Source organism: Lytechinus pictus, chromosome 7 (assembly GCF_037042905.1).
Source record: "Lytechinus pictus isolate F3 Inbred chromosome 7, Lp3.0, whole genome shotgun sequence".
Classification (NCBI taxonomy): Eukaryota; Metazoa; Echinodermata; class Echinoidea; order Temnopleuroida; family Toxopneustidae; genus Lytechinus; species Lytechinus pictus.
Window position 1 is genome coordinate 33,429,963 of NC_087251.1, and position 72,089 is coordinate 33,502,051.

Here is a 72,089-nt window from a genome sequence, read left to right on the forward strand (position 1 = left end):
CCTTCTTACCGTTTAAACTGATCCCCACTTCTTTATTGTTATGTGTCTCTATTTGTTGATCTTTATTGCCGTCTCTATATTTTCATTTGTACATCTAGCCATTTCCTTTCTTATTCCCCAATCCTCTTTCTTCCTCATTACTCCACCGTTCTCCCCTCATGTTTCATTTTCCCCTCTCCTTTCACCTCCACAAAACTTTCATTATCTGTTGATCCATTGATTGTCGTCTTCTATATATATATATATACCTCCCTGTACTATTTGCTCAAGCTGCTGCTCTAAAGTCATCTTTGTTTCACACCATTGCAACGTAAAATCTAACATGACTGATGTAATGTGTTAATAAGAAAAGAATTAATTTTAAAGGAAATTTATATATATTTATAGACTTTGATCTTTGATTGTATTTAATGAATTGCAAATCTATTCCCTTTTTCTGTACATATTTTTTGGTCAAACTAATTTTAGTTAATTTTTCAAACTTTTTGGCCCTATCCCCATTCACCATGAACCTAAATGTTTTTGAAAATGCCTAGTGTGTATCCATCATGTAAACACAGAATGAGAGAGATTTAGCCAGACCTGTGTTGGGTGATAATGATATTGTGATGAAGGTGGCTTCTCAATATCGGTTCGTCTGTCAAAATAAAACTTGAATAAAAAAAAAGATTAACACTCAACTTCGAATAACCCATTTTTATGAGGATTGTGTGCTTCAATGGGATTTTTCACAATGTGTAAGTAAAAACTGTTCCTTCAATCACTACAATACAAGTAAGTCTGGAATCTAGTTTTAGAAGTGCAATGTCAAATTTTGATTTCTGTCTTGCCAGCAAGTGCTGTTTACTTTTCAAGCCATTGTGCAAGAATCTTGCCCTCTGTAGTGTTTCTTGTTGGCCCTAATCCATATTTTGTATTGGGCCCTCTTGCATGGTTGTCACATTTATTTGATGGAGCTGGCAAGACGGCTTTGGGGCTGAGTGGCAAGGTTGATCAAAAACCTGTTTGCACTCCAAAGAAGAGAAGGGAGAAACTGTTGACCTATGTGTGAAGAGAGCGCTGCCGACGTCCGGAGTAATGTTTCAATTGCATGTGACATATTTGTATTTGGTGTTTGAAAATCTGGTAATGTTGTGATTATCCTCAAGTACTCTCTGGCCAAGAGGAATAGTGTTCTTTTCATCCTGTGTGTTGGTATCCAGTGCTCTTCAAAACATCATGCAAGTTGCGTATCATCTATTAGAAAATCAAATGGCGATATCTTATGAGGGATCTGTGCCTTTGCTTGTTTTACTTATCCATGGTGCCTTACAGGTTGTCTGAATGATAATAATCATTGTATCTTTTGGTATCTCTTGCTAATCTAAGTTCTGGAATTGATCCACATTTCAGTCTGTAGGTAGGGCGGTGATCCATCAGACTTTCCTCTGGGAAAATTGTCATCCTGCGTGAATGAGAATTGCATTTATTCACTAAGCTGAATTCAAGAAGGGTTGCTGTATTTGGGAAGGCATTTGATGGAACTTAGCCTATCTGACTGGGTTGACCAGGTCGTCTTTCATATATATACATTTTCACTGTGCTTTGAAAACTTAATTTGGTCCAAATCAGAGCTACTATTTGGACAAAAATTTGTTTAATTCAGGCATTATCTACTGTGGTCGTAAACGGTTGTGACATTGGCTACGGGAAGGAGCCAGGGTAGGATGACTCTTCGAGACCTGAGAGTTCCAACAATGATGATCAATGAAAGATACTTGAAATTCCTTGAAGAGCCTCATCAGCAATCCACACATGGTGCCATCACTGTCATGGGGACAGAGTGAATGATTCTTCAAGACTTGACCATGGTATGGTCTTTAATTAAAGAGGCATCCCCATTTTGAAAGTTTGTGTTTGAAGATAAGGAGTGTAATTAGATGAGTTCTAGCAGATTGTTATAACAGTTTCCGTCTGGAGTTTTGGAAATTCTACTTGGTGTCATCTGTGAAATTTGATCCTCCTTCATTATCTTTTGGCTGAAAAAAGCGTTTCCTACATCCATTCTGGAAGGATTTTTGAAATTTTATTGGGGGCCGTCTCAAAAATTTGACATTGCGCTTCACTACTAGGGAACATGCATTGTACTGTGATGATTGTAGGTGCATTGTGGGATATAAAGTGCACTTCCTCAGGACGGGCCTATCTTGAGGGTTCGACCTGTTAGATCTAGATTCACATATCTTATCATTCTGAATGCAATAGCTTTTTCTCTCAAAATTGTGTGGATTGAAGTGATGGATACATACGCAAACCAAATTATCTGGTTCCTTTATAATGGTGAATAAATAAAATTACCTTGAAAGGGAAACAAAAAAAGAAAGGAAAGAAAACAAACCATCAAATTAGTTCCCTGTTGGTTTATTTCTAAATATCAGCCAAAAAATGCACTGTTCAATGCAGTTCATAGAAACTCAATTGTATATGTACAGAAAAATGTTGAATTTATTTGCAAAATTGTTAGATTTCTCATCCGCTCAGGCTACTGCTCATTTAAAAAGAATAGCCCCCCCCCCAAAAAAAAAAAGAGGAATAATTAAATAACAAATAAAATCAATTGAAAGGAAAACAATAGATGCAAAAGACAATTACAAAATGATGGGGATTAAATAAAATTGAAAATATAAATTAAAAATATGACAATTATCAGTGATAATAATGTAAAATGAAATTATTTAGAACATTTTAAGATCAGTCATGTTTTTAAATGCTGAAATGATGTGAAATGAAGGAATATTTGCAGATATGGGGAGCATTACATGAGGAGATAGTACAGGGAGGTATGGATCAAGAGGGCAATTAATGGATTAACTGGATGATGAATAGAGACGACAATGGAGATTAACAGAGCGGATTCATAATGTAAAGAGGCATGGGCAACAGATCCATTGTTGCGTCTCCCCCCCCTCCCCAATACAAAAGATATTCCTCCGCACTGCCACCCATGAAGAGAGATGGGAGAAGGGGGGGGGGGTGGGGTAAATAGAAAAAAGCATTGTATTGTCTTGCATACTCATGATTTCACAAAATATTGAGATTGAAAATAAAGCACGTACATTATAAAAGATGCGGTATACTATGCATGGCACTGTCCGGTGCCCTGCTCTGTGTACTCAGAAATAGGACTCTTTGTTAGTTTGTCATGTATTGTGTGGTTCTGTCCTGAAGACCCCCAGCTCAGATAAGGCTGGTGGCCATTTTGTGAGTGTTAGGGTTTGCTCCATTGAATCAAGGTCAGTTGCTATGGTAACTTCCCAACTTGGGTGAGTCTTCTTGGCTGCTGGTCATTTTTTTTTTGTGTACAATTTTTCAAATAAATCTCTTGGAAAACAAATCTTGCTATTTTTACTTGTATTTTGTCCCTTTTGTCGTCTGCTGTGATCTCCCCCTCCCTTTCTAATATGCTCTCACCACCCCTTTTATCTATTATGACCACCCCCCCCCCCATTTCATCTGTAGTGATATCCCCTCCCCTTTCATCTACATTGATTGATCTCTCCCTCCCTTTTATCTAGTGTGATCTCCCCACCCCCTTTATCTACAATGACCCCCACCTAATCTATTGTCTTCTAATCCCACCCCTTTACTTACTGTAATCTCCCTGCCCCTTTTGCAAGCCAAAGCAGACAATGTTCCTGTAATCTGTAACTTTTAGGTTCATGGCACTTTACAACTTGTAGAAGGTAAACCAATTCTAGGAGGGTGGTGTTCATCACTAAACAATTTATGTTGCTTTCAAGTTAAGATATTGCCAAGATTATGCCTTTATAGTCAGGACTTCCATATAATTTTATTAGAAAGCCAAGAACTTTATTCTTTAATTTTGGTCATGTTTTCTGACATTTTGAAAATTTTTATCATCCACCCTCCTGATTTTTTTTCAAGGTAATGCCATACTTTTGCTTGCAGCAGGTCAGGTTTAATCCCCTTCCCCAATTGAGCATTGCACATTCATAAAAATGTCCCCCCCCCCTCCCTGCTTTGATTGAGCAGTAAATATTCATCACGAAAACCCCATAAAGATTTTTTTTTTTTAATGACATGTTGGCCATTCTTTCATCGAATTGGTGATTTTTACGTGGTTCTAAAGAATCATTTTCATTGTTTAATAATGTGCAAGTCTCAATTGGTCACCCTGCCACCACCCCACCCCCACCATTCAGAACTAGATAAAATGTTGCAAAATTGATCAAAATTGAGGGCCAAACTTTTTCTCCTTGCAAATATGGGTTTGTAATACCAACGCATCCATTGTTGTACTGTTATTTTGAGGTAATTTCAATATCCAACAAATGAGAGTAACTTCAGCCAGTCTCAAAATATTTTTTTTCCATTATCCAAATTAAAAATGAAAAGTAAAATGGTTATTCATCGTGGATAACTCGATACCCAATAACGACCCACTTTGCAACATTCCGAGTATAAATAAGATACGGATTTTTTTTTTTACAAGAGTGAACTTCACAAAATGCAAATAAGTTTGAAGAATTGCTTTAATTTTTTTACAGCATTTTAGATAAGAGAAATTTCTGACAATGTGCTGTATATTTTGTCACACGTTTAATTTGTATCCTTGAAATATGAATATCAATGAATTTGAAAGAGACGCAATACATGGGATTTAGAATTTTAGAATCCACAAAACAAGAATAAATTAGGCCCATTACTTCAAATTGGCAAGGCTAAAGGATACAGGGCCTACGACTAGGTTATGGACAAAGTTCTGTTTTCAAGTGTTTCTTACATCTATCATAAGAGGTTTCGAATCTGAAGATATCGGAAGTTTTTCTATTATCAATTCTTTTGGTGAAGTGCTCGGGTTTATTTGCATTTCATGGAGTTCACTCTTATCCACATCCAGTGGTAAGGAGGGAGAGAGACACAGGAAAGAGGCGGATAGGGGGGAGGAGGAACAGAAAGAATAGAGAGGGAATGAGTGAAGAAGATGTGGGAGAGGGATAAAATAATGAGAGGAAGGGGAAAGAGCAAGGGTTGTCAGAGAGAAGGTAAATGGTATGAGATGGTAGGAGCCGTAGATTAAGATTGATGTGACTGAGCTAGTTATAGGCCAACTTCAATCGGATGAGAATAGACAAAAGTAAATGAGGTGACGTGAAGGATTACTGAAGTTGAAATGTAAAATATGTAACGAAAGGAGATGAGTAATGCAAGAGAGCGTTCGGGATAACTTGAATGGCGTAAAGGGAAAAGGTGAAGTTTGAGTTCTTTGAAGGATAAAAGATTGTTTTAATTTGAAATTTATATCAAATTGGGGGGAATGAATTATTTAAGATGGTGTTGAGAGGATAGATCTTATGATAAAGATGAGAAAGATGGGGAGGTATACTGTGTCGAGAAAGAAAATTAGGAAGATTAACAACGAAGAAAGGTGTATGAATGCAACTTAACAGACAAGAAGAGAGAATGGAGTAGAGACACATAGGAAAGGAATACGATTCAAGAAAAATATTAAGTAATAAAAAAAAAGAAAAATGAGGAACGAAGTTAGTGATGGAAATGTTAAAAATTGAAGGGGAAGAGAAAGAGCTAGAGAGAGGGATGCGGGGGGTGAGAGAATGACTGTGTCGATAATAAATACAAGTAGCCAAAAGGAGGGTGTAACACAATCATTTAATTATCTTTATAAAATGGTGATATGGATCCTAATAAAATCACTGACTGAAATCTTGTCATGTGACCAGTCAGAAATAATTTCAGCATTTTAACATGAAAATTTGGTAATGACAGGTTTTCATGATCAGTTGTTTTAACCAGTCATGCTTTGGGATTAGAATGGTTTATCAAATAACAAGGATCCGCATCACTATTTTATAAAAATATATAATACACATCATTTTGCATGGATATTAGAACAACAACATTGAACATTTCACATGGAGCATTCAACAGAATTGTATCGTTCTTATAAAGAGTTACGATTGATCCGATCAGCCTCAACTATATGGAAATCCATTATTGGCATATTATTTTCTACATGAAATTTGCACGATATCCTCTGTAAACAAAGAGAAGCACGCTGAATTTTCAAGAAAGCTTATGAATGTATAAATAAATATATCTAGAAACATTTTGAACAAACATGCACTTTAGATGTTGACGTTGATGGCTTTCCATAGCTGTGGTTGATCGGATTAACTGCCACTCTTTGTTAGATGGGGCCCTGAAGGCTATAGGGGTTGTTTTACAATCAGGGTATACCAGCTGTCTCATTCGACAAAAAAAATCTTTGGTTTTCCTCATTTTTTGGCGTGTAAAAAGGGTGAAATAGTGTTAGTTACATTGTGAGGCATATATATTAAAGGCCAGTTTTATTTTTGTGGGGGTTCAATCTTTAAATTAGATGTTGTGTCAACTGTCAATTTTTTCGCAAAGGATGACTCTTTTGGACAGAAATTGATTTGACAACAGTGGAACACATATGACTGGAAAAATAAGCGGAAGTGGACAAATGGATTTGTTTGCATATAATTACACAAGTATTCTTAAAGTCAAAACATTATCTATCAGGTAATGTCTCATTATGAGTGAAAATATAGAGTTCGGAAGAAAATAACATTTATCGATAGAATTGGCACTCATTATTGGTTGTCATTAAAGAAATAAAATTGTCCGCAGCTTCTGAGAATTTGGGGTTTTTAAACAATTTCAATAATCAATTCTGATTGGAAAACAATGCATAATGATTGTAAATCATAGAGATGCGCGAGCTCGAAATTGGGAAAATGAGGACATAAGAAGGCGATTTTTGCCCTAAAATGCCGCATATGGTAAACTTTGAGAAGTAAAAGTATATTCAATAATTTCCCCTTCTTGCAATTTGCTCTAACAGTGCCCAATATCTTGCCACCATAGATTTAAGATTACAGTACACATATTTATTATGATGCACGGTAGGCCTCTTTGATGATATGCACTGATTGTAAAACAACCCACATAAACATACATGTAAGTCCGCATCCTGCATCATAGCCGATGGACGGAGGAAAGGGGCATTTTTGTCATTTTCATTGATTCAACTCCCAATCTGTAAAACAAAATAAGCAGCACAGAAAGTTTTCACCACCTTTACCAAATAATTTTGGTGTAATATTAGTTCTTTTCACGGATATAAGGCACAGGATATCGCGTTTTGGGATTAGGATTTCAATTAATGTCCACATTATTTTGGTGGAAGCTGCGCAATTTCAGTGAAAGCACCCCCCCCCCTCCACCCCCGGGAATTGACGGTCGAATACTGGAAGGGGTGCTATTTTTAACGCTTGTTCCGGCGGGGCGCCTGTACCAACACAGCAAAAACACACCGAAGAATTTCTTGAGGAGGATGTCGCAAAATTTTGGCTTGCCTAACACAAAATAGAGACACGCGTAATAGTTGTGTTTAATTCAGGTAAAGATTCAACAAAAAAGTGCAAGCTCCCACGTTCTTTTCAAGAGGGGGGGTTCTAAGACCATGGAAATGAGCCCACCTTTCCACAGTATATGGTCTTATCCCACATACTTTTATACGTATTGTAGAATTATCCTGCCCCTCCTACTTCAACCGGCTATGCTGCGAACTTATATTTCCTTTATGAAATGATAAATATTCAAAGCCTGTTGTTTCTAGAGCAACAGTAGAAATCTCATGAGATGCTGAAGGATATCTCATTGAAAAAAAATCGGCAAGTGAGCTGAAAGAAGAAAATGTGGAATTTTAACTCTCCCAAACTTCAGTTTTGGTGCATTTACCTTTTGTATGATAAAGATTATAATTTTTCTTCATCCCCATTTTTTCTGCTCTCCCTCAAAGTGTTGCCCTAGGGTAACATTAAAAAAAAACATTTAACCTGTAAGAATGCTGCAAACACTGAACATTTATTATGCTTAACAAGGGCGTGAAATTATTCGATTTGAGGGGATTCATGCGATGAAGCAAAGCGACCGAGCTTTTGAAGAAAAAAATATTGTCCTTTAACATCTAGATTTGATGCATTACCAATAATTAGGGCCTATTCCTTTGGGAATCACCATGAACCACACGTGTTTCTGCTGAAATCCAAATGAAGCCTTAAAAATTTTTTTTATGATATTTGAAATGGAACAAAGTGCCTGAATTACCACCCCTCTAGACAAGTTAGACTGTTAGAGACTTTGGCATACATCAAGGGAACGTCCCTGAGAACGCTTATTAGAATTCAGTCTCGAATCCACACTCAGGTAATGTATAAAATTCAAAGATTCCCGTCCACAAGGTAGACGAAAGTTTTGTTACCTTGTTCTTTACGCTTTTTCGTCCAAATAATGCAATAAAATTTCAAAACAGATAATGGAGAAGTAGAAGAGCAACGTTCTCGCATTCGTGAAAGGTGAACCAAATTGGTTGACTTTTTTTGTTCCATCGAATCCTACTGTTATATTTAATAGAAACATTCCCGTCATGTAACGCAAAGTCTCTTAAAGCCACCTTACGACTGGTCAACGATCCGATTCTGGAACAAATCGCATTTCGCTCGTTTTCTCAAAATGTGAAAAGAAAAATATATTTGTTTATTTCAGGTTCAAATTAACTGTAAGAATACTAATATAACAAATTAGGATGATTGCAAGCCTTCATTTTTTTTAGTTAAGGCCAAATTGGTTTCAAATCGTATGATAGCTATGACGTCATTACGACTAGCTATTGGATTAACTTTTATTCTAATAAGGATGACAGCATAGTCACAGATTTGAACATAGGTATTCGTACGAATTTGTAGAATATTGAGACAGACAGATATTCCATGTCTCAATATTAGAATCAAATTATATTACGTTTTATTCCAAAATCGGGTCGCAGAGCAATCGTAAGATGTGTGGTGGCCCTTAGGCTCTGGTCAGCGGAAGACATGCATAAGATCAACTGGATCTTTGCAATCACTCCTGACCAAAATGAGACTGCATCGGATGAACTTTCCAATCACTGCATCTGCATGGTATTATTCGTCGACCGAAGTCCATTTTCCACATCTCATCTTACTCCTCAAAGTATAAACTGGGTCCTCTCAAGTGGCAACTCGATGGGGATGGTCAGCAATGACATCAGATCTCATCTCACCGTAAGATAAGCACATGCGGATCAGTGGATGACTTCCAAGCAGCATTCTCCTATCCACAAATTCCTCCAGCATCTCCTGATGAAAACCCGTTCCATTCCTCGCTGACCAGGACACATGGATGGTGAAATGTACTCGAGGTAAGCCTCTTCCACTTGTGGCTCATTATGCATGAGGTGGTCATCAGTCGTCTTTCTTGGTGTTGAAGTCTTGGTTAATGTGGACAATTCTTGCGCTGTTGGGGGAAAATAAACAGTCTTGTATATCCATGTTCCGTTTCTCTTCTATGACATCCAGCTATGGGTATCAGTTGCCGATGAAAATCAAGGTTTCCATGGTAGCTACAACAATGGCAATTTTTTTTTGTCCAGGGGGGGGGGCGCGTCCCAGCCCCATCCCCCTGAATTTCAAATTTGGTACAGGAGCCGATGGGATCCTCTCCCATCGGCGCCTGTACCAAATTTGAAATTCAGGGGGATTGGGGTGGACTGCCCCCCCCCCCCTGCAATCGCCGGCAGTGCTTGCCACCCAGGTAAAATTGATATAAATTAATGCGCAGTACTGAATGAACTCATACCTGCATATTATTATTTTTATTGTATTTTTGAAAATATATCCAAATATGTTTCATAGATTTTTGAACTATTTTATCAACTTGGCAAACTCCATATCACTGTAAAACCAGGGCGTTGAAACAAATTGGTATTGGTATTGGTATCTTTTTTCCATATCACAATATAAAAAAAACAATACAATGTAAATTTATTACATAACAAAAATGAAAGGTATAGTGAAATGGCTGGATAAGACCACTCAGCTTTGTTAACGCTGTTCTTTCCTGGGGTACAGAGCATGCATAACAAAATATACTGTACATGACAAAAAGAAAAGCATGATTACAAATCCAAGCAAGATATTTGACATTAAAAAAATAATGAAAAAAATAATGGAAAAAGAAAACTTTGTAAGATACCCTCACCCCTCCCCGAAACCTGCCCTCCACCCAACCCTAACTCTGGATTAAATTTACTAAAATGCCAATTAGTGTCCCCAGAGGACCACGCCCTAAGGTGTAAAAAATACAACCGAGGGCTTGGAAACATAACACCAGAGTGTAAAAGTAGCAATCAAACGTGTTGAACAAACAACAAAACGTTAACTCTGGATTAAATTTACTCATTGTGGTCCTCTATCAATAATCAACACCATGGCTCAAACGGGAATTAATGGAATTGGCCCGTCAAAAAATGACGTGTTAGACTTCATCTCACCGTAAGATAACCACATGCGGAATTGCAGATGCCGTCCAAGCAACATTCACCTATCCACCTGCAAGGATGTTGATGTTAACTCGATCGTAGGCCTGTATTCCACTTCCAATTTTGGCTCAGGATGTGCATCGGATAAGTGGTAATCGGATGACTTGGTCGACATCAGGTTAATTATTGTGCTGTTGGAAGGAAAAATATAAAAAAGTATACACGTGAAGTATTAAGTTAACATAATTGTAACTATTTTACATTTCTTAATATTCCTTTATCTAGTGTGTCACGAATGAACAGAGGCATGGCTACGGGGAGGGGGTGGGGCATATGCTCCCCCGCAAATTTTGTGTGCACACTGTGTGCCCCCCCCCCCATCCCTCGCCCCCGGCCCCCAGTTCCCCCATGAAAAAAATGAAGGAAGCTCCACCAAAAAAAAAATCACAGACACCTATCACGAGGCAAAAAAAGGAAAGGTAAAAGCGTGATATACAATTTTTTTAAAATGTGCTACAAGAATGCGAAGTTTCATATGCGTAAATTTAATCCCCCGAACGAGTCCTAGATGATTTTTTTAGGAGCAGCCACCCCCAACTAGCCAACAAGGACCATGGTCGACGCATGTATCCGGCGAATAGTATAGATACATGTAGGAAGTGAAATTCTGTTCAGGCCAGGCTTTCATCAGCACTCTCATTTTAGAGCAGTTCATGACTTGAATGGAATTCTGTTTTATTCATGATTATATACTTTCTTTGTTTTCATCATTCTTGGGAGGGAGTGGGGCTTGAGCCCCACCCCACCCGTAGAACCACACCTTTTTGACAATAAGCTCTTCATTAAATTTATAAAAATGATAATAAGTTCCACCAATGACATCGTACATATGGTTATTAAAATCTATTTCGTTACGAGGAAAAAATAAATATTCCATATTTCATTTGATAAACTTTAAATCAATATAAAAAGGCCGGGTGACGTCACATGTTTTCTCATTAGACTTTTTTCAATCAATCTGGATCTTTTTCATAAAGACTCACAATTATTGTAACTTTTACATTATACTGAGGTAACAGAGATCAGGTCACCTTTCCTGTGTATTTACAATAATGACAAAGATACCATTACTGTAAACCTACATAATTACGATAGGAATTTTGATCAATGTTATTGTTGATAGTAATAGATTTTAATGTACAAAAAGAGACTAATTTTATTGCAGAAAACATCCTTTAAGCTATATACTTTGTCAGCTTTATACAGAAATATCTCCTTTCCCTTTGTCTCTTGACATCAGGGAGTTTTGGCCATCGCGACACAAAACGAATTTAAGAACACAGTAAATTATTTAAAATGCCCGTCAAATGACAATGAACAGCTTTCAGGTCTTTGTCGAAAGTTAGTGAACCGAAACCGCAGTTTCGTCCTAAGTTTTGAACCTGACGAAAAAATGCAAATATGTCGGTTGTCTAGAGTCCAAGATTAAACTGTTGTTTTGATTCATCAATTTTCGACAAATCTTCTTGGTTGCTTTTTGTCATGAAGGGCATTTGAAAATACATTCGCTATGTTCTTGAAAGCGTTCTGCGTTGCGATGCAAAAACTATCTCTCTCTCTCTCTCTCTCTCTCTCTGTCACAACCCAATTCAGGGTTATTTTACACTCAAGGTGTACCCATCTGGACTAAAAATAAATAATTGTTTTGTTTTTCTTCAATAATTTATGATTGTGTGTGCAAGACTGAGTTGTAAAGAAAAATAAGCAAAATAATCCATTTTGATTTTGAGGCACAAAGTCAGCCACTTACTTATTATGGGCATTCAATATTGGCCTACACGTTCTGTAAACTTTTCGGAGAGGAGTCGACCCTCTTAGCCCGCCTTTTGGACAGCAATCGATTTGACAACATAGGAACGAAATCTGTTAGGAATATCAGTGGATGTTGGCGAAGTGAACATCGCATAAACATATTCTTTTCAAGTAATTGACAGAATTGGCATTCAAATTTCGGGTAATTGTCACAAAACGAATATAGCTTTGGGTTTTTGTTTTTGTGTTTTTCAAACAAATTATTGCATTCGACAGTTTATTCTGATTGGTAATGCCAAATAATTGGCAATAAAGATGTACGGGCTCAAATGAAAGAAAGAGAACACGAAATGAGTAGTTTTTGACTAGTTTTTGACCTAAAAATGCCAGATGTGGTCAATCTGTATAAGATCTTTTAGGTTACTCTTACAGTTCTCAGTAGCTTGTCACTCATTCAATGTACAAGATTTTGATATTACCCTTTCCTCAGTAACCCCTGTGTGCTGAAATAAGGTTGGCAATGTTTGGCTTGTTTTCTCTTGATCAAGTGGATAAATGCTATTTTTGGGCACAATCAGATTTTACTTTGGTCCAAACTAAACTGAATCATTTCAGAGTTTGTGTGCCATATTTTTACTTTCGACCATTAGAGTCTCACAAAATATGCTCAAAATTACAGTTGTTGAAATATCTGGTGAATAAAAAAGAACTTTCACTAAGATTGTCAAATTCTGATTCATAGATAGCTTTCTTCAGTGTGTGTTGAATGCTGCACAAAACTCAACACAGACAGTCTGCATGGCTGCAGACTGCAAGCGGCAAACACCATAATACTTTGAGCCATTTAAAAGGTTCCAAACATTTAGATAATTATTTCACTTACCAAGTTATCATCAAATCACTTGTTGAATTCATTACCAAATCAATTGTTTCCATCATTTTCTCTCTCTTACGAAGTAATATCAGAAAAGAAATCTGTCGGAAGTCCGCTGTTTAAAAACTGTGGTCGTCGGTGGCACATCATTCCTTCTTTCAGCTTTCACGCCATGTATTGTTTGAGTTGCCGTATTCACGATTTGCACGCTCTGTTGGCAAAATACAATCACTCTCTCCTGCCTATCACACCAGCTATTCGAAATTCCCGCCATTGTGCGCTCGTTTATCTCCCCAGTAACTAGTCCGGGGGGGGGGGGGCACAAATTGTACCCTGTCGCCTTTCCAGCTAATTTAGAACAGGGACGTGTTCGGAAACCAATTTGACCTCCATTTTTCCATTTTGTAGTGACAAACTTTTGTGTTGGCTTTTCAAATTTACATCAGCACCCCCAGTAAAAAAAAAATCGTTTCCAGGTCCCTGTAAAATCTTAATTAATATAATTCCGTATCATTATCATCAGTTTGTTCATTGAATATTCATGAAGACCTGCATAGAACTGTTTCACCGAATTAATGCAAATCTTTAAAATGTCATAACTTCGTTACATTCCTTGAACTTCGTTATTCCTTGTCCGATTTTGATGATATTTTCAGTATTGTGTGTGTCTGATTTTCTTCATCTGTTCAAGTCAAATTAATTGTTGTATATCGATCCAACTTGATGCAGTCCATGGCCCATCACCAATCTATCTGCGGAACTCGATACAGGCATACCAACCCTCTCGTGTACTACGATCATCAGACTCTTCTCAACTTAAAGTTCCTATAGATGAAGCAGTCTTGGGGTGACCATAGCTTTTCCCATGCAGCCCCCTCTATGTTGAACAGTCTTCCTCTTCCTCTCCGACAGGCTTCCTTCGTCTCTTCTTTTAAACAATTACTTAAAACCAGGGGCGGATCCAGGATTTTCCAGGGGGGGGGGGCACAGTGCATTAAAACACATCTTTCCACCTTTTGATTTTATTCTTCACTTATATTAACTGTATTATCGTTATCAAATCTTGCAATTTATTCATTTAAATCAGTCAAATTAATAACATTGAATTGACCTTTATAGATCATAGATGTTTAAGCTATATTAATCAATCATTCTTATTTTTATTATTTGATTAAAGTAGGATTGTTCCTGTAAATCAAACTAAGTCATATCTGTCTAAAGTTTCCTCCAGTTTTTTTTTTAGCTCCGTATACCATTAAGTTTAAAAGTTTGTACTTTTAATACAAGTTCATGAGCGTCAAGCCTGACGGATGTATGCGCTTTAAAAGAATCCACCCTTATTATTATCATTATTATTATTATTCAAAACTCCTCAGAACCACGAGGAATGGTTTTGAAGATTTTTGTGCTTTTTTAGGGCAAAGTTGAAAACCACCATTTTGCTCAATTACTCACTCATCCATTCAGTTTTGTTGATTTCTTTTTTTTTTCATCTACTTTTCTCATCTTTGCCCATGTATATCTTCAGCTATAAAAGAAATCACGTTTATCCCTTCCGGGCTTCTGTTTTGCCTGGTGAGCAAAAGAAAGTTTCTGTCATTGATAGTTTTTTTTTTTTTTTCATCCTCAATTGAAATCATAATGTTTTCATGTTTGTGGGGCCCTCCAGGCCTACTGTCTGGGCCCCGGTACAGGATTAAGTTGCTGGCATTGGTATTTTTGTGAACCCCAGTTTACACTGTATTGCAAAAAGAATGATCCATGTATGTTTTCAGTGAAATAAATCAATTGTATGACATCTGGATCATTTGAGTCTGCTCTCTGGGACCCCGTAGATAATAAAATTGCAGGAATTGGTATTTTGTGAACCCTCAAGTATGCAGGTTCAATTTCAGGTTCCATATGACCCGGTAGCAACATGTTTCCTTGACCATTATCATAATGTGATCATAATAGGACCATCGAACATTTTGTATATCAAACTCTCAGCCAGCTCCGGAATAAAGAATCGATTTCATATTCATTGTTTATAATAATGATAATAATAATAATAATATATCATAATAGCATAAGCTGAATTCAGCAATATTTAATAAGAAATAATATTGAAATAGTTTTACACAAATACATTCAAAGCATGAACATATATAAATATCAATAATACTTTTTTTGGGTAATATGAATGCAAAATAACGACATTATCAAGAGAATATTTGAAAAATCTGTAATGATTATAGTTAATTGCAAACAATAATTATATATTTTCTTAATAGGCATTAAACGAGAATGCGGAAGGTAAGAAATTGTGATATGAATTTTGTGACCTGTCGACATACGGACCCTGCCGATTTTGACGCCACCAATTCCAAGAAGACAATGCAGCTGATGCTCACCGTGTGTGTGTGTCGAACGAATAAAGCTATACGCGTGTGTGTGTGTGTGTGCATGTGGCGTCGCTATGCTCTGTGCGAGGGAGACACACATAGACAGAAGCAGAGAACTGGGCATTGCTACTGGTATTTTATTCCACGGTAGGGAAAGCGTTGGAATGGCGGTTCATGTATCATCTGCATCATTCGGATAAAGGGTTGCATACATGACTGTCACTGTGTGGTAAGCTGCTACTACATTTGCTTTCTGCAAGGTAAGATTGCTTTTATTGCGACGAAATTTGTCCCAAATATTCCCCAGTGAAGAAGTGGTATTTTAACATCTTCCTTAGATAGCTGTAACTCAATGACAATGCTGTTCGGTTTTCAATGTGATCATCATCGTTGATTTTATTTTTTATAATCATGAAAAATGTGTCGTTATTCCAATTCTATGCTATTTTTAAATAGATATATTCTCTTTTGGAAATATTCTAGACCTAGACCCTTTCTATTCACAATTTTTTTTCTCACACCCAAAATTCGGATGCTATAAGGTGGAGGCCGTTAAGATATAAATACTGTGATATAGGTAATGTTATTATGCACAACAATAAATGTAGCTGTCTTATTCTAAGCTACATAGGAAAAACGTTACTATTTGCTTAAGCCAATGTGCCATTAATGACTAGCATAATGTTTCCACACTGTTAGATGATACAGTCAATGGTAAGGTTGTGTGACATTTCTTTTTTTAAATTTATACATTTAGAATACAGTGTGGCTAGACCGGTGAAGAATAAAACAACATTGTAGGTTCTCATTTCAAATATAATGTATTGTACACCGAATGGAAACATGCCATGGGCATAATATTTGGTCCAGTAATGTATGCAGGTCTCACCATTGAAGTTTTTATTTTACTGCTAAAATGCATCATTCAAATAGCTATCATACGCTGCCTTTCTGCAATCAATGAATATAATTATTCTAGCATTTTTTTTTTCAAAGGAAACTTGCGTGTTTATATGATTCGATATCATCACATTATATCAAACAGAAATCAATTTTTACAAAAGGCCTGTATTCGCCGCATACACACTAGCACAAATGCCTCCACATATACCCATGCACACCCACACTCGCAGACACACACACACACACATCTATACATAAACATTAACCTTTACGCCGGGGATTCCCCCAATGTTTATATTATAAATCTTGTACGATATAATGTACTTTGTTACATAGATTGCAATGTAAATAATTTCATGAACACACACACACTCAATAGGGCCTAATCTTTGAATTGTGTTGGCAACACAATAAATTACACAATTTAGGCTGACACAATCACACAAACACACAATATACCCAGTCATACCTCAACCTCACCCATATGCACACCCCCCCCCCCCTCTCTCACACACACACACTCCCTCGTAAAGGTATTTGTGACCGTAGCATTACGAATGAATGTGTGTTTGCATAAATAATAATTATGTTCACAATCTCTTCAATTCAACAAACGACCGAGCAGGAAAAATAAAACATGAGGGAATAATGCTATCTCCGTAAATATCTCCATAAACACAATGCTCTCTTATTCTCTGTACATATGTCATGCAACATACACTTTCAAAATAATGTAAATAACCTTTAGTTTTTCAGTTTTCAAGAAGTTTTCAGCCTAATATAAATCTTGTACGATATAATGTACTTTGTTCCATAGATTGCAAAGTAAATAATTTCATAAACACACACACACACATTAGGGCCTAATCTTTGATTTGTGTTGGCAACACAATAAATTACATAATTTAGGCCGACACAATCACACAGACACACAATATACCCAGTCATACCTCAACCTCACCCATATGCACACCCCCTCTCTCTCTCACACACACACCCCCTCACACACACACACACACCCTCCCTCGTAAAGGTATTTGTGACCGTAGCATTACGAATGAATGTGTGTTTGCATAAATAATATGTTCACAATCTTTTCTATTCAACAATTGACCGAGCAGGAAAAATAAAACAGAAGGAGGGAATAATGCTATCTCCCTGAATATCTCCATAAACAAATGCTCTCTTATTCTCTGTACATATGTCATGCAACATACACTTTCAAAATAATGTAAATAACCTTTAGTTTGTCAGTTTTCAAGAAGTTTCGAGCCTAATAAAATTTCATGTTTTTTTCTACATATTTCTTTATACATTTTCTAATGCTGTTTATGAAGGCTAAAATGGCTGCGAATTGTTCTTCCTTTGTGAATAAGGTAGTTAGTTAAGGATTCCTAACCTTCGATTTGCGATAATTTGTCTTGCATACAAAGGGCATGATATCATAAAATGTTTTACGGTTTCAAAAGTATGATGATTATTATAAAGATATGTGTCGTGTTTTAATCAAATAATTGTAATAATAAATAATAAATAATTTTAACCTATACATAATATTTACCATGACGAAATTGATGCAAAACTCTTTCATCTTTCCTGCAAAAACCTTTTATTATATATTTGTACTTCACCTCTCGATCCTTGTATGTTCAAAAGGCTCTTTGAAGTGAAAAAAAATCCATTCGAATATTTATAAAATGTTCTCTATAAACGTATGAACTGTAGGCCTACTCAATAAAATATGAATCATTCCAATAATTACATAAAATATTTGAAACTTACAAGAATATATTATCAAAACAGTTCAAATATGAGATTATGGTTTTTATTATTACTTATACTGCTTTTTCCTGAAATGTCAAATAACGCTTGAAATTAATTTAAATTGATTTTGCGCAATCAATCCATTATTTTGATTTATGTAAATAATCATGAGCCATTACGGTGAATGCTTTTCGTATACCACCCATCCGTTACAGTATCAATCCAAAAAAGGTGGTCTTATTTCATAGCTTTGCTTTCTATCCCATACTTAATGGTTACATACTCCATTTTGATTCGTGACAATGTCATGGATTAATGATGAAAACTATATCTCCCATTAGGTTTACTGACAAGCTGTAGTAACACTTATCTAATTTGGTGATCCCCTGGAATTTGTTCTTACTGCCCATTGAGTATGAGGCATGCATATATATTAAATAGTACTGATAAAAATGACACGTTTGTGATTATTATTGAATTTAAGAGAGATGTAAATATGCATGCTGTCCTGGTTATTTTTTTTCTACTTTCTCTTTTTTTTTTTTTGGGGGGGGGTAAATATATTACAGGCAGATTTTAGTTATTAAGTTATCTCATATTAACCCCAAAACAATTGGTATGACATTTAAACAAAAATGATCGGTAATACTTGTAACTTTGTAATTTGTAAATAGGCCTAATAGTAATAATAAAATGATGATGATTAGTATTATTATTGGAAACAATATATGATCAAAATGTATTACAAATATGTAATTCTTATATCGTCTCCTATTATGACAAAATATCGGTAGCATTAAGAGGTGTCCTCAAATGATTTTTAATGCAGTTACTTTTCATAAATTACTTCTATAGATCATCCAGACGAGACAGAGAAGGAGGAGGTCCGATTAAGTCTTGCTCCGTAATTTCACTTTATTACTTTGCTGCAACATGGTTTCTGGGGTGGTAGACACGTCCGCTTCGAGCAATAACCCGGAAGCAGATGAGAAACGGAAGATCACATGCCTTCGATGCTGCTCGGTCACTGCACTTTTAGTCCTTCTTTCCGTCCCTCACATGATCCTGGGCCTCCCCAGTGTGGTAGTGGGAGTGATCCTCTACAGTGACGCGCACATCTGGCTCGCGCACACGGTATCACCGATATGGAGTGGTGTTTGTGTAAGTTCAAAGGAAACTTATAACATTAATGGACTTGTTCATTTTAACGTTCGAGAATGCACTATTAAAACGAGCAACACAACTGAATGGATTTTTAAAGATAAATAAAAATTTAGACACTATTTCAAAGATTAAAATAGATAATCCAGATTATATTCATAATAGAAATCATTTGTTATTATATTGGGTTCGTGAATTTTCTTCTATCAAGTCACTGGTACTTATATCATGAACCAGTGTTCTGGTAAAGTACCTAATAGCTTAAAAATCGGAAAAATCATTCTAGTTAAAAAAAAAAACGTGATAAACATACATTTTCAAATTACCAGCCTATTAAATTGTTATCATGCTTTTCTAAAAATCCTGGAAAATTGTTTACAAAAGACTGAATTCCCACTTAGATAATAACAGAATATTAAAAAGCTGTCAGTATCGATTTATAGGGTAGGGCAATCATGGAGCATGCGTTAATTGACTTAAACAATGCTCCCCTAACTATGAATAATATTAACCACTCATTTGGAATATTCTTATACCTATCAAAAGCCTTGGACATTATAGACCAAAACTTACTCTATTATCTCATTACGGTATTAGGGGCGCAGTGTGGGATTGGTTTCAGAGCTACTTTCTTGATCAACAAAACTACACTTCGTTTAACAATTATGATTCTCAATATTCGATCGCCCAGTATAGAGTCCCCCATGGCTCCATACTGGGCCCGCTTCTTTTCCTTATTTTTTTAAATAAATAGTTTATGTTCAGCATCTTCATTCTTTAATTATGTTTGTTTTTCTTTTTTTGCTGATGACACGACTATCATTTCTACCCATAACAACTCTGTGTATTGAATTATGTAATATGTGATTGGTTTGATGCAATCAAACTCGTTGTTAATTATGACAAAACTTATTTTATTTCCGAAACCTCATTTATCCCAAAATGTAGCTTTTGACTTCAATATCAAAATTAGAAATGTAACTTTAAAATTGATAAATTCCGTAATTTTTTAAAGGATTTGTACTAGATGATAAATTGTCTTACAATTAACACCGATTTTTTTTTTAGTAATAGGATGTCAAGGAATATTTTGGCTAAATGTGTTAGCTAAAATGTATTTTAGCTAAATTACGTAGGTCCTATAATCTTTAAGAAAACAATTTGATTTTGCTTTGCGATTGTGTATTACTTCCTTATATATATTGTGGTAATATCACTTGGGCAAGTTGTGGCACTACAAAACTAAACCCCATACACTGTTCTAACTCCTCTTGTATATATAGCTGGCTCCGTCACGCCCATTATTTTACATTAAACACGTTGACAATTTTTTATATTCACAAAATTCAAATAGCAATTTTAATGTACTATGTTAATCACAACTTAGCACCCCTCAATATAATAAATCTATTTCAATATAATAAAGATTACCATCATTACAATACTCGTTCCCACTCTAAATTCAATTACCCAAAGGCCAATAGCAGTCAATCAGTCATATGCATTATTTTAAATCCACTGGTCCTCGTATATAGAATTCACTCTCTTCCAATGTTATTCATAGCACTAATGTTACAGCATTTAAAACCAAACTCAAAATTTAATTCATAACTATGTATGCCAAATAGTTACATTATTCTTTTTCATACCCTTTCCCTGACCCCCCCCCCCCCCATTCCCTGTAGGTTTACCGTCTTATTTATTCTGTATTGGTTGTATCTATTGTTGTTACTTTTTCACTTTTATGTACTTTTAACTTTATGTATATTATGTATTGGGTGTCCCATTCATCAAGCTTCTGCTTTTAGGGGCACCCTAATCATTTAAACAATATTTTCAATAATTGTGCATTCATGTGTAATTTGTATATTGATTTTGAAAATTCGGATTGAATACAATGAATTAAATTGAACTTAATCAGTGTAAATCACATTCAAAACTACCGTTTACATTTTGATAATTAAAAAAAAGAAATCATGAACATTTATTTAAAAATAATAATGAAGAGATGGTGGGGAAAAATGAGTTCATCGAGTCATTGATGAAATTAATTGAGTCTATTCTCACATTTTTTATTAGTTTATATAAAATGATGATTATAGAAGGTATTTTGTGTATAAACTGACTTCGCTTTAATGGTGATATGCTGCACATGATCTAAGAATAGACGTTTGACGATATGACAATTTTTTTTGTTTATATCATTGGATAATCCTATTTTTATCATTCATCAAAGCAATATGGCTATCGATCATTTGTTTTCCATTCAACAGTTTTTCTTTTGCGGTGTCTTTGGAATAGTGTCTGCTAAGAGAAGTACTCCATATACAGTAAGTAAAATTAAAATTGTCATATTCCATTTTCATTACAAATTCAAATAAAAATCAATCATCATTAATTCTCAAGAAAAATATATGTTACGGTTCATTTAATAACATTGTGAAGTTAATGGGTTGACATTATGTATTTGATATTTATCTACGATTCCCCTTCTCCTTCAACTCCATATACTTATTTGTCTCCTTTATCTTTTCTTTATACCTTCATCCCTGTCTCTTTGACCTTCTCGTGCCTTTTCTCTTCTTCTTCTTCTTCTTCTCTTCTGATTACCAATATTTTCACCGAAGCAGTTCTAAAAATGCTGTCTTTATTCAGTTCACTTAATTTAACCCGATAAGCCAATTCGATATGTCGCCCTCTTTTGTCACCATAGGAAAAATTGGTACAGTTCTGGGGAGTGTTTCATGAAAGAACTTGTCAAACGTTTTTCATCTGACAATCCCCATTTTATCCGACAGTTACAATAGGAACCTTGCTTCTTATCCAATCAAAATCACGGAAAGTTGTCAGTTGGAAAATGTTGATGAAATGCCCCCTAGGTTCAAATCATGGTTTCAGAAAAAGTAGACCTCGACCTTTGGGCACACATAAATGCATTTACCAAGCCACGTGTTTATCTGATGAGTGTAATTGTTTTATTTTATTTTTTTTAATTATTTTTTGGGGGAGGGGGTGTATTAAAAGAATACTATCCTACATTCGAAGTGTGGATTTGCAACATACCTGTTTAGTGCCGTCCGAATCATAGTATGACCCCCCCCAAAAAAAAAAAAAAAAAAAAAAAAAAATCAAAATATTGTAATCCTCTAACACACTTGTCATTCTCATCACGTTCTTGGTCATGCAACCGTCAGCAAAATGTTAAAGTTCTTCTATTTAGTTTTCATAACCATCTCTGTCCCATTTTCCTAAATCAACGATGGACCATGAGATTAATGATCTGCGACTAAATACCATCTATTTGAGAACATCAACGCATAATCTTGGCCAGGAAATGTACTTTTTATGCCTCTGACCTCTAACATTGTCTCACAAAATGTAACATGAACAGTCAACAAGACTATTCTAATGGAAGTCATTAGTGCCATTCAATAGTCCATACTATGACATGATATGACATCATCCAGGGTGTTAGTAGAAATTGTACATGCCATCTGCATGGATCATGGATTTTGGCTACGGTGTATTTCACGCATTGTGCATACATAATGTGGCATGCAGTATGTACTTTTGTCGACGATTCGACTTATATCTTATCTATTTGGTGAGCTGTAGCAATGATGTTTGTGGAATTAAAGGCTATTGAAGATATCTCCCTCAAAGGTTCCTATTTGTCTGTAGTCAAAGCTGGAAAGCTGCTTCTAAACTGTTTTGTTTTATTTAATGAAATAGAAAAACTGAAAATAACGATAATCATAAACAAATATTTTATGCTTTTGATGGTTGTATATAATTATACTCGGAACTTTTGGTGAATTGCAAAAACAAACAAAAAATTCGCAGCCTCAAGGTTTAACCACTTTGAAGAAGTACCTGCAGAGGATAGTCTACTGATATGTATGAACGGTTTCTATTCTTCGTAAATTTTCCCCAATGTTTCGCAAAGCGCGAGGGAACTATCAATATTTTGGTAAATTAACTTTGTATTGAATTACTTGACTATGAAACTGAATTCTTTAATCATAGATGAAATAATTTTACCCCTCTCTACAGATATTTTGTTTTTCGTCGTTCTGCATAATCAGTCTCATGGTTGGTATCATCGATATGCAGCTCTTGAGACTTGGTCTAGTCAACCACACAACAGACGGACAGACATTCCTTAAGGTAAGTCGGCCCACTATAATATTGTAAGAAAAAATAATGGCTAGATGACAGGTTAACGAGATGCAACTGTCATTTTCAGTCCTATTTGTTTACAGGGGCGGATCCAGGATTTATCAAGTGGGGGCATTTTTGTCCAGGAAAAATGTAACAACCAACAAAAAAAGGGATCCCCACTTCCGTTTCAATGACATATTCTCCTAGAAATATGTTTTGTCACTCAAAAGGGGAGGGGTGGGGCACGGGCCGGATGTGCCCCTACCTAGATCTGCCACTGTTTGATTAATTATAATCAACCACACAACACAAAAACACAACCAGCTGACTACTTATTTTAGCTAATTCTTTTTTTTTAGTGCAGGATCTACGGTAGATGTTGACCTATTAATATAATAACTACAAAACACATGTTTATGGAATTTAGATTTTTTTTTAAAGGATACGTCATGCAACAAGGACGTTTATTGGGTTGAGAAGCATTGTTACTTCGGTTAATGTCAGATATATAATGGAATTTGTCCGATTAAACATACGACAAGTCCTTTCATGAAAAGTTCTCCTGGGGAGCCTTTCATCAATAATTTGTACGACAGGTTTTTAGATCTGACAGCTTTCCTTGATTTTGATTGGCCGAGAAGCACAGTCCAAATATTACTTCTACACTCTAAAAAAAGAAATGTTAACTAAACATTTGAAAGGTTGGAGGAGTGACAACATTTTCTAAATGTTGCATTTACCACTTTAAATGGTTCTACCCAACACTTAAAATGTTGGATTCAGCTTTATACAAGGTTGGATGTAACATTTGGAAAAGGTTGTCACTCCTCCAACCTTTCAAATGTTGATTTAACATTCAATTTCTTATAGTGTATCCTTCTTGTCTTTCAGTTATTTGAGTTCATCAACCATGCCCTGTCCTTTCTTGTCTCAAGATATTTTCACTATAATCAGTTATTTGAATTAAACAACCATGCTCTGTTCCTTTGCCTTGTCTCAGGACAATGTAGATCCTGTCATCAATATCGCATTGGGTATAGCAGGAGCGGAGAGTTTTATCTGTGCCCTGAGCGCCCTGTTTAGCTGCCTGGTAGGCCAGCATGTCCGCAAGGCACTTCGGGCCGGCGGGCAACGAGTGATCACAAGAGAACAGATTATCGCACAGCGACAAGAACAAATTAGACAGGTTAGTTTGAAGCTAGACAATTTTCTGGCAAATTGTTCAGTCCCTACAAGATATTTCTCCCAGAAACTGATATGTCGCCGCTCTCGACCCGGGTGAGGCGAATGGGTACCTGAAAGATTAACTTTCTTGAATGAAATCAGGTGCAGAATAAAGTGGCAGCCGGGGTAATAATAGGCCTAGTTGTTATCGTTTTGTTGGTATTTATTATCCCACATAAATTTTGTTTCTACTCAGCAGATATCAGTCTTCCCCTTTTTATATATCAAAGACAAATCATTACGAACAAACAGGCCAAAAAAACCCAAACAAGACAGGGGAAAACAGAGAAAAGACAGATGAATTAAACATTACCGCAGCAGTGTGAATACTTTTAAAGATGAAATAATTGACAGGTGTGTGTTTGCGTACGTGATTATGGGAAAATAATAATTATTACAGAATGCTTGAAATTAATGCGACTTTTCAATTCAAGAAAGTTAGGTCTAGTTGGGACAAAGAACAACTGTAAATTGCATCACTTTGTTCATTTCAAATAAATAAATAAATAATCTTCAGAATAGCACTAACTTCATATTGGTTATTGTAGAGATATGATTTTTGTAAGTTTCAATCGACCAAAAATTTGTGTATACTGTATAGGCCTATCGAGGATTTTTATTTTTGTAGAGGTTATTAGAATCATATTTTGTACCGATTTTCAAGTCCATTTATTTTAATTGTCTAGGGAAGTTATTAGGAAGAATGCTTAGTTTTAAAACATCACAAACGAGGTGTAAAGACAGTCTTGCAACTCAGTTTCTGTCTGATATTATATTCATATATTGGTAAATACAACAGAATGCACATCCGCATTGAATATCTGGAGGATATAAAGAGACAGTATAAGATGAATCAACATAATTGCACACTTTTATTTCCAAATTATCCTTTTCTATGTTAATATATGTGAATAAATTCTTAAATGACTCAGAAAACTAATTACTTCATGATTTTCTTTTCAATGAATCACGTTTTTACACATTTCGCATGCATTTACCTATTTATGTTAGAAAAACCTAGTTCAGAAAATATTTCGAACATTATCAATACCCGTATAACAGCTTGGAGTGGATTTTTACATTATGCAGTTATGCAGTTGGATATATATACATATTATTTATCATGGACAATATATTCCTATTACTTTCATGGTTCTTGACACACCGTTTCATCAGCATTTTTTTCACAGTGCACTTAATAGAATATGTAGCCATGTAATCATTTTCATATTATTGTTCGTTTAACATTAATTAATATGATTATACTCACATATCACATAACCTATATTTATACCATCAGATATACATCGTATATTTTTGAAGCAATATATATAATGTTGCTTAATGAGATATACATAATTGTGTGACATTTATGTTTCATATTTCATCGTAGAAGTGGCTTTTTTAGACTGGTATTTGAATTTTTCCGAATTTCTATCCCTATGTTATCATCCAGCGTAACTCCTTGATAATACATTTCCGTTTTGTGAAAGTAAATCAGCTTCTCATAAATCCATGTAAATATTAAACTGTAGTTTATATCTTCGGTCTTATTTTCGCATGATTTCTGTCATTTTCGTATAGTAATTATCTTATCATCATTCTTTATTTTTTCCCCATCCGTTTCCTGAGTAACGGTGTTGATAACAACATCATTATTGGATCATTGTTTAAATATAACTTATCAGACATGAATTAGCACTTTTCTTTTCATGTCGTTTATTATTCCATACTTACATTTTATATTTTTTTCTCTTTAACATTTTAAAACTATAGTGAATTGATTGTTGTTGTAAATTTGATGCCAAAGAAGTTGCGGTCGGATAAAGTACAAATTGCAAGCAATCATAATATAATACAACCGACATAATTATAAGGAGGAAATGTTGACGAGAAATACAATAGGTTCGAGCATCCTCCAAAACCCCTTTATTTCTGGAATTTCCACTTGAATATGTTCCTATGCTAATCGTGTTTCTATCAAATTTTATTTTTTATTTCCATGCGTGTTGAATGTGTTTCTTTTCATGTGAAGTGTGCTTTTTGGCATGTTTGTTTTCTTTATAACATTACGCCTACTTTATTTCTTCTAGACATAGCAGCATAACGATAACGCATTCCTTTTCTGTCACTTTGCCGAATGCATAGGACCCGAAATTTTGCGGTATTAGATAAAAAGAATACTGTGGGGGGTGCATGGCCTATTCGATGGTATAGAAAAATATTGACTACTTCATTTTCTTCGTTATAAAGTTGAAATTGGCATTGACGTGTAACTTTCCGAAATATTCTGAAATTTACACGAGCAGCGCCGAAGCTGCGTATGTCGCTTATCTCGGCGTCCTTTCGGCACCCGACTTTGCAAAGTGATAACCCCTTTCCTCTGATCTATAACTCACATTAGATTTTCTATAACGAGCATGGTGTGAATAAAATAGCGTGTGGAAGTTTGATTAGACATCACTCTCTCTGATATACTGACTACCTCTTCTATAACGACTACCTGTCTCTAACGGCCACTATATCTGTGTGAAACGGCCTTGTACATTCGTCTTGCGTTCTAACAAAAAAACACTCTGCATTGTGCTTCAAATTAGCCCCTGATTATATGATATATTTCGGGGCGGAATACACCCTCACCTTCCACAGGCAAAAGAAGCCCCCAATAGATCGGGCTGGTTGACTATTAAGACGACATTGCCTTTGCTCAGCTCAAAATCAAGAGATCAAGGATTAGACACGGATTAACTAATCCCAACCAAGGTGAGAACATAGACAACGAGAGTGTCAAATGAAGGTATCTTCCAAAAGTTTCCACTTCTTCTATAACGCTTCCCTGGGGCAACCATGTATAGTACTACATTTTGAAGCATTTAAGTTTGGTTAAAATCCTGAAATACCATCATTATCATAATTCAAAATGTGTTGACTAGAGGCAAATAAAATTATTTCTTATTTATATAAGGTGACAACTAGATTTATGATTGACTTACCTGGGTTTGTTTTTTTTTAAAGAAATTTCGAGAAAAACTATTTTCACCAATTTGAATTTCCAAACTTCTTGACTAACGTTTCGACTGACACCGAAAATACTTACAAGAACACAACTACTCATAATACCCAGAATGCTCTGATCCAATCAAGAAACTCTTATGTTTAGCTTTTCAGTTCAAACTAATTGGCAAAGCTTAGAAATTACCAAGCTCAAGGTCACTGTTTTTTGTTTAAAATATGTTTCGATATTTGTTGCTGAATAGCAAGATTCTGTGATACTCTGTCCTACAGTCGCAATTTACCGCTCAAATGTATTAATATTAGATACAAATGCTTTATGTGGAGCACTATTGTTATAAATTCCCTTTTTTGTGGTTGTTTTCCCGTGCCCTTAGTCATTTCGTTGCAAAGGTAAACGTGTTGATTGAATTTCCTAGACTTGTTGTGGCCCAGCTTACAGCAGCAGTGAGATTTAATTCGCAAGCTATTACTTTTATAATAATTTATTTCAATTTTCTTTACGAATTGGTTAATAGAGGTATAAAAAAAAAGCATGTCCACCCCTCACCCACCGCCTAGATAAAATATATAGTTATTTTGTCTTTATTCACTGCTTTTACGACACATTTTATTATTATTTCAATTCCTTGGAAAATTTAGGATACAGAATAATTTTATTGCAATAATGCGCCTCTAAATTATGTTCGAAATGTAAATAATGTTGAACAATAATGGTTGAATCTAATGATCATTATTATTCATTGTTACAAATATTTGCATTATTACGATCTGGTTTCAACTGACGAAAGTCACCATTCATCATTCTTTTTAATGTTGCTCGATTAAAAAAAAAAAAAAAAAAAAAACACGAAAACTAAGTAAAACACCTCACGCCCTGTTCAATGATAATATAAACAACATTTTCTAGGCTTTCCGAAATCGGAATTATGATTTTCCATTGCATACTGTGTCTCATTATTTTGTTGTTATCACAAAAAGAATCTTCGAATGAGATGGAGACAACGCGTGAACATGTGAACAATGTATTGAGTATAGTTTACATTAACTGATTTTCTTCAAATTCTGATTTATATGTAATCATTTTGACAGAGGAGAGATGTTATCAGCACCAAAGGAGTGTCATCCGACAGAAGGCTATGGAAATAACTCACTTCTGTTTATACATTTTTCCCCGTAATTTTTCTTTGTTTTGTTTTGTCCTCATCTTTATTAAGATTTATTGATATAACATTGATAACTATGTGGATTTTGAATTGTATCTATGTCTGAATCTATGATGTCTTTTTCTGAACTTTAAAATATAATTCTTAGAGTGGACATCCCTCCCCTTTCCCACTTCCTCTCTCTCCCTCACTTTTCCCCATCCATTTCCCTGTCTTTCTTTGCCCCCCCCCCCTATAGTCTTATTATCACTCCCAGCCCCCCTCTTTCCCCTTTCTTTCATCCAGTTCTCTCTTTCTATCTATGTCTCTCTCCCCCCTCTCCCCTCTACCCCCTCCCCCTCTCTCTCTCCCCCTCCTTCTTCCTCTCCATCTTCTCTGATCTCTTTTTATCCCGTTAATATGGCACACGGTGTCACTGCCCTATCCTTCCCCAATACTTCACCTCCTCCTTTCTGACGTAAACATGTTCCTTTCGTTCGTGCACGCCATTCATTTCTCTTGCTCAATTTGTTTGTTGCCCATAGCAACGGGAGCACGAGAGGAAAGTGTTGGAGAAGATGGAGAAAGAACGCGCCAAATCAATCCGCTATCATCGAGTTTGAAGAGCGCCATCTCAGGCGAGGACTGTATCATGCAAGCACAACGCCAGTCAAAATATATACCCTGATACACAAAATAACACTTTTTACGAAAGTTTGTATGTAAAAGTGCAGAAATGTAGGATTTGTATTCTATTTACATTTATAAGATAATAAGGCTGACCAAATCTTTGCCAACTTGTAGTAAGATTTTTGTATATGTGACTGGCTATTTGAAATAAATCAAATCTGTCACGAATATTTAGGTGGTGCCAAAGTGAAATATTTCAATTAGTATAAAAGGTCATGACATTTTACCTGATAAAATTTCATTGCTATTCAACAGATTAATACACACGATGTTTAATAGCAAAAGAGCAAAATATACTTGAATGTAATTATAGTTTTTACTTTCTGAATGTTTGTTTGTTTTTGCAGCTTTGAATTTTTACAGTTTTCTCTTTTTTAAGTTTGGCTATAACTAACCTAAACACTAATCAAAATCTCAAGATTTGTAGAGACGAAAGACCGAATTCTTGCTTCATCGGGCTTGATCATAATTATCATTGATTAAGTGACTTTCATTGTTTTCTTTGACGGATATTTAAGATCAAATTAATTTTGTCCACTTTAATGGTCAAAGTCTTGTTCATTACTTTTTTTGTAATGCATCACAGGTTAAACCATTTTGTTATGTTGAAAAAGATTTAGAGTCTAAAATATTTAATGCAGCTCTTCATTTTGTACACTGTTGATAAATAGTTCGAAAAAATAAAGATTTCTGTCGAAATATTTGCGATTTAATAATTGTTAGGATCGATACATGCATCTACATATTCACTACCATGCCAGAGTATGGTATTGATGATAGACCTACAGTTTTTTTTAATAACTTGGCGATAATCTATTTAAGAAAAGACAGTATTCATCTTGATATCTTAAGACCAAATAAGTTACAGTATTTTCCCCTTAATAATTTACAAAGGTTATGAGTAAGTTCAGTATCCCCTGTATCTCCTATGGACATGTTATTCCAAGATATATTCAACTGATGACTTTCTGTTTTTATTTCCCATGAAAATTGATTAAGCAGATTTGAAGATTTCAGGCAGGGACGGTTGCTCCTCGATGATATTCGATTCATGAAAAAAAAAATAACACCCAAGAGGGATTTGAAGATACTTGGGACAGGGGGATCGCCCCTATATGATTTTCAATTAATAAAATAAAAAGAACCAAAAAGGGAGGGGAAAAGAAAGAAAATCAGGGAGAAAAAGGACGAAAGTTGAAAAAAAGCATATTATGTAACTCCTTACTTCATTTCAGCGAAAAATCGTCTTGCCCCCCACCCTCAAAATACCCAGGTGCCGCCCCTGATATTTGATATGGAAATTCATTTAAATCAATCTTTTCTAGGGGGTGGACTTGACCTTTGAGTGCATCAATAATTTATAATAATTCTTAAAACGTCATGATTCATCAGATTATTTTGAATTGTGCTTATTGTAAACGTTTAATTAAAATGGAAATCGAAATGAAATTTACTTACTTGGATAAGTATTGCTTTACATCATGCAATATATCTTAAAATTTTAGAATATATTTTTTCCCTTCCCAGGTGGTGATTTAAAACGCCACTCGATCTGAAAAGGAATAACGTCCTGTGATATTTTGAAGTTATCATGATGTGTGCTTGGATGGTAGATCAGGGAAATGTTACCAAGATTCCCCTGGTCAGATAATCAATTTCTACACCTGTGCAGTGATAAACATAAAGGGAACATACTCGCATGCACAAAGGGCAATTAAAGAAGGTTAAGTTTCTCTTCATATCATTGATTTTAAAAGATACGTAAGAAAATGGATTGACAGAGGAGATGTTGCAAGAGATGTTACCGGAATTACCAATAACATTACATTATTAAGTACATAATCCAGTCTTTACTGTATTCATGAGATGGTTAATTGTTATTTGTATCAATAATTAAACATGACAGTTTCAAGTGCGAAATAACGATTAGATTATTTGAAAACATACACCACAATATTTCATCCACCACTGAAGTTTAATATAATATATGAGAAGATACATTTGTTATACAATGATAGAGACTGCAAAATATAAATGCCATTATACCTGATTGATAACCTGGTTATGTATGCGTATAATAGTTGGAAATTATTTTGGATAGGTCTATCACAGATATTAACTTTCTATTTATTGTATTAAATTTAACATTAATTTTGATTACATGTTTTTTTTTTCGAGATAGATATTCTCTGTACTTTTATAAGATATCCCATGTAGGATTTATGGAATTTAAACCGGGTCAGACGTGTAACTGAAAATATGATGACAAATTCGGTGTAGGATTTTGTACCCATAAAGCTTCCCCAATCTAATTGTGACTTTGCATAATTATTATGGATGAATTTATGTCATCGATTTAAGAGAAAGGATTATAATTATATTATCGCTTATGACTCACGCATGTGATTTCTTGTATTTGCAACCCGTGAGCACAAGAAGGTTTTGTAAATCTGAAAGGTGTTATTGAAGTCTACTTTGTGAAGTAACAAGCTTTCACCTTCACCTTCCATTATTAAAGGGATGGTACGGGCTGAAAATATTTATATCTCAATAAATAGAGTAAAATTCACAGAGCAAAATTCCAAAAATTTCATCGAAATTGGATAACAAATAACAAAGTTATTGATGAAATAAGTTTCAGCAATAAATATCTAATGCACTAAATCAGTTGTCAATCCATTATTTAGTTCTTGGAGGTAAAATTTTGAATAAATATAATTACATATAATAACATACAAAAGAACAGGTGGGGATATGGCATCATTAATTTGCTCATTGAATATTCATGAAGACATGCCAAGAACTGTTTCCCTGGAAAATGCAAAGATCTAAAATGTCATAACTTTGTTCTTCCTTGTCCGATTTTGATCAAATTTTCAGTCTTTTGTTAGTCTGATTTTTTTTTAATCTCTTCAAATCATGTACTTCAGCCTGGAGTATCTCTTTAATAAGCATAGGACTGAATGTAAAGAATTTCTAAAGATTAATAGGCCTGTCACAGATTTTCACATAGGTAGGGCCTCCAAAACAACATATAAATATACTGAATTTCAGAAATATTGATTAGAACAACTACGAATGATTTCCACTATTCTGATAAAGTCATTCCGAATGAGACAAATTTATAGAACCTCTGTACCATATCTAAAATAACCCTTCAATCTAAAATGTACACCAGACCTCTGTGTACAAATAATTCCACTTCAAGGAAATGTTGTTATAGTAAGATTCTTTAAGGCTTTTTTGTTACTTCTGACCTTGAGTTTGGTTATAGAAGATGTTTTGAAATATCGTGTTATTACATTACTGATTGTAATACCAATATGTGTTTTTTTATCGATCGAAATATTTTGTGAATCATTGAAGTGACTAATCAATGTGGCAATATCAAATTCAGATGCAAGATATTCATTTTTCGAACGGAAGGCAAGGAATAAAAATGTAAATAGAGAGTGTATCATGCACTAAAAATATGCAGTAACTGCATGGAACATCTCAGTGCAAATATGTATCATATAGTGACTAATGTAGATTTGTTGCCGTGTGCTGTATGTATATTTGCCGCTTGGAAAAATATAATGCAATAAAATGTCATAGCAAATAAGCCTGAAATATCGGAAGACGGGACTCCCTTTTTGTGGATCAATTTGACGTTGATTAGCGTAAGTGAAAGTCAGAAGACATGGTATTATTCTCCCCCAGACGCGGCGCGCTTTGATCTTTCGCCGCATTACATGTGGATCGGCATTGAAGGCGTAATGAAGAAATATGGATTCAATTGTCTCGCTCTCTTTTACATCGCTTTAACTGAATGATTTTTCTCAAGCACACTTATCTTCAAACCGGGCCCATCTCACCGTGTTCCATACCTTGGCTATCTCCTTCTTCATTAAGCACCTTACATCTTTCTACTCTCATCTCATATCTCTTTCTTCTAGCTTCGCTTTGCTGTTACACAGATGATAATCTATCTAAGGGGGCACATCCTCTGAAGTTTCAATCTCCTTGCTTCTTGCATAATGACACCCACATTTTTTTGTTGTTGACAGTTTCTGACTTTCTGCCCCTTTAAAGGTTCATTAAAAAATGCCGATTTTCCACAATCATTGCGCTCTCATCCTAGTCTGCTGGGCAAACCCTTCACTCGAGTTAAGGGTCTGAATGTGCAGCCTACTCATGCCTTGTGTACTGAAGGCTCTCTCGCTCAGGAACAGCAAGTTTTGTATGTGCTAGTCTTTGCGTGGAGGCACACTTATTGACCAAAGTTCCAATCAGGGTCTGTGCCTGCAGACTACTCTCATCCCTTGTATGCGCTTACCACTTTGCATAAACGAATAAAAAAGGCAATCCATTGAGATGGGCCAATCCTATCCCATTTTTTTCTTAATTTCAGTTTCATAGGGCAAAATTAGATGGCACCGTTGTTTTGAAGACTTATAAGTGTTTCATAAAAAGGAGATGATTATGGGCGGCATGCAAATAAGTATACATGTACATGAATCGATAATCATTTTTTCAATTATCTACAATTTTTAGGCATTCTATTTTGATTAAATGAATTATTATTTTTTCTTTCGAAATGATTAAATGAATAATTAATAGTCTATCATACAACTTTCCCAAATCCCAGTCAACAACCCCACCCCACGTCATTTTCAAATGAAAAAGGCCCCGGGTAAAAAGTATTGTCGCCCGAAAAGTGATAACAATTTTACCGAAATCTAAAATGATTTGACTCAATTGATGATTAAGAGCCAGATATATTCGTCGTTGCAACAGAATAATATCGATCTAATGAAATATACATGTGATATCACGGGGGGGGGGGGGGGGGGGTCCACTTGCCTTATCACAATACCAACATGCGCCGTTTCTGAAAACAATAAATGCTCTTAATTTTCTCATACTAATTCCGATCAAAGAGAGATTCTACTGATGCACTGCATGGTTATGTTTGTGCTCTATATATACGGTATTTGAAATTAAAATTAACTTGATACTATGGTGAACTCTAGTCTTCTCCAAGGCAAATTGCCAATTCGTCTACTGCACTCGTCCTTTCACCACATGGTCTACTTTCATTTAGTCTAATGCCATTCCGTCCATCAACATTTCGTCTAACAACCATTTGGTCCAATAACCATTTGGTCCAATCATCACCGTTTCGTCTCTGGCCATTTTGTCTCCTAAACCCGTTGGTCTAATATCCATTTCATTTTCATTCATTTTGCACAATAACACTTAGTACAATTAGACCAAATGGTAAATGGACTAAAATAATGGCTATTGGACCAACTGGTTATTAGAAGAAATGGTGAGTGGGCGAATTGGCAATTAGACCATGTGGATAGTGGACGAACTGATAGTAGACCAAATGATAGTTGACGAGTTGGTAATGGACGAATTGGCATTAGACCAATTGGAAATAAACGTTCTCTAATTAAGAGAGGAAGAATAGGGAAATGTTAAGATGTGGGGGTAGCAAGATCCAAGGTGAATATGAAAATCAACGGGGGGGGGGGGGTGGTGGAGATATAGAGATAGAAGATAGAGAGCGAGACGGGGTGACAGTCAGGCTGGCAGACAATTAACAGAGAGGGAAAGGGTGAGAGACGAGGAGAGGGGGTAAATAATGAGGAAGAGGGATCGTGTGTAGAAGAGCGAGGGGGGTGCTGAAGAAGAGAGGGGGAGGGAGGGGGGTGGGGGCGGTGCAGAGGAAGAGAGGGGGAGGGAGAGAGAGAAAGACATGCAGTCAAGCTGGCAGACAGAGAGGGAGAAGATGAGAGACGAGGAGAAGGGGTAAATAATGAGGAAGAGGTGACATTGTCTCAAGAGGAAGAGGTATCGTGTGTAGAAGAGCAGGGGGGGGGGGGGGGGGAGGGGTGCAGAGGAAGAGAGGGGGAGGGAGAGAGCGCGACTGGGGATTAATACTAATAGCGTGAGGTGACAGTGAGAGAGTGGATGGAAGGAGTGATGGGGAGAGATAGAGAAAGAGGGAAATAAGGGATTTAAGTATTTTTTTTTGCTCCATAAACAGCATTTTTTTGCAGCGCTTCGTAAACGAAAGGAAAAAGGCGCTATATGAAATGTCTATTGAATTGGAATGGATTCGGTAAATGTGTTTGTAAAATATTCAAGAACATGGCAGAGCGAAGAGACTGATATCAATTTAATTTTTAAGCCCCCCCCCCCCCTTGTACGCCAGAGTTCTTAGATCTGATGAGAAACATTGAAACATGTTTTGGAAGGCCATGCATAGATACTATGAATCGTGTATAATATATTTACCAAGTTAAAGGCCTATCTATACAGCTAACTTTTCCATTTTATCTGTCTGTTAATAACATGATTATAATTGATTATGAAGATTCACATCCCCGATTAGAAACATATGAAGTTAAGTCCCTTTAAAGGAATTACATTAAAACAAGGGACCCGTTTCTGTTTTTTTTTTACGAGTAGCCTTCCAAATCGTATCTATTACATTGACAAATCTAAAGCAACATGCTGACCGCTAACTATCCAATTTCAATGGGAGAGATTTACCGGACTTGAACGCCAGCTTTCGGTTCTTCACTCGAGGTCTGTTTTATTCCAAACAAATTTTCACGCTTCCCCTCCCGCAGCTGCAAGCTCTATAGCAGAAATAAAGGCTCATCCTTTTGTCCTTGTGTCAAAAATTAGGGGGAAATAGAACAGAAAGGGGGAAATAAAGCCCCCCACACGCGATCTTAACCCTATTGCGAAATAAACAGTCGTTTGCTCTACGGATCTACGTCAGCGATCGGCACACGACGATAAAAATGGTAATCAGTTCACTTTGTCTTCTAATGTAAACCGTAAATGAACGAGCTGAACAAAAGAATATATTTATTCAATCTCTGAATTTATTTCAAGCCATCGAGGGCGGGAATATCATTTGCAAAATGCGGTTTCTGGTGGTGGCTAGCGAATCGTGAAATTCTGTGGGATGTATTATGGTTACACTTGATGTAACTCCCGAGTTTGATAAATAAAATTGACACTTTGTGAGAGTAATTTATCATTCGACGAAAGAAAAAAAATTGGAAAAAGCTGCATTGTGTCATTTTGGTGTCTGTCAAATCTCATCAAATCAAGTCAGCTGTTAATGGATGTAGCAAAATCTATTGTTTCTTCCTTTGTTAATAATCGATTGATTTTTCATTTAGTTTTGTCTGCTATGTGCGTTTTCACCGACCCCCTCCTATGACACCTTGTAAAAACTACATTAAATCTTCTTTTCTCCCTCGATCTATTCTATTTTTTCAACATCTTTGCATATTTACATTTACTACATAATGTAAACCAATTTAATCAAGTCTTTTTCTTCAATCAACCAATGATACCATTTCAGTTATCACCATCATTATCATCGTCGTCACCACCACCACCACCACCATCACCACCATCATCCCCCTCCTCATCTCCATCACCATCGTCGTTTCAACAAATGCCACCATCTCACAAACCACCACCATAAACTTTGCGTTACTTTACAACAGCAACAGCAACTGCAACAGCTTGCCACTACCACTACCACCATACCTACATCCCCATTAACACCATACATATCAACATATCCATTAAAACGTCCAAATCAGTTGCATCTACACCCTCCTCTCATCTGTATAATAACCCCTTCAAAAACATAGGAGTTTTAACATGACAGTCCTCAACGGCGCAAACTTTTCCTACAACAAACCTTCTAGGCAAATAAAGAAAGTGTTAGTCTTGAATTTATCATACAATCAGAAATAGTGTGCTCTTTTATTATCAATATCGTACATGTATAATAATGATACGATGGATTTTCACACAGAAATCTAAAGACAAGCGGATCCTCTCTGTCGAAATCAGTCCAAAATGAGACTGAAATAAACACAATATGACCAACATAGGGGGTAAGAAAAAACCACAGAATAATAGGGTTTCTGTTAAGGGAACAAAGACGTTACATCATCACAAATGTGACAATATATTTATATATTACTTCTAATTTGAAATTAAGAAAAAAAGAGAGAAAAAAACCTACTATACACACATAGTATGCAGTAAAAACTATACACTAAAAACAGAGCTTCATAGCTTCATACCGCTAAGAATGAATTGTAATACAGCGCAGGCGATGATGACGATACTTTTGTTTAAAAAGTTTAACGTCACTTCTGTAAGTGAACCAAAACGCATAACACATCCACAAACTTAAAAAAAATCATTATCATGAAAAAGAAGTCATCTTTAACCTGTGCTAAGCTTCTTATATTTCATATTCAATTGGTATGCATAACCAGTATGCTTCAATTAAAGTAAAAACTTATGGTCAACCATCCTTACAAAAAAAAACTTTGATACGAAAGAGCAGCATAAACCTTCTATGATATAAAAAAAACCTATTTAAAAATTGAAAGAAAATAATTCTTAGGTAAAAGTTCATTATTTAAATTGGCTAAAAAATGAAAACCATTTGCTTGTTGAAAACTACTGAATAGCTCTTTCAAGAAGAATTTAAAAAGTTTTTGGTTATTTTTAAGAAATAAAAGTAAAATACAATGATTTTGATGTAAAATAATTAACAGGAACTGGTCTTAAAAAGTTTTAAAAGTTTTTGGTTATTTTTAAGAAATAAAAGTAAAAAAAAAAGATTTTGATGTAAAATAATAAACAGGAACTATCCGACCATTTGTTTCCTTATTTCGTCTCCATGGTTCCCTCTATCATTATAAAGCAAAGTATAAATGTATGATTATCTAAGTAATTATCTTGAATTTGATATTAATAAAATGCCCTGAAACAACAGACGATAGGAACAGATCAATAATAACTTTATCAATGATAGATTTGGCAATTCAAATATAACTGAAAGCAAATTATAGAGCTTTAAAATAAAATGTTTTCTGGCATTTATGGTGGATAAAAAAAAATACAGTCCTATTAATTTAGCAACTGTTCAGTGGCATCTAACATTGGCAGTTTATCTTTTGACATATCCTAAGAAAACAACGATTAGTTGAAAAAATACTTATGAGATGTTTAAGTTAATACAACCTGGATTGTTTGTACCTGATGAAACTAAATTGACAACTTTTCTGAGTGGATGGATTCGGTGGCATTCTACAAAAACACCACAAGTCATGATAGAAAAAAAAAAAGGATTGAAATTCTTTAAATATTAATCAGATGAAACCAAACAGTAATATCAGCTGCGGATTTTTAAATTACATGGAAATAAAGAAACCAGAGTCTTGAAAAACAACTACCACATCCTTCCATCACAAGTGTATGTTCATATGAGGGCTCTCTGTACTCCCAAACTAGAAACTGGGTGTGGAACAACCAAAAACAAATGAAGATAATTTTCACGACCGATTCTCCAGTCACAATCTTTATCCTGACCCTAAAACTTGGGAACTGTTTATACATGTACCTCCTTACCAGCAGGTAAGCCACAGTATTTCTTTTGATTCACTGTTCCACGCAAACACCCTAAAGTGGGGCTACACAAGGAAATTAGGAAAACTACTGCAAATATCTCCTTTAGAATAGAGACGGTATGTAAGAAGTCTTCTTAATAGACGGTATGATTCGATTAGTAGTTTTGGCTGTATTTAAGTGTTAAGTTGTATTTATTGTAACTATCCATGTTGCTATTAATTTAATGTCATTTGCTTGATCCTAAAACTTATGAAAACATAGAATTAATCTGGGGAAATACCTGCAAAGGAGAATAGAGAAAGAGATACCACACTCGATGAAAAACAGTCATGTACAAAGATGATTTGTTATCATCAGCATGTGTATCTTATTACAGTTGCATTGTTTACGAAGTCTCACTTCTGTTCCCCTTTCTTTTGAATCTTCAAAATCCTATTTACATCTTGACATAATATTTTTTTGGCACTTTCCTCACGTTGCTAATAAAAAATGAAATAAAACTAACATGACACCATTATTACACATATCGACTTGACACCAACAATACAAATTATTATAACTGGTAAAATCTTCATGTAAATAAACACATTCTGTTGAAATTAATACATAAACAGAGCTTATCATCTTTCTCAAAAAACGTTTTTTTTCTAGTGATTTACAGTCAATAACCAAGCCATTATTTACAATTATATCAGTGAACTATAGACAGATTAAATCATCATAATCTTCACCATTTCTTCAGTCTCAATATTTGATATTGAAATATATCCACACAACACATTGACAACAAATAAAGTGGGTTGATGAAAAAGGGCGTATAGGAATCAAGATGACATATGTTTTCTAAGAGCTTCTCATATGTGCACAACCCAACCCTAAGATCTACGCTTCCTTTGGCACTCATGAATAATCATAGATATTAACCCAAATCTTTCACAATCCCCCAAATCTTTCGCAATACTCAAAATCATTCCATCTATTAAAAGAGTGAGAAGTACAACATTCAGAGTACATCATTAAAAAATTAAATTAAAAAAATTCAAAATTATATCATTAGTATTGGCGATACCTAATTTGGGTTAAACATAATGCTTGTATGGGGGATGGTAGAAATTGCAAAAATTTAGTTGGTTTCATTTATATATTAATAACATGTTTTTTCTTAATATGCCCAAATTGGAGACACGATGTTAATTTCAGATGCCAGGGACAGATATTAATGTTTTAAGAGAGGCAACATGAAACATTAAATCAGGAAGAATATCTTTACATCTTATGCTCTCAAAATTCCTCTGACATACAGGGTGATCAAAATTGGCAAAGAATTTGACAAAAAAGAAAAATCTTTGCAGCAAAATATTCATGGTTATAAGAGAGTGAAAGACACTTTTTTTTTTTTTTACAAAAATGAATCATTAAAAACAAAAGAAATCAGTCAAATGTTCTGATGATCCACTCTGCTATACTGCATTGTCCAAACAACGGGAGGCTCATGACTTTCAAAAAACGAATTCATAATACAAATTCTTAATAATACAACAAATTCTATCAGTGAAGTTAGCTCAAATATCAAGATAATGGTTAATACTTTTTTTTTTAATTATTATTATTGTCATCAATGCAATAATGTTATTCAACAAAATTCAGCTTGATGCTGACCCAAAGCAATACTGACTTTATTTCACAATATATTTGAGAGCAAATCAAAATGTCATGTAGTACAAACTTTTTGTAGTTTTTCGGTGAATTAGAAATAAGATTAAACATCATTTATATTGAAAAGTATAAGAAAGAGAAATAAATATATAGTTAAAGAGTGAGAGTCATGTGTTTGTGTGAAAGAAAGAGAGAGAGGGGAAGAGGGAGGGGAAGGGGATAAGAAAACAAAGGCATAAAGGTAGACATAAGAGAGGCAGAAAGAAGAAAGGAAAACAAAAACATAATGAAGAAAGGAAATGACGGGATTTAGGATTTGGCAAATAAAGAACAAACTGAATTATTTTCTTTCTCCTACTTCTGAAATTGAAAGGGAGAGTTTGATAGAACCTGTTCAAGGCAAAAGCCTATAGTTCTAAATAATCAAACAAGCCCTTCCATAATACTGATCCAATCACAATAACACATTCATCTCTTCAAATAGAAATTTTGATTACGAAGTATGCCTTTCTTCTGAAAGATTAAAGGAATATCACATAAATTTTGAGATGGCAAAGGTAAATACTCTTAAATTATCTATCAAAATAGAAAATTGTAACAAGTGATGTTGGTGTTTTAAAACGACGTGAAAATTACAGTCGTAATTATAAGTAATTTTGCATTCTATTGAAAAATAATTTGAATTTCATATTACATTATCATTCTCACATAAATAAAAACTTGATAACATTGTATCACAATCTTAAGTCATTATCTTCATTGAATTAAATATAATTTCTTCAAATCATTATTAGCTAATATAAATATGAATAGCAAATTATTGAGACATTGATTTTTGTTGTTGCCTTTTTGGCTTAGATCATATAAAATTGAAATAAGAGATTTGAAAAAATCTTCCCAGGGATTATGTCATACGATCAACAACAGACGCTTCCCTTCACTTTTTCTCTAATAGCAAGATTAAAAATTAACTTCTCCCCGACCATTTACAATATTTGATTGTAACAAACAGGGTACTTTCTCACAAACAAGTCATGAAGGACAAGTGCTACAGAAGACCAATTGAGCCAATCAAATTGGAGGATTTCCGTACCTTACACTGAAAGCATTGGGTGAAACAGGGCCCATAACTGAACTGAAACAAAGAGACAAACATCACCACATCATCAAGGATACCATCTTTACATATCAATTCCCAAAACAACAAAATTTGGGGTGAAATGAAGGAAATCTCTGCATATTTCCTTCAAACTCTGTGGAATGACTACGAAATGAAAACAAATAATCCTTATGGACGCACCCATATTGGTTTTGAGTGCAAAGGGTGATTGTGTCTTTCCTCTGTCAGATGGTAGTAGTTGAGCCCTTGTCCACCTCCTTGGAGTCCAATGAATATCTCGCCTGTGCACTAGGTTACAGTCTTTGTACAATCTTCATGATATCCCTCATAAGATTACCCTCCAAATGCAAGTTGAAGCGTTTAGAAATGCGTTACTGCAGCTGTGTCCGAACTTGCCAATCCATGAAAGAGCAGGAAAATGTTTTTATCTTCTTTTAGTTTTAGGAATTGGTCTTTTAATACTTCAGTGTTTACAGATCATATTGAATCTCTCTTTGGCCGCTATTAAGAAACATGTCATTGACTTGGCATAGTTTTAGTACAATTATGATGATCCATCATGTAGGGCATATTGGTGCATCAGCAACAAGGGGGTCATCGTAATGTTCAACTTTCTTAATGTCATTTTGTAAACAAAATCAGCCTCTCGTCTTGTTTTGTTTGGCCTCTTCTTACCATAAGGATCACATCCCATCCTCTGGACAGTCTTTGCCATTAGAATGTCAAAATCATAACATCTTTTGAATGTTCACAGACAATTATTATTGGGATTGACCTTCAAATGGTTCAAGAATGACTAACTGAATGGCTTCCACAAAGAGGGGCCAAACTTGTTTTTATAGAGTCCATCTCCCTCAAGACGGGGCCAAACGTTAAACGTTGAAAATCTCTGAGATGAGGGGGAAGAGGCTCTCAAACTGGGAATCCGGAAGCTTCATGGACATGAGGTCATCAACGTGGTGCGTGACCAGGTCTCGCACATCGGTCAGCTTCATGATGAGCTTGGCAAAGAAGACCTTATCTTCGGGATGGTTGATTTTGGTCAGGGTCTGAAGAGTCTCCACCATCGGCCTCTGTATCTGCTCCACATCTTCTCGACTCACTATCTCTGGTCGATCTGGAGGAAAAGAATGAAAACATATTAATAAATATTACCTCACTCAGAGCATGGAACACAATGAATCATAGCAAATGTCAAATTTCAATAAACGAAATTTGAAAATGTATTGTGTAATATCTATAATATATATAATATATTGTTTCTGATTAATAAATAATCTAGGTTACTACAAGAGTGGAGCTTGTAGTTGCTTGGACCTGACTGATCATCAAATGTTGAATCTTCAATTAGTTCCCTGACTCACTAAAGCTAGGATTCTTACAAAGACAACAGTTTCTTACCTGGTGAGATGATGGTGATTGCTTGCAGTAATGCATACTCTTGTTTGGTCAGCATCATACCATTGACTGCTTGGATAAACTTGAGCGTTGGTTCTGTTGCCGTCAAGAACCCCGAATGCAACATTGATTCAAAGGACCATTCGCTGCCTGTGATGTCATCAATGATAACATTGCGCTCTGGAACATAGTTCTCAGCACACCTCAGCATGAGGACTTCAAGGATAGCGTTCTTGATGAGCACCGCCTGCTCATCGTAGGGCAGCCTTCGGAAGGCTGGAATGGCCTTGGTGAAGGCAACAGTTTGCCTGATGACGACACCCATTAACGTCATGTTGTAGATAATCATCTGCTGCATAGTGGGTTGGTCCGGGAGTTCTGCCATTTTTTCGTTCATACCCGGTTCCTTCTTGATCTTGTCCGATATCCTTTGATTGTCCACCTGACAAGATGTTGAGGTGAGGCTCGGCGAGTGGTCCAGCGGTTCTTCTTTCAAACAAATCTTTTGGGGCTTGTCCAGCGAATATCTTTGGTGGTGGTGGAGCTTTTCATTGTCTGCTTTGTCCAGTGCAGAGTCCATTTTGATCATGCAAGGGTCGCTGGGCATCATGCCAGGGTGAGGTGTCATCGTCATGCCTTTTGGCGCAAACAGGGAGCTGGGATCAAAACAGAAAGGATTGGCACCATTGCAGTTCATATTTGCAAACATTGCTTCAGTCTTGTCCTGGAATGCTTGCATCTTTCTCAATATTTCGTCTATTTTCCCATTTGGCTGTATGAAGACAAAACAGAAACGAGAAAGGGAGAGGGACATTAATAACAATTCAATCCAAGGTGTGATGTGTATTTGAACATAATGACTTGCACATAACATTCCAACCATTAAAGAAAGACATTTTACAAAGTGTTGCTTTCATAGTAAAGAAAAAAAAACTCCATGACATTATTTTAGTTACTACGGAATTTCACTGAATCCTTTCAAAGATTGTTTAAAGAACAGTATCAAGAAAAGTTCAGACCCTGTGGACATCATCTACATACATGTAACAGTCCTGATCATACTTGATTTTGAATGTTTAATATTGAGAGATGACATGCACACCAAAAAGTTCTCACACTTTCTTCCTTCCGGTTGAAGAAAAATTCAAGCCATGTGCAATGTTATTGGTCCCTGGTGACGATATCCCAGGAGCCCAATTATAATGTATGGAAGCCCCACTTGTTACACTCTGCTCTATTTAACAGGCAACATTTCTTCACTAATCGCTCAGGTTCTCATCAATCGCCGTCTGCAATTGAATATTCATTTCAGCACTTGACACTAATACGCCTTGCTCGCAGCAGGTCCTGCGATTTATGTCCTCATGTTTCATGTATATCTGCTGCAAAACGAGAAGCGTCTGCACGCCACGCAATCCGGGTGTAATCAATACGCCACTCCGCGAAACTGGGTTAAGTTGCCGACGATTCTTCTAGTCTGCTCTACTTCCGTAAATGTTAGTTTGAGGACGAGTCGGCTGAAAATTCGGGTAAGCAGATCACAGACGAAAGCTGAGAATTTGGAAAATGGAGCAACGGTGCAGGCACACATTACCCTTTAGCTAAGCTGTCTGAATACAGTGTCTAAAGTGTCGGGCCGCTATGTTCTTAAAAGATTTTAATTGATGCACAAACAGAGCTGCTGGCATCTGTTGCACGAATGTTCCCCATTACGTATTCTAGGCAGGAGAGGGCCATGTTATTCTAGAAGCGCCATGGGAGCATGAGGGTGCTGGGGCTTGTCCGATAGGTCCCTCAGAGATGTATCACGGAGGCCTGCCAGGCGTGATCACCATAACAGATTCCCTGCTGCATCACGTGCTATTTCCCATCGTTCCATCGTCAAAGGTGTGCTCCGTGGTGTCACCTGACCACCGAGCTGCATCATCCATGGATAACTTTCCTTTGAAAAATTACGCATCTCTTGATACCTCATGAATAATGCACGAGTCTTAGAGAGGGGGGTAGAAGGGAAGCACGTCTTGACAAAGCCCTCAAAGGTAGCGGCAAGCTTTGATTACATTTTTTTTTCGCTGTAACCTATTTCTCCAGCCTCTGGTTGGTTGCAGAATGAGGGGAGGAGGATTCCCTTGCACCGAAACACAGGGGACGACCAAAAGACAGGCAGTAATCAGTCCTATTTGGGGTATGGTTACTTGACTTCAGACACAATTTTGATGAAAACTAGGCCAACGCATCCATCATTTTCTCTCCTATCCAGGTTGTGTTGACAGTATGTTCCTATCACCTTGTACAACCCAATACAGCGCTTGGCCTAATTCTGCAGTGTACGGCATCACAACAACACTTTAACAAGAGTACTTTGCCTGTTTCTTCTATCCGATCCACAAGCACTTTGAAACATAGAGGCATCATACACCTTTTTCTCTCAACAACTTCATTTTTCTTTGTTTCCAAACAGAGAGACTCAAGCTTCAGGACACACCCAGGGGGAAGCAGATATACCAATCAATGCATGTTACTCCTATATGGTTTTAGTATTTCCTCCAAGGAGTATCAAGGAAGAACTTAATCCAATCTATGATAGAAGATGATTCCCATGGTATCCCTAGGCCATCCAGGATTAAAATAAAAACTATACCAGAGGAGAGGAAAGATTACAATTTACACACAATAACCAAAGGATACTTGCTCAAAATGATACCTATATTAATGAACATAAATATTTCCTACCTAATATGACTGTAAATGTCGCATTGACCTTGATGAAGTTACATGTACCTGCTAGAGGTGTATGGATTCTAGTCTTGTCCATCTCGTTGACCTTTTGAAATAGTTGTTGGTCCTTGCGGGCAGTTTGATTTACGGCCAAACAAACATGGACCGCATCATTACATGCATACGCAATCCCAACCGAAAGTAAAGCACATGGTGCAATCCGCAAAAACCTATAGCCTAAACTTAAAGTTGATCTCAAGCATACAAGATTGCAAGGGGATAGGTCTCCTTCACGTGGGGATTAAAAGGACACTATCTCATCCACTTTGACATAGTGTGAACGCCCTTCTAGCTTTCAAAAGACATCTCATCAGTATTTTCTGCTAGTTTGGGCTATCATCATCATCTTGACGGACAGATGAATGGTCAGACATAGTGACAGAAAGTGCAATGATCTTTGTTTACCAAGAGATTCATAAATATGCATGTTTAAGCATCCATACACACAAAAATCATGAAAACGGGAAAGAATAAGTAGAGGTTACGAGGGGTGGGAAGGAGGTATAGTAAAAGGAATATAGAATGAATCAAGCAGACAGAGAGACAGATAGGGGTGCCACAGGGATGTCATTTAGGGTCTGTTGAACAAAATAAAAAGCGGAGTGTCTTGAATTCACTATGATCTATATGATTATTATTCCCTTTATTTTTGAGAAAAGGGAAGCAGGGGGGGTCTTGTTTTGAATTCATAGAGGCCTTAATTATTATTTCTATTATTTCCCTGTACATATACAAAAGCTAACAATAGGTAATCAAATTTTAAACACACTTCACACATTTGAAGCAGAAATGATTGGGACCTAACTGATCATCCTAAATACCACATCACCTCAGTTTTAAGTATTTATGTTTTTTAGTTTGTTTGAAGAGAGTGGGAACATGAACACTTGCCAACCAGCGACACACCATGGGTCTTTGTAATGCCTCGTGCCCTCTGCCTGTGATGGCTAGGGGCATGATCAATAGTTTGTCAATTTGCCCTCAGTTCCTCCTGCGTTTGTTCTCTGAATAAATGATGAGGTAAATATTAACACTGCTGGGTGTTTGATGAGAATTCATTTCAAAAGAATGATTTTGCTCTAATAACCCAGAAACTTTAATGCTTGCTTTGCACTGAAAGCAGAGAGAGATAGGTAGAAAGAGTAACAGATGGAAAATACTGCAAGGTAATGAAAACCTAGGATACAAAACCTACAAGGGTTATGTTTTGACATCAATATATTTTGTTGCTCTCAATCACTAAATAATGCTTCAACTTGGCATTTTTTTTTTGCTTTGATACTCTTTGAGGTATTTCAAACAAACTTACCTTATTTAAAGAAATGTGGCTCTAAAATAGATGTTTTTGTGTATTTTCAATTTCTAATATATCTGTTTTTCAATTCTATTAGTTTCACTATTCTTTCATGAAAAAAAATAGGTAGGTATCATTATTAGGACCACAAACTGTCTAAAACAAATTGATTTTGATCTGAAATGGCAAAAATGATAAATCATTTTTAATTTCAGCTTGATAAAAATGTGTAAGTGAAACCATGTTCTTGAGTAATTTTGGTCTGCCATGCAGGTACAAGCCCATGCATAACTTTGCAACCACCTAAATGGATGTTGCAAATTTGGTCTCAAAAGGTGTGTAAGACTTTTCACAGTACAAATTTAGCACAAAAATGTCCAGGAGGGGAGGGGGCTGGATTAGCCTTCCTGTCTTTTAGCGGTTCAAAGGAAGATCAACCTGATTTTAAAACATCAAATTCAAATTTCATTTGCCTATCTGTGACACTGGTTCATGCAATGAAGGCGACTCCTGCCTTTTTTCCTCACAGAAAGAGAAAGAGGGAGGGAGGGGGGGGGGAAGAGGGTGAGAGGGGGCAAAGACAGAAGTGAAGCCATGGGATAAAAGTGCAAGACATCTGGAAGACCGGGTTTGAGTGAGAAGCTGTTCCTTGGTACAATCGTTGGGGTCAGACCAAACAAATATCCAAAACCAAATATTTCTGGATTGGGCCTATTAGAGAGAGGTGATGACAGCACAAACCAGTGAGTGTACAAACCGCACCCCTAACCAATCCTAAGTCAACCATATGCACAGAAAGAAAGAGAGAGAGAGATTGAGACACAAAATGAAATCTAGAAAACAGAGGCTACAAAGAGATGGATTATCATTATATAAGGTATAGAAGTTTTCAGTGAAAAGGACGAATGCACAAGATATAAGAACCAATGCATAAGTAGGCCTAATTAAATAAGCATTTAACTAGCTGATATGGGAGATATTTAATTGAGTTGTCTCTAATGCTATGCATGATAATAAAACATAGGTTAACATTACAAAGGACTTATTTTCTAAAAAAATCCAACACTTTGAAGTGTGTGGTATCTAATATTGTTCATCTGGAAAAAAAAAACACCATGGAAGATTTTTTTTTAATTATTTTTTTACAGTACATGGCCCCTATGATGAGTAGGACCCAGTTTTACAGAATACAAAGTGAATTTATTTTCGAATTATAATGGTCTGCTCATTATTAATGACAACATCAGCTTCATTGTTATACATCTGAAATGTTTCATAACAAAACACTTCCTTAACTCTACCAGGAAATGGAGTTCATGAATATAACACCTACATATCTACGTTTATTGATGTAGGCTATGACATACATGAGTGGGTCAGATTCCTCCCCTAAAACAATTTCATGACTGACTATATCATCACTAGTTCACACCTGAAACCACATCAGTGATTACAACATGAGCTCTGTTATCATCTAACATTCTACCTGGTGTAACGACCGACTATCAGACGTCAGAATCCACCCTCGCCTACAAACTCCCCGGAATGCTTGCTCATTATCACATTCCCGTTTTGATTCTCCGATTGTCACTTGCCATCAACAGCGGCAAACAATCCCAGCAGACAAGGCTATTATTCTGAGTGATTTTCTTTTCTTTTTTTTCTTCAGCCGGGGGATGCGGCAGCGTTTAATTTGCCATTAGAGGCAATCGCCCAGGCATGGTGTTGATCACACAGAGAAGGCCTTGACGGTTTTGTGTTATCATTGCGTATGGGCAGCTGAATGACTGCTCAGTGAGCTGGCGATACATGGGGGTAATTGTGCTTGAGTAATGCTGACCAGTCGATGGTGAAAGATATCATTAGTGTTGATCTAGATACGACCGTACTCCATCGGTGGCATACAAACAGGTTTGGGAGAGACCGAAGAAGAAGCCGAACAGAGATAGAGAGGGAAAGGGGGAGGGAGAGCATGTTCAGAATTCTGTGTTTACACACCTACTCCTAACCTTGTGCCATTTAGCATCAGACAATTAACCAAGATATCCCCTACCTATCTGCGATGGCATTCAAAGTCAAAATACCGGTGGTATGCAGCAAGGACTAACTAAAGCGGCGGCGGTGAAGAAATATTTTCTGACCCGGATGGTACATTAGACTTGATCCTCGCAGGCATCTTACTCCAATTTTGCCATATCCCATCTTTTCATATTGGGCCACACCTTGCAGCTCCACATCATTTATAGGTCAATTTAACAGCCCCATGGGTACAGAATCAACGCTTTCACTGAACGTGCCCTTCTGCTTCTACAGTTAACATGATTGGATAATTAGGTAATTATAATGTTGCACATCCATTAGGATGTCCTCTCTTAATCATTGAATTCTTTTGCTAAATGCAAGGAGGTTATATCAAAATTTTACCATTCTAATCCATGTGAAAATAATAGGAAGGTAGGATGTGGAATAACGACTAAGACTCATCAAACAATTTTAGTAATAAAAATGGTTTAACTGCATCAAGATGGGGAGGGTGTAAGATTGATGAAGAGTGTGAGAGAAAGGGGGAGAGAGGGAGCGACAGATTGAGGGGAAGCGGCGAAGGAAAAGAGAAAGGGAAGGGAAGAGGGGAAAACAGATAGAAAAGGTCAGAGGGTTTGGAAGGGGAAAGGGTGGAGAGGATAGCAGGAGATAAGAAAAGAGGAAAGGTAGAGAAGCGGGGGAGGGGGGAGAGATCAAAATACAAAAATACTGAGGAGAAATTGAGAAAAAGGGAGAAACGATGGAAAATGATAGAAAACAAAGAAGCAAGGAAAAAGAATTAAAATGATGAGATATAAAGAAAGACAACCAGATAAAAGACCATATGACCCTGGCTTTCATCCAGACATTCTACAATGTTGCAGCCAACACAGCTGGAGCTCCTGGTAATTGTATGTAACCTGTCATCTTCTATGCGTGTATCCATCCAAATCAAAAGAGCCAATCACCAGAAATATCTACAAAGATTCGAACATGCAAGGTTAGATCTACCAAGATCTTAACATCTAGATAATGGGAGCTGAGCAACTACCCCCACCTTGTTCCATTTCCCCCAAAAGCCACAGGAGATCAATCTTAAAGGATATCAACAACTGCTTTTGCAAGAAACGTGCTGCAAAAGGATCTGGTCTGCAGGAGAGATATAGCAGGTCCTGGACTTAGTACCTTGGCATACCTATCTATAGCCCACATATTCTTTGTTCATCTTTCTCTGCTTATTTCAGAACTACAAGCAGACCTAGGCAGTGCTCGAAACATTGATTTTAAAAGATCATGTTGTAGAGCATGAAGGACCTGGGCTGACATGTGTTGTACCATGAAGATCCAGGACTTCACACTGTGAAATTACTCTCTGTGGCTCCAATACCTTCCATCATTCGCTGCTGGGACAACATGCAGACTTTGAAAATGCGAGGGATCTGGTCTTGCAAGGAACACGCTGTAGGCCCCATGTTTTTTGAGGACATAAGATCCTAAACTAATTACCTTAGCATTGCTATTCGTAGCACCCGAATCTGACTTGGCCCTTTCTAGTGCTGTGATGAGCTCCTCCTGGTCCTTATTCAGCTTGGGGGAGTGACTCAAGGGCATGACAATGCTACAGGATGGTGACGATGACGTCGACGACGACGTGCTGACTGAGGATGCAGAGGGTTGGGGAGAAGTGTGCTGCTGGGTGACCAGGAGCTGTTCTTTCTGCTTCTTCTTGTTCTTGCGTTCTAACGGTTTTCTTGTCTCTAACCTCTTCTCGTCCCAAACACCTATAATGAATAAAACAAAGAAAGCAGAAAATATTGTTAGATCTCCATACTTGATGGCCACAATAATAACATGAAGAAATAACTCAACATATCATGTTACGTTTTACAAGAAGATGCTTCAACAACTCTTACTCTCTATAAAAAGAACATTATGATACAACATTCGTATTAGGTTTCTGCTTGATACACGCTACTCCACATGTGATAAAGAATAGCCTTCATTAAAAAAAACAGGGCAAGTGATGAATAGAAAAGAATATTAAGACTAATATACATTCATACAATTGGTGGTTCTGCATGAATATAAACAATACTCAATAAAAAAAAAAAATCCATTTTGCATCTAATTTGAAATACCATGAGAGTGACTCATGAAACGTCTTGTCTGTGATTTTCAGAGGAACATTTTCTTTCAGCCAATCAGATGCCATTATTTCAGTAGCTTTTAACAGATCTTAGTGAGATATCCCCTATAAATTGCTTTACAACAGGACCCCCAGGTTGTAACCCCCCCCCCATCGAACCCATAGCATAAGCCCTCACAAAAGCATCAACATTAAGCGAATAGAAATAAAAAAGAATACAATCTATACAATCAAAAGTTCATTTAAAGTTCAAGTTGCCCCGATGATACCCTCTCTCCTTGTGACTTGTCGCTTCCCAAACAGCTCAAAGACTCTAAGATCAACAGGAAAACTTGGAAGGAAGAGAGCCGTGAAGAAGGGAGAAAATCTGCTTTGATTCCTGATGAGATGATCACACAATACAAACTAGAGATGAGTCAATCTATGTTGTTTTACAGTGAAAATGTTTCATTTCACGCTTGCATGTGTTTGTGATTAATAGCTATGTAAATGGGGTTTCCCCCCTTGTCCTGAGGGGGTGGGGGAGGGGTGCTGATTATACATTCAGGATTTTTTTTGGAAACATGCTACTACAAATACATTGTGTGATTGTATGCCGAATGAATAGGGAGTAGGGCGTATTGATAATGCTGCTTACAAAATTTCCCCAAAATAATATTTCCACAACAATAAGACATATTAACAATTGATAACTTGATGATGGGAAAAATTCAAATATCTATTATTAATTGTTTAAATGTATCGGATTATTGTGTAAAAATATGTATTTCTAAAAGCATTGAAAACCTAGAATATTATAGTGGGCTGGATTAGTAAGATCTGGAAAGTTCAACAATCAATGATCAACTTAGATAGAGACAGAAAAACAGTTTGAAGAAAAAGAATCATTTGAAGAAAAAATTGTCAAGAAGCAGTTTTATCTAGAAAACTTTTAAACTTGAATGGTGTTATGTTTTCCATGGTGCGCATCCCGTATCCAATAGCGTCCATCACTACCGCAGCCTCTCAACCGATACTGACATACATCTCTCGGCTCTCCTTTCGCAGGCTGCCAAAGCCTTAGGTGTTACCGAGGATCTCATTTTGGGATCCATTATGTCAGCAGTTGGATTTGGCTCCCCAACTTGGAGGATTGAGCCCGGAATCCAACCAGGTTGGAACCATTTTCCGACCCACCCCACCCTCCTCCAGCTCATCTTTCTGTCTATCTCCATGACGAAGCAGCGGGGATAGAAGAATCCCGTTACCCAGTTGTTAGGGTGAGGATCAAATCAGTGCTGCTCTGCTGCATTAGCAAGGCTTTTACAGTCCCACATAAGACCTAAATAGGTAGCAGAGTGAAAAGCTATAAAGTCGGGTCAAAATGTGATCTGTTTTGATAGGAGTCACTTTGCCTGGATTTGCTTTTTTTTATGCCATCTCACAAAGGGTATCACTGCAAATTTAGCTACCTTTCTTGTCTAGATCTTCACCGAAGACCCATCTCCCATGCAGACCCTTTTTCTCAAAGAAATTAAGTGTCATCTTCTTATGCAATGTCTTATCTAAAACGGTGAATAAAGCTTTATTGGAGGAAAATCGCTCTGATTTTCCTGAAGTTCAACGCTGAGACTTTGCCTATTAGAGCACTTAAGGTGTTGATAAAGCCTGAATTTCATAATACAGCCATTCTTTTTACATTTGTTTTCCTTTCCTTTTCATCTTTAAAATACCTCAAAGAGGGCACATTCTTATTCTTGAAAACCAGACGTAGTATCCTTCTTGCTCTAAGTTGATTATTTTTTTTATATCTATTTCCTTGCAAATCACTTCTTTCTCCATCAACTTAATGTTCAAATGACTCTAAAATGCAACCCATATCTAAACATCTCTCAATTCCTCTTTACCTGCTTGCAATGTCATATCATTTTTCGTTCTTATTCATTTTCTATGGGGGGCGACCGACATGTCTATTTTCTTAGATTTTTCAACCTGGCCATTGTCATCTGAAATCCATACCTCCTAGATCGAGAAATCCATGTTACCATCTGGAAAAATCTACCCTTTTCAAAAATATACTTCTAAATCGGTGGACTGCCAGTGGAAAACGGGGATAAAATCTCCCCAAATCTGAGGGATCATTTCCCCTTTCCTTTCCCCTACGTCATGAGGCATGTGGACATACCAGCTGTATGCCACATTGATTTTTTTCCTCTCGTTACATTAAAAAGATGACAATGTCAGTCAGTTTCAGTTTATTTCATTATAGAGCAACATAGAAAACAGACAGAAGGACAAAGATAGAATGTCCATGTCAAAAGGAATTGGCCTGTATTCCGAATTAATTAACCTAAACCAGTTTCAGTCTGGGATAAAAATTATGGGACACTAAACGTGTCAAACATTAGTTTACACTGTAATGTTTTTTGTGTTTACGAGGATCCTTCCCATGTTTTAATAGTAAACAAAACTATTGTATTCATTATTTCAAGACAATTTCTCATGATTTAATGCAAGATGAGATTTTATGTTAAATCACCTAATTATGCAAATTGATGTCACCTTTGGCTAACTATATTAAAAACACAACTTTAGTCCATGGTTTAAGATTAACCGGAGTTTGCAATATGGGCCACTGTGACTAATTCAAGATTGTAACGAATAATAAACAGTCAGTCAAAAGACAGTTTCATTCTTAGATGCCTTTATGAGTCCCAATTTTGTTGTGCCTAGGAATAAAGCAAAGGGGGAAAAAAAATTCTCAAAAACTTTCATGTTCAAATGAATTGCATAATCATTAACGACGTTCATAAAGAATAAATACCTTCCAAACACCTCGCAAAAATAGCTACTCAATGCTTTTTTCTCATATACAATTTAAGATTTCTCATGATTTAGTCAAAGAAACCATATCAAGCCATATATCATATAATACATCACTTATTTTACATATACTCCAAGATTATGAAGGTATCGCAATTATGAAAGCATGGAGGTTATCAAAATAAGTTAATCTAAAAAGCTAAATTAGTCATAAGTACAAACATGAGTGGAATACTTGGTTCGGGCAATAGAGTAATCAAGTCAAGATGCTCATGAATGGGAGATCTACATAGTAGTATGATGTCGACGATGGTTAAAGGCGTTAAGAATACAATAAGCAATAGCCATGCCTGAGCTGCAATGACTGTTCTTTTTTCTCTCTCCTTCCATGCTCCTCCAATGCAAGTATGTCAAGTGAGTCACGCGAGACGAAATTGACGTCAGTGCAACGCCGGTCACGGAGGAACACCTAAAATTGGTCGAGACTAAGAGAAGAGGAGGAAAAATTGTGACTGAAATCCTGGCAATAAGTTGACATTTTAAAAATGTTTCGAAAAAATATTTAATATTTGGACTGGTACCTTACTGACTTCCGTGTTTTTACACTATAGCAGGGCCTATTCAGTCACCAGATGCTCACAAATAGGATATTTACCATATAAATCTGAGGCAAACTAAAATCATTGAAAGCTTGTCTATTGCAGAGGGTTGGGGAAAGGATATGTACATGGAACACTCCTGTATTCTTGTTTTAAGATGCTTTTTATTTAATATCTTCATAGCTAAAGGCAACAAGCACTATCACATTACTCGGTATACAGAGCAATGCCAAAATTTGAATACTTTCACTAAATATGTAGCATGGTCATTCAATGGCAGTTTCTCTTTGAAAAATGTTCAGGTTCTCATAAATTCAAATCTATCATCTATCATATCATCTATCATGATATTCATTCAACATAAATCCGGTAATTCAGTAACTTGATATTTACTTGTAGGTAATATGGCTTCTTATGTTTGGGTATTCAAATTATCTTGTCATTCGATCAAATATAAAATGCTCACAAGTTCTTGAATTGTGCTGTGTTGTCTTAAGGAATGAAAAATATAGGTCTTTCTGGGAAAATCATGAAATCATATGGCCTTGGTGATTTTTTTTAGTAATGGAATCCTTATTGGGGTCTGGAGGTTTCTGAAGGGTCAAATGAATCCATTCGCATTCTCCACCAAATACATAGGATATGAGTGTGCTCTTGGTCTTTGGTCTTTCATCAGGTAGACCAGCCAACCAGTCAGCATCATACCTTCAGGCCACGCCCTCCATGTTTGGGGAAAATATCACATCTTGGGGAAGAAAATAGGTTTCTTGCAGCCTGAAAGACAAACAACAACATGGAAGAGTGACCCTGCTGCCCCCTGTGGCTGACATCGGCACAGCTTCTTGAGCTGTTTATGAGGAACCGGTGGTGACAACAGAGCCACAGTCCCCAGGCTGCTTCACCTAGCCTAGGTCAGACCACCATTCCTTGGGCAGACAGACCTATGGGTATGGATGATGGGTGGTTTCATCAAGCCCCAAAGCTACCAAGGAACAGCAGCAGACTGGTAGGTGAGTCAGGGGAGAGTACTGATGGGATTCGCAGAGTGTTGCCACAGTTAGTATATTCAACTGAAGAAGTATTTCAAAAAACAACAACTCCATCCTATTAATATGTGATAACTAAACTAGAGAGATACAACATTTGTTTTAATTAAACATATCTCATGATTAATTCTCTGATTTCATCAACTACTTCAATTTCATAAAATCAAATTTTTTTACCACATTTTATAAAGGTGTGGGAGAAAATATAATAACTTTTTCTGGGCATATTTACATAAATATTTCAAAACCACCAAATAGTACAGAATAAGGAAACAGACTACTAGCCTATTTATTAAAATATTCTTCTGTCATTCATTATAATGATTATCAGATTATCAAGGCACTAGTAATTGGAAAATATATTGAAATACTTCTCTTGGCACAAAGAACAATAAACAAATTAACACTATATCTTAAAATTAAAATAATCTGTTGGACTATACTATCCTAAAATATATTTTAATCTCTTAAAAACACCATTAACAAGCAGTACAACATTTCCCAGTTGATCACTCTCTCCCCTTTTCCTCCAGTCCCAAACAAAGACATTTTTGTTGGGTTCTTGAGGTGTTGACACATCTCCCGAGACCTGTCGCCTTGAACTATGTATGGTGTGGCTCTACCAGAAACAAAACAAATGGGAAATAAGCATGAGGGGGCAAAAAAAACCCTGGTTGCTAGCAGAGTTATCAATCAAGCCTGGAGTCAGTCATGGTCATTTACTCTACCACTGTTTAATTGTCGTAAACATATTCTGGGGGTCGTTGCCCCCTTCGTTACCAAGGGAGGGTGCTTTATAACCGCACATGACTTTAACTCTAAGAACGCCAAACCAGCTACATATCTTGGGATAATATGTGTAAAAGAATATGCATGAGGAAATGTAGGCCTACATAAATGCCCCATTACAGATAAAACATAAAGGTCACATGATATATTAAACATGTATTCCGGATATACATTTTTTATGTTAGTATGTAGGGCTAGATCTGCAAAGAATCTGTTATGCCATGAATTCTAATGTCCAAGTATAGAACAAAGGTTGCAAAGATATGATATCTTATTATATCATATTAAATCTAGACAATTTGCCCTGATCACACTACATCTATTTTGTTATAAATTGGGTTTTAGTGTTCCACAAATAATTTTACTCGACAAATACTAAACATGTATTCCTGGTATATTTTGTCATTTTCTGGACAGCAATGCCTTTCATCGTGAAGCATATGGAATGCACGTGCTGAGATTGAATTGAGCTGCATACATTATATGGTGCTTCTACCACATGTGGGTTTTTTTTATATACCCTCCTTCACATGTAACGATCCCTATGGCAAACATAGTATTGATCTGTTTTTACCAAAATAGACATTCAAAAACTGACTAGTGTGCTGTGAGAGGGTACAGGGTAAAGGAAAGATGAAGCAGAAAGACAAAAGGGTAGCCAGGGATAAATTGAAAAGATGAGTGGTACAAAATGCATAGATGGGAAGCAGGGGGGGAGGCATAGCAGAAGCAAATGAGCGGTTTAGACATAATGGCCTGTATTCTGAACTCGGGTTTAAATTAAACCCTGGTTTAAAGTTGTGGTTTAACTATGGAGAGCCGATTGGAGCACAAATCTCTTACAGTACACATTCAATTTATTATTAGCTCCTGTGACACCCAAATTGTTCATAATTGTATGGGAATAATAACTGAAGCATTCTTCTTCATTATGATAGCAAAAGGAAACCAAATTAATATACAATATAAGCATGATTTTTTAATTTTTGGCTTCCTATAAATTTTGCACAGAGTTAGACCGTGGTCTAAGTTCAATCTGACTTCAGAACACGGGCCTATGGAAAGAGAGCTTAGAGGAGAGAGAGAGAGAGATCATGAGAAAAGGTACATCTGAGTAATTAAATGTAAGCCCCTATATAATGAAATGTCATTCAAATAATCTTATTTGAGCATATATAATGTATATATTTTATAAGATCTTAAAGTCACTTTATTTCTTGTCAATGGTGTACAAAAAAGGACTGGCCAACAGCCCCCCTCCCCCCTAGATGAAGTCCTTGATGTCCCACTGGCACAGAGCGATCAGTGCATTTACTTTGGCCTACCACAGCTTTGTTTTATAAAACAGCAAAGTATTAAAAAATGATATCTTACAATGCATAGTAAGTATTCTTCCACTATATACAGCAACAAGAGTGTCAAATACCTCCACATTGACAGATAGAAAAAACATTGGAAATGAATTCAGTCCAATGGGGGAAATTGGGAAAAATATAATGCCCAACACTGCACACATGAAATGGAATCTCATTTGAGCGGACAGGTTATTAATGAACAGATACTATTTGACATATACGTCTTGTTATATCTCGCCAAGCCCTAGCTCACACAAAGAGTACTATCAATTACTATTATAACCCCCGTCTTGACTGTAGCTGAGGTCTGTCACAGACCCTGCAAGAAATATATATGCCCTTCAACAGAATAGGAGAGAGACTTACAAAAAAGATAAACAATCTGGTCATGTCAACCAATAATATGACAATATAAATGAGAAAAATTCCTCATCCCCGAACCCTGCCAGGTTACAAGCACTTTTCCTCCCTCGGCAGACAGGCGGTTGTGGCAGAGAGCCCCGTTAGTCGTCGTCGTACATGCATGCCTGCCCTGTACACGCAGGCAGAGAGGAGATGGGTGGAGGGAGGAATACATCATAAAATATGACTTGTACACCGAGCAGAAGATTCTTCTTGGCTGTTCTCAACAACTGCGGACAACCTCCCGACATAAGAAATCAAGTAACCTCTTAGAAAAGTGCAAACATTGGTATGCAATGGACCCCATTTTTTCCCTCCTTGCCTCTCCCTTCCTCGTCTCTCTCGCTCTTGTATTTTTCTTGAAGCATGAACTGCTAGCCACAGCTAACAATTTTGATATCTTGCATGCACGATAGAGTCCGGTCGTGATTGCAGCCGGTATGACACGCCGTGGCAAGCATACTCAAGCACCATGGTGAAGCAAGTGTAACTATATTAGTCAGTGACAGGGATTCATGATCATCATCTTCATAATCATCATTATCATCAACTGAACAGTCCATCTGAATTTTATCAACACTGAACAGATTCAAAAAAATATTTCAAGTTTACCACTTCTCCAGCTCAAATTAAGAACCACTTATACCCAGTATTTCAAATAAAAGATTTATTCCATTTCATTCTTATTTATAAGTGTATAAAGCTTTAAAGGAGAGCGGATTGATCGACACTGCATGTTGTCTGTCATTGCCTGTGTGTTATAAATAGCAGTCTTGAAATACACCTTTCGAGATATTTGTTACCGACAGATAATAAATTAGCCTATAACGTTTTTGGAGGAAAGTTATCTGCTTCTCTACTTGGTAACATCACCATTGCAGTAAATCATTCAAACGGGTCTATAATACGAGACTACACTGCTAAGAATGTTGAATTATGGGAAACGAACCTGGCCAGACATGAGTACTTGAGAACTTGAGGTGGGGCTATCAAGGCCGCTGGTTTGCATGCCCTTTAAATTCTTTGTTTTGATACACTGTCTTTTTATGGTACAAAATTATATAACTTTGAACGACTTATCTTTTATACACTGTTTCTATACACTGTTTCTATAACACTCCACATGGTGTACCGTAAACCACATCAGCGATTGTACATGCCACCATGCAAACCTTCAAACAACATCTGAGTTAAAATAACTTCTTAAATATGGCAATTCTATTTTTTTTTCAAGGAAATAAATCAATTTTGAACAGTACTGTCTCTTTTATATTTCACATGTTTTCTCAAAATTTCTAAGCTTATAAATGAATAATATTTTCATGGAAAATGAATACTATTTTCATGGAAAATGAAAGTAATTCTCCCTGACCAACTTTCCTTCCGTCTTCACTTCCTACCATCAGGAACAATTCTTGAATGCCTCCGCACAAAACGGCTGCTGATGAAATGGTGTTATTATGATTATTAAAAGAATTAAACCGTAAACCAGGAAGAAGAAGCAATTCATAGGGTCCTGTATTAGAAGGATAATTCCTTTCTTAAGAAATTTGACCCAAAAAGGAGACATCCTGCTGAACCTTGTGTCGCCATATCATTGATTTTGCTGGTAGATTTGTTGGAGTTGACACTACTTCAGGAAGTCTCAACCCAGACAATAGTCTTGCTTGCTTGAATAAGTTTGATACCCATATAAGAATGTTGAGAATTGGCATTTTGAAAAGAACACTAATTAAATCTCTTGAAATTTAGTTTAATATTTATAGGGTAAATTACTTTATTTCATAATGCACTGTATGATATTCAACCAAAAAATTGTCAATTACTATTTTGTTTTTTTACTATTTTGTTGTATAGATGTATAAGGCAATAAAAAAGCCCACAACAATTTCTCCATTGCAAATGTCATGAACAAAGGGGAATATTGCCATCCCTGTTTATCCAATCATACCTGCAAACATACAACAAAACAAACAAAAATTATCCATAGCTGTACAGTTTGGCCAATGCTACATGTTTCACCCCTATCTCATATCACTGCACATTGGGCCTACTATTTAAATGTTCAGTAAAGTGTGGTTGAGTTCTTCCTGTTTATGCCATTAACTAGTATCAAAACTGATTTATCAAAGGGAAAAAATACAAACAGATTTTTTGCTAATAGGCATGGCACAAATGCATCGAGTTCACTTGATCCAAAACGGCATCATGAAAATATGATAAGTGTTAACTAAATTCAACTGATGTGCAATTCAACTTGCTATGCCCGTGGCTGCTACGGGATATATCTTAGAACAGTACCCCCCCCCATATACATGGCCATCTTTGACACAAACACATATTGGAGGGGTCGTTTCTCCTTTACGTGTATCCACTGCAAAATCACTGCCATCTTCTTTTGACGAAGGAGGGCGGGGTGGCTTGCCTCCACATGACATACGATTACAGTGCACTGGGCTGAAATCTCCACTATCCTTAAATTGCTAAATAAAGATCTACAGGTAGGGATTGATTGAGTGTAGTACGCACACCGCGCTGTCATTCAATGCCCCATGTAACGGGAACATTAGCATCGCTGGCAGCAAGAAAACCGCCAGCCTTGCTCCTCAACTGCCCCAGTTAAATACATTAATATAAATGACTCTCTCTTACATGCTAGTGAACCCTCCCCTGCACTTTTAGTCAAGAATCTTATCCCTGAGAAGTTTTTGACCCTTTTTTTTCTTTGGTTTTTCTATTTGTGGTCTGTTGTTTCTCTTTCTATAAGCGTTGATATTTTGTTTGAATTTTTAATTTCATGAACAAAATAGATAACAATATTTTGTTCAAAGTGATAGACAATCTGCTCATCATTTTTTTACATCCACTCAATGTGATTTCTTCATTCAGTTGAAACAAAAACCAGTTCCAATGGAAGCTGATAACATAGTCTCAAATTAGTCAAATATGCTAATGTTTTTCCTCCTCCTCATATTGACAATCTTCATTAATTATCGTCAACATTACACCATCATCAAGATCATCACCATCATCAAAATCATCATCACCATCACCACCACCACAATCATCATCATAATTACCATCACCATCATTATCATTATCATTACCATCACCATTATCATCATTATCATCATCATCATCATCATCATAATTACCATTACCATCATTATCATCATCATCATCACTACTATCATATTCATCATCATCATCTTCGTCGTCATTACCATCACCCGCCTCTTCCTCTTCATCACAAACTATCATTTCTCTATGAGCGATCTCTTCTCTCTGAAACCTTTTACAAACTCACCTGAAAACACGTCACACATGTACCAGTCTTTTATGACGCAATAAACCATCAATTCTTGAGCAAATCAGCTCGTAATACTCTTTTAATGATCATTAAATTGGCAACACTTACACCACAAGTGGCTGCTCAAATCCACTGATTAATTAGAATCATGGAGCCCCTGCCAACTTTTTTTTCCTCCTTCAATGAAACAGTCAAACGTGTTCTTTTCCACAATAATCAGAAGACTTCAATGTCACGTCTTCCCTATTGCTCTATTACTCAACGCTATAAAGATTCCACTTTCATATTAGAATTAACACTTTACCTGTGCTATTGTACTTTTATTTTATGACCAGTGTATGGTAGCTTTAAAAACAAGTCAACACAGAGACAGACCAGTGACTCTTATGAGGGAATTTGTCGACAAAGAATAGAAAGGGAAAGGGGAAAACAAAAGACGGTTACAGATTGTCAAGGTATGGGGAAAGAAGCAAAGAAAGAAGAGAGTTAATACATGAAAAAAATAGACATCAGAAAGAAAGATGGAGAAAGATTTAATTTGAATGAGAGAAAGAAATTATCATGACTGAGACAAGAGCAAAAGTAATATATAAAATGCAATCCATCACAGAATGAAACTATGTGTTTGGTAATAAAATGCTGGAGTTTAAAAAAAAGGCGGATTAATTCCATTCAAGATGTTAATGTTAATGAAAGTACAGGCAGTCTATAATAAATACCTATCTATATCTAGGGCAAACAGCCTTTACAAAGCAACCACAATGTATCGCCTGATTGGACCTTTAAAGGCAAAGAGGTTGTTGCCATGGTGATGGATGAGTGATGAGGCAAGGAAGACATGAAGGAGGATGGGAGCAGGATGGAAATTGACTCATTACCATGATGGATAATTGTCGTTAATCTGGCTGTCGTGAGATTCCGACAGATTTGAGGGGAGGCGTTCGTTTTCGCTTCGTGTTTTCAACTCCTTCCAAAATCACCCGCAGGGCGCATTTGGAGAAGGCGTGGAGCGACTTGACGAGAACTGATTACAATTAATCAATTACTCAGCTTCAGGGATAACAATGATGATCGCATGTGAAGCAACCTGATTGAGTATATCCTCAAAGGCGTAATGTACTTATCAATTCGCATTCATCATTTCTAGGACAAAAACAATTCACATATTTTCTGGTATTTCTTTATAGCATGATGGCAATTGCTGCATTCTTTATATACCTAAGCAAAGGTTTGAGGATGCAACATCCACTTATTACCTTCATATTACAATATTTTAAAGGAGAGAAATAATCATAATTTCAAACACTATCAATATCTCTAATGAATTCTAAAATACAATAGGCAAATCATTATTCACATCCTTTACTGATGATGAAATTCTCAAAATATCTCCCAATTCCTGTAATTTTACCGGAATGAATACAAATGACAACTACAGAAGTTTTCATGCAATCAAAAGAGTTGGAATCACGACTTCACAGTTACAAAATCTTACATGGAGAAGATCACTTTGTGATCCTTTTCTCATTCCCCCATGTAGAAATTCCTTTTACATTGTCAAGGAAACAGGTTGAGAATTTGGTGAAATTGACCTGGATCAAGGTCAAGTCTGGAGAAACATTCCTGTGGTGGTTGGCTGTGAAGTCTGGTCTACAACTGGAGGGGTCATTAACTAGTCATTTAGATGTGACAGAACCTAGTCAGTAGTCACACAATTGAAACAGATTCCACACTAATAAAAACTATTTCAGTATTTTCCATGAGATATCATTGGTCGATTTGAAGTCCGTTTCATGGGTGTGGCTGTGGCATTAGGGAGGGCAGCAGAGAACCATTTTCTTATATCTGGGGGCCGTTTCATAGCTGTTCGTAAGTTCAGAGCGACTTTAAGAACGACTGGTGAACCTTTCCTACGCGCTAACCCATCGACAATGGTGTATAGCATTTACCAAAAGAAAGTATCACCAGTCGTTCTTAAAGTCACTCTTATTTTACGAACAGCTTTATGAAACACCCACCAGGAGTGTAACAGAACAGACACTTTAAGAAGAACTGCTACTCCGTTCAATGCTACAGGTGTCTAATGCAATGTTTTTTTTTTAATGAACACAAAAGATCTTGGAAGTGAAATTCTACACAGATGTTGGAAGGAACAATCGTTGGAATTGAAGGCATGGTTTTCAAATATTGGCTCAGATTTTCACCATTAAAAAATAACTTATGATGGATATTAAAATTTGAGACATACAAATTGCTTTTTAAAAACTATGATTGAAAGGCTTACATCATTTCAAGGTAACAATTTCATTTTTTTTTTAAATCTAATGAGTACATAGCAACAGCTGTAACAAGAACCAGAAGTTTATGTGGAGTAATATATGATATCACTTTCAAATAGTGACTGATTTTTTAGTTCTCAAACATAATTGTAGTCCCCTCACCACACTATTTTCAAGAATCAGAATGAATTCATTTTCTAATAAAAAAGGTTATCCAACGAGTATATACCACTACAAGCATTTACCAAAAATGAAAATATGTTTGCATCGATTTCACATATTTATCGTCACTCAATATAGATTTGAATGTACCCATAAAAGCTTCAAAATTATGAAGGAAATTTCATTATATGTAGTCAAGCTTTATGCATATGGAAGGGTCATGGTCTACAGGAGAACTACTCAAAAACTTTACCAATTTGGCAACAATACTATATTTTCATTATCCATGCAGTTTCGTTCTATTGATTGAAAATGCAAATTGTGGGGGCAGTGTTGGGGGGGGGGGTGTCGACAAAATCTGGATCAGCCATACTCCTGTTGCTACAGTAACCAAATATGTTTGCCACAGATGTTTCAAATATCACTTGAAAGCGCAGGTCCACCAGTCAACATCAAGTACATCTACTGAACTACGACCTTTCTCCATACCAACCAAGCTCAGGGAGACTGAGACCAAAAAAAATGCAATATGGGGAAAAGTGGAGAGAGGGAATGATATAGATTTGTCCCCCCTCCAAAAGAAACTGGGGTGCCTTAGATTAAAGATGATAGGAGGAAACAGACAACATGACATAAATTGGTAAAATATTGACGTTCATGCAGCATCTTCAATTATAGGAAGCCCACTATCCCCGTATCTGTGGGCAGTGTAGCATTGATTATTGCACGATTTCAGCCTGTTCGGTGGATCCGCCTTCTTCGATTGCAATTATATACCCTTGTATTGCAGCAGCATGCAGGCCAACCAATATGCATGGCTTTCTGCTCAATCATGAAATTGAGAATGCACCTATGTCCTTTCTGTGTACTATCTATCTATCTCTCTCTCTGTTTCTTCCTTGTAACTATTTTTATTTTATCTGTCACCATAAGTTCCCCTTCACATTCTGCATTTATCCCTACTTCATGTATGAACATATTTGTTTCTCATCTTTACAGAATATTTTAGTCCATCACTAAATTCTGTTATTTTTTTACATCTCCTCGTCCCCCTCCGTTTTTCTATCTCTTAAGTCCATGCACCTGCATGTCTTTCCCACACTTCTTTTCTTCAAAATAGGTAAAATGTACGTTATCGTCTTGTCAATATTCAACGATTTATATATTTAAATTTCTTTCTTCTAAACAGCAAGTTGGAACAAACATTTACCTTTTTTGCCTGCATTAGCTTTATGCTACACACCACACTATGAACACTTGAAAACATACCCCTCCCCTTTTTCCTCCCCCCCTCTCCTATGCCCCTCTTCCTCTATCTTTACCCCCCCCCCTCTCCTTCTGCATCTCACTTTCTCTATTATTCAAATGCCATGTGCAACTCTTTTATTTTTTTCATTGGCTCAATTTCACAAGCTTTCTCTATTGCCTCTGGTGTGTTTTTGCAGACAGCGAATATATGCAGAATGCACTCCGTTTGAGCTCTGCCGCAGTGTATTTGTTTGTGCAGCCCCGAATTAAAATAAACCCCTCTTTTCTTATAGTTATAGTTTCTTTTTCATCTTCTTCTCCTATTTCTCTGAATGCAATATGGTTTAGATAAACAATGTGCACCACGAGCTAGTGCAGTGTTGATTAAATTCTACATTATTTTGATTTTTCTTGATGTTGGTTATTCCTTTTTGCAATTCAATGAGCTCATGTTGGCAGTGATAGGCCCATAGTTTGTTGTCGTCAACAAACTTGCCCTTTTGGTTCATCCAAAGCAGTTCATTCTACAACTAGATTTATTCAAATTGCTTATAGCTGGTTGGTCATCACTGCTTTCATTTCAACTAACTGCATGCTATTTAAAAACCAACTAATTATTCTTTTTTTTTCCTTTTCAAGGAGAACCAAGACTAAAATGGAATTTCACATATAACCAGAGCAGACTCACTTCCTGGTAAAATGACAGGCAACAATTCATTGCCTAACATGGCAGAATATGAACATTGTGACTCATACCGTTTTCGTAATTTTCCTTGTAAACTTCCTCATATATAGGATTTTTTCTTTCCAACTTTCTGATAAGAATACTTCACATTCCATCTTTTATTTACAAACCTCAAACACCTAATGTGAATTAGAAGTGCCCCTATCTTCAGTAAGTGACGCAGTTTGTGGCAAATGTGCAAACTTGCAATCGGGGGAAAATATTTCAGAAGTATTTTCGTGTTCTAGGATAGTCTTCTCATTTCTAATGGGTTTGCTCCAGTTGGTCTACTCCTACTGATAAGTGGACATACATTGTCAGCTATTGATATTTGGCCTTATTGCTGTTTAGTCTTGGCACCAATTAACCTGATAACCACTACAACTAGTATGCTTTTCACACTGCATTTCCTTAACCCCATACTATCCTTAACCCCGGACTATCCTTAACCCCATACTATCTTTTTTTGATTCACACTGTCTTTCTTAACCCCGTACTATTGCTTAGCCGGGGTTAACGCCTTAAACCCGGGCAATCACACAGCTCATAAATATTGATGATTTTACCATACAGAGCGCGATTAACGTGTAATTTCAACTTCTGTGATTGGCTAATGCTTAGCCCCGCTTTTGCTTAGCCCTGTTTCGTTTCACACTGCATCTCTTAGCACCGCAATTGTGGTGCTAGCACCACAATAAGCCGGCTAACCCTGCTTTTTTGCAGGGCCAGATAGTACCGTACTATTTACCGTGCTAGCCCACTTTGCTAAAACGTAGTGTGAAAACGAAGTGGGCTAAGCTTAACCCCGGGAAATTGGTGGGGCTAAGACCCCCCCCCCTTAGCCCCACCAATTTAGGACAAAAAGTGCAGTGTGAAAAGCATATAAGAGTCATTCGGTCTAATCATAACATGGTCTAAATGATTCATTTTTCTACTTCATCGAATAATAGGCTGATATGGGTATCTTCCAATAGGATAGATCGAGCAGAATTTCACCACATTCATATTAGTCAAATGGGCATTTGTGAGCTGGTAATAAGGCAAAATAGTTAATAGACTAACCTTAGCCCCCCCCCCCCTTATAGTTAAGACCACTGTACACCTTACGCTTGGTCTGTGACCAATTGCGATTCGAATATCCAAGTCCTTTGGAAGCGCATAGAGACATTATTCATAATGTGATATGCGCTATACAAGAACTGTAGGCCTATATTATTATCATTATTAATATTGAGACATGGATCATATTACTGTGCAAGGTTCTAAACCTGTGACAATGCTACAATCCATGTTAGAATAAAAGCAAATTGAATATCTAGTCATAGTGACATCATAGCAATCTTTCGATTGGCTACGATTTGAAACCAATTTGGCTTTTACTCCAAAATAAAGGCCTGCAATCAACCAAATTAATAGATCATGATTTTTGCAGCAAATTTAAACCTCGAAAAAGAAGATACTCTTTATTCACATTTTCAGAAAATAAGCAAAGTGTGATTTGTTCCAAATTTTATTGTGGACCAGTCGTAAGGTGTGCGGAGGTCTTGAGGAATTAGCAAAAACGTTATGCCGACGTAAAAACCCTTTAGCTAGACTTACGTTCAGGCTTCATGCCTACATCAAGGCATTTCTGGAGTCTGCAGGCCGGGCAATGCCGCCTGGTGTATAGGTCCATTACACAGTTGCCATTGGCTTCACATGTAAATTTGGCCTTGCTCTTGATCTTACGACCGAAGAAACTTTTACAGCTCTCGCACGAGACCACCGTGTAGTGCAGGCCGCTTGCCTTGTCGCCACACACCAGGCATTTCTGCTTGGAGTAGTCAACCGACATCTTCTCGAACCTGGATGAAAATAGAGAAGACAAAACAAACGAGGTTGGTTAATATGAATATAATTAGTTGTGGAAAATAAGGATACACATATTTGATTCATAGGCAAGGCTGTAATGAACTCCTCCAATTTAGTAAAACACATACATTGAGAGGATAGAAATATAAGGGGACTATCATCGATATCACAATTGGCTTAAAGAAAGAGATAATTTAAGATGTGTACTGCAAAACCAATGTCAAGTTCATGATTTACCTGCATCTACATATAAATTCATGTCTTACAACTCATTTAGTGTAAAATTGGTTTAATTTCTTCAACGAAACTTGTGATTACAGAAGAGGAAGAAATGTCGGATTGATAGAGTTAAAGAATACATGTATTCAGTTTAATTATCTTATGAATAGTTCTAATCTATAACTGACAAAATCAAAGGAGATAGACAAATATGAATAACCACAATATTCACTCCTGAGACGCAAGGGGGCATTGACTCAAATCCTTCTAATTCTGTTAAGGTCCTTATGGCACAAAAGTAGATGGCTATACTCAGACAGTGTAGGTTATGAACCTTTTACACATCACAAGCCACTCATGGGCCAAAGACGGAGAAAAAAAAGAAAGAATAATGTCACACCAGTCCATTCCTCCATCCCCAAATCTTTAGATGGGCATTTTCGGCATTTCTATTTCATCAAATTAAAGCCCAATCTAGCTTAATACACTGGTCAGGAAGTCCAGATCTCCCGCTGCATTTGCTGTTTTTAAAAGCTACATCAATACAGTCTCCTTCCAAAATATGAGCAGTGGGTTGGGGGAGGAAAAGAAAAGTAGAGCAATAAATTTCTTGTTAGAGTGGATGTCTGCAGGTAAGTGCACGCCATGGGTTTGACGGGTAGACTCCATGATGTGGACGGAGATAAGTAATGTACTCGTCTTTTTCTGGATATGCTTCTGTATGACGTGTCTGAATGTGTCTTGAATGTTGATCACATTTTAATGCAGATGCATACATTATCAGTACCATTATATCTTATATTTGCTGCAAATACATTCCCATGGAAAAATCTTGAGATGGGCTGACAGAACTGCGAGGTTCTGAATTCATAATGTACTCCCAAAATTTACACCCTTCTACCTATTTTCATTTTTTTTAATGGTAAATACTATAAAATTTCCCCAGATTTTTGTTTCTAATTCTCAAATCTTGAAGTCTTTGTCTTCGGTGAAGACTGTTTCTTTCCATTCTTCATCCTCATTCACATCTCCCTTTTTATCTCCTTTATGTTGTCCATTCAAATTCATACCTCACTCCAAAAAAGAATGCATTATTAATCTTTCACTTTGACCCTCCACCTTCCTCCAGTCATTTTATCAGCTCTCTCCTAGACATAATATGCTGTGCAAACCCTTCACTCGAGTAAAGGGTCTGAATTGCAGCCTACTCATGACTTGTGTCCTGACGTCCCGAATTGAAACAGCAAGTTTTGTATGTGCTAGTCTTTGCGTGGAGACACACTTGTTGATCAAAGTTTCAATCAGGGTCTGTGCCTGCAGACTATCCTAGACCTTCCCCACTCCCATTCCTCTTCTTCAAACCCCTCTCCTCAGTACCCATTACCCCTCTCCCACTCCCCATCCTTTCAACACCCTCACCTCACCCCCCATTACCACTCTCCATCTCCTCAAGCCTCTTATTAATGCCCCTCTCCCACTCTCCATCCTCTTCCTAACACCCCTTTCCCTAGCCCCGCTCTTCCCATTCCCCTCTCCCCATTACCCCTCTCCCACTCCCCATCCTCTTAACACCCCTCTTCTTTGCCCTGATTACCACTCTCCATCTCCCCCATCATTTTAAATACCCTTTGCCTTAGCTCCTATTACCCCTCTCCCACTCCCCATCCTCCTCTGAGCACCCCACTCCCACTCCCATCTTGTTCTTAACACCCCTTTCCTCAGCCCCCTCCCCCCCTCTCACCATTCTCCCACTCCCAATCCTCTTCTCAACACCCCTCTCCTTCCCCTCTTCCTCCCCCTCTATTACCCCCATTTCCTGTATGCCTGCATAATGCTGCTGCAGTGATCATATCCAAATGTCATATTGACAAACGAATGATTCTTGTTTTGGTCAGGAACACACGATTGTAACCTTTCGCTTTTAACCGAGAGCAGCTTCGCATCTGCTTTGTGCCGATATATATAACAAGTAGCGTGTTTAGCGGTCTTGTATTGAAAAGGAAAGTAAAATGTCTCTCTCTTGGCTAGCACTCAACAATACACGACCATCATCTTACCAACACGCTAGCCTATACAGTTTGTTCTCTCATTTCATAATTTCAATGTATACCCAAATCAGTCAGTGTATTTGGCAATTAGAATCAGTCTGATTAATTTCAAGTTCAAGAGAACAATTTTTATTGTTAGGCTAATTATCTGATAGTTCGTGAGACTTATAACAAGCATTTATAAATATGACATTCAATCAACAGGTCTCTTTGATCTTAGAAAGCAGACTACTGTTACTAACAAAGCGACTAAAGGACCAATGGCTTTCAATCCTATCTGAGGGGCTTGATATTTTGACCTATGACCACATTCACAGTTATGGGTCACATAGGCAACACAGAATATGCAAACTATGGTGGTACCTAGGATCATGTTTGGCTTTCTAAGCAGATCTGCAGGGCAATATTTTGTGTCAAATTCTTGTGAAACCCAAGCCGATAAAATCCATCTTGACTGTTACTCAAATGCAATGTAGACATAACCATCTATTGTATTGCACCTGCAATAATATACCCCATAATGGACTTGCAAAGACATAGAAAAAGAAAATGAAGTGAAAAAATCTGTTATTGTAGACTTTGGCACCTAATTGCGAAATACAATCTGGTTGAAAGTCCATTAATAAGCAGGCTGAGGTTGCTACTATTGGAGTACGGTGTCTTTAAAAGAACAGTTGGGGAAAGAAAACAGAAGGGTGACAAAACCAAAGGTTAGGGATTGGAAGAATGCCGGTGTGAGGCTGAATGTTTGTCAATGAAGATTTCCCAGCAATCCTTCCTACACAAACGCACAATGTTGCTTACCAAATGAACATGCACAACAGACCTGAATTATCTAAATGTAAGGCAAAAATATGAGAAGAACATTAAAAGACGCTAAGAAAAACATCCCTTTGCCCACAAGATTAGATTCCATTCAGCTGGTACTTTATGAACACGTGAAATGCAGAACAGAGGTGTGAAATGAGGGCTAACCACTTTTTAAAGTGCCAACTGGCAGTCAAAAAAAAAAGAATAAAGAGAAAAGAGGGAAGAAGATAGAAAGGGAATTTGTTGATATGGCCTACTGTGTCAAAAACTGCAACAAAAGAGAGCCTATTTTACACATGGATGGATGAATAAACCGAGTTTTCTTTTCTTTGGAAGCGAGCGAGCTGTGCGGTGCTATCGTCTGCCTCGGATTGCATTGAGAGAAGCTCTACTCACGCAAGTAGAGCATGTATAGTCACACTGTAGAGAAAGAAACACTTGCAGACAAGCGCTAGCAACCCTGCATGCACGCCAACCAAGCAATGTTATTCTTTGGTCACAGAAGTCATGGCACTTTATTCGCTGCAGATCAAGAAAGCGGAATCGAAGACATGATTCCGGATGATAGATCCTCGATCTTGGTGCATATGTTGCTTCATTCTTGATGAGGTATTGACGTTCAGTCAATGTTTGATCATGTGTATTTTTGAAGAACAACATGCAAGGCTCAAAGTCGAGCGGGAGGGGGAAAGGCAGGCAAAGCGGGTCGGGGGAAGTCAGTGGGGATGGAGGAGGGTGAGGGGGGATGATGTGATGCTTGCAGCTAAGACAGCAGACTTTCATAGCGATACAGGAATGGATATTGGGTCTACTGGAAAGCAAAACCAGCCAGCCAAGGTAGGGGAATCAAAGATGGCAGCTGCCCAGTGGGGCACGACCATAATTGTACGGTGACACGGCGCCCCCTGCTGTTGAGACGATACTCAATGACACGGACACCCCCAAAACTCCCGCTCACGGGGTTTATGCACTTTAGGGATATTCCAGCAAAGTAAATATGTATTTAGAGAAAAAAAAAATCACGCATGAGCTATGCCCGTCATGCCCCTGTGTGACAG

The 72,089-nt window shown here is 36.7% G+C and overlaps 2 protein-coding genes and 1 long non-coding RNA gene across 4 annotated transcripts; 1 reads left to right on the plus strand and 2 right to left on the minus strand.

Annotated features, from left to right (window-relative positions):
• Positions 1-5,652: 5,652 nt before the first annotated feature.
• LOC129265812 (uncharacterized) lies at positions 5,653-13,250 on the minus strand. The gene is made up of 3 exons (XR_008584971.2): positions 13,086-13,250; positions 10,403-10,581; positions 5,653-9,366 (listed from the first exon to the last, which is right to left on the minus strand). It is a non-coding gene; the product is annotated as an uncharacterized LOC129265812 (long non-coding RNA).
• Positions 13,251-15,554: 2,304 nt separating this feature from the next.
• LOC129265811 (transmembrane protein 196-like) lies at positions 15,555-33,138 on the plus strand. 2 transcript variants are annotated; one of them, XM_054903744.2, is made up of 7 exons: positions 15,555-15,720; positions 18,983-19,288; positions 21,562-21,618; positions 23,342-23,455; positions 24,450-24,635; positions 27,323-27,436; positions 29,376-33,136. In XM_054903744.2, exons 2-6 carry the CDS (start codon positions 19,061-19,063, stop codon positions 27,419-27,421), a joined length of 684 nt encoding a protein of 227 aa, XP_054759719.2. In that variant the 5' UTR covers positions 15,555-15,720; positions 18,983-19,060; the 3' UTR covers positions 27,422-27,436; positions 29,376-33,136. The 2 variants fall into 2 exon arrangements, with proteins under 2 accessions (XP_054759719.2, XP_054759720.2); XM_054903745.2 differs by lacking the exon at positions 27,323-27,436 and having other exon boundaries at positions 15,565-15,720; positions 29,376-33,138.
• Positions 33,139-37,277: 4,139 nt separating this feature from the next.
• LOC129265248 (oxysterols receptor LXR-alpha-like) lies at positions 37,278-52,481 on the minus strand. Its single transcript, XM_064101478.1, has 4 exons — positions 52,412-52,481; positions 50,748-51,022; positions 43,151-43,919; positions 37,278-42,866 (listed from the first exon to the last, which is right to left on the minus strand). The coding sequence occupies exons 1-4, from the start codon at positions 52,479-52,481 to the stop codon at positions 42,622-42,624; spliced, it is 1,359 nt and encodes a 452-aa protein (XP_063957548.1). The 3' UTR covers positions 37,278-42,621.
• Positions 52,482-72,089: the final 19,608 nt, after the last annotated feature.

What these genes read in the sequence shown, in the direction of transcription:
- LOC129265811 (XM_054903744.2), top strand. Translation starts at nt 19,061, where the DNA reads ATGGTTTCTGGGGTGGTAGACACGTCCGCTTCGAGCAATAACCCGGAA. An exon ending in CGATATGGAGTGGTGTTTGT is followed by an intron (nt 19,289 to 21,561) that starts GTAAGTTCAAAG and finishes TCCATTCAACAG; the next exon opens with TTTTTCTTTTGCGGTGTCTT. An exon ending in GACAAGAACAAATTAGACAG is followed by an intron (nt 24,636 to 27,322) that starts GTTAGTTTGAAG and finishes CACCTTCCACAG; the next exon opens with GCAAAAGAAGCCCCCAATAG.
- LOC129265248 (XM_064101478.1), bottom strand. Translation starts at nt 52,481, where the DNA reads ATGGATCCCAAAATGAGATCCTCGGTAACACCTAAGGCTTTGGCAGCC. An exon ending in CGAAAGGAGAGCCGAGAGAT is followed by an intron (nt 51,023 to 52,411) that starts GTATGTCAGTAT and finishes TATTCATTATAG; the next exon opens with GTGTTTGGGACGAGAAGAGG. An exon ending in CTACGAATAGCAATGCTAAG is followed by an intron (nt 43,920 to 50,747) that starts GTAATTAGTTTA and finishes GTCTTCATACAG; the next exon opens with CCAAATGGGAAAATAGACGA.